The sequence below is a fragment of the Pongo pygmaeus genome, chromosome 12, assembly GCF_028885625.2.
Source record: "Pongo pygmaeus isolate AG05252 chromosome 12, NHGRI_mPonPyg2-v2.0_pri, whole genome shotgun sequence".
Taxonomy (NCBI): Eukaryota; Metazoa; Chordata; class Mammalia; order Primates; family Hominidae; genus Pongo; species Pongo pygmaeus.
In genome coordinates, this window is record NC_072385.2 from 17496424 (window position 1) to 17568512 (window position 72089).

Sequence of the window (72089 nt, forward strand, 5' to 3'; positions counted from 1 at the left end):
TTCCTTTCCAATTTCTATTTCAATCGAATCCATTGCATTCCACATTCCGTTCCATTCCGTTCTATATTCCATTCCATTACATTCCACATTCCATTCCATTCCATTCCACATTCCATCCCACTTTCCATTCCATTACATTCCACATTCAATTCCACGTTCCATTCCATTGCATTCCATTCTATTCCACATTCCATTACATTCCATTTTCCCTTCCATTCCATTCCATTACATTTCACATTCCTTTCCATTCCATTCCACTTTCCATTCCATTCCATTCCGCATTCCCTTCCATTCCATTTCACATTCCTTTATATTCCATTCTGCGTTCCCTTACACTTCAGTCCATCCCATGCCATTTCATTCCACATTGCATTCCACTCCATTCCATTCCACATTCCATTCCATTCCACTCCTATCCCTTCCATTCCATTCCATTCCATTGCACATTCCATTCCAGGTTCCATTGCACTTTCCATTCCACGTTCCATTCCACGTTCCATTTGACGTTCCATTCCAGTCCTTTCCACTTTCCACTCCATTCCATTCCACGTTCCATTTCATTCCATTACACATTCCATTTCCCATTCCATTTCACATTCCATTCCACATTCCATTTCGCATTGCATTCCATTCCATTCCTTTCCTTTCCACATTATATTCCATTCCAAACCATATTCCATTCCATTCCATTCCACGTTTCATTCCATTCCACATTCCATTCCATTCCACTTCCCATTGCATTCCATTCCACATTCCATTACATTGGATTCCACTTTCCATTCCACATTCCATTCCATTCCATTCCACATTCTATTCCACATTGCATTCCACATTCCATTCCATTCCATTCCAATTTCCATTACATTCCATTTCACATTCCTTTACAAGTTCCATTCCATTCCATTCCACATTCCATTCCACATTCCTTTCCATTCCATTCCACATTCCTTTTGCACGTTGAATTCTATTCCAATCCACTTTCAATTCCATTCCGTTCCATTCCACATTCCATTCCACATCCCATTCCATTCCATTCCACATTCCATTCCATTCCATTCCATTCCATATTCCATTCAATTCCATTCCACATTCCATTGCACATTACATTACATTCCATTGTACATTCAATTCAATTCCATTTTACATTCCATTCCACTCCATTTCACATTGCATTCCACTCCACTCCACATTGCATTCCATTGCATTCCATTCCATTCAGTTCCACATTCCTTTCCATTCCATTCCAGATTCAATTCCATTCCATTCCACATTCCATTCCATTCCATTCCATTCCATATTCCGTTCAATTCCATTCCACATTCCATTCCATTCCATACCATTCCATTACGCATTCCATTCAAAATTTCATTCCATTCCATTCCATGAAACATTCCATTATATTCCATTCCGCAGTAAATTCCATTCCATTCCCCATTGCATTCCATTCCATTACATTTCACATTCCATTCCATTCCATTCCACATTCAATTCAATTCCATTCCACATTCCATTCCATTCCATTCCACATTCCATTTATTCTATTCCAGATTCAATTCCATTCCATTCCACATTCCATTCCATTCCATTCCATTTTCCTTTCAATTCCATTCCATTCCATACCAGTCCATTACACATGCCATTCAGCATTCAAATTCCATTTCATGCCATATTCCATTATATTACATTCCGCAGTAACTTCCATTCCATTCCACTTTGCATTTCATTCCATTCCATTTCACATTCCATTCCATTCCATTCCACATTCAATTCATTTCCATTCCACATTCCATTACATTCAATTCCACATTACATTACATTCCATTTCACATTCCATTCCACACCACTTTCCATTCAGTTCCACATTCTTGTCCTTTCCTTTCCGTTCAAATCCAAATTCCATTCCACATTTCATTATTCTCCATTCCACTTTCTATTTCATTCCATTCCACATTCAATTCCATTCCATTCCTTTCCATATTCCATTCCATTCCATTCCATTTTCCATTCCGTTCCATTCCACATTCCATTCCATTCCATTCCACATTGCATTCCATTCCTTTCCGCATTAAATGACATTCCACTTTCCTTTCCATTCCATTCCATTCCACTTTCCATTCCATTCCACATTTCATTTCATTCCATTCCACTTTCTATTTCAATTTCCGTTCCATTCCATTCCACATTCCATTCCAAGCCATTCCCCCTTTCATTGCATTCCATTCCTCTTTCCATTCCATTTCATTCCATTCCATTCCACATTCCATTCCACATTCCATTCCACATTCCATTCCATTCCATTCCACATTCCATTTCACATTATATTCCACAATCCCTTCCACTTTCCATTGAATTCTATTCCACATTCCATTCCACATCCCATTCCATTCCATTCCACTTTCCATTCCACATTCCATTCTACCTTCCATTCCACTCCATTCTATTCCATATTCCATTCCATTACATTCAACATTCCATTCCATTATGTTCCACATTCCATTCCATTGCGTTCCAGTTTAGAATCCACGTTCAATTCCACTTTCCATTCCATTCAAATCCACCTTCCTTTCCACAATCCATTGCATTCCATTCCACTTTCGTTTTCACATTCCATTCCATATTACATTCCTTTCCATTCCGAATCCCATTTCACATTCCATTCCATTGCATTCCACATCCCATTTCATTTCCTTCCACACTCCATTCCACATTCCATTCCGTTCCGTTCCACATTCCATTTCAGATTCCTTTCCACGTTCCATTTGACATTCCATTCCATTCCATTTCACATTGCATTCCACATTCCTTCCATTCCTTTCCACATTCCATTCCACATTGCCTGCCACATTCCATTCCATTGCATTCTACATTCCATTCCAGAATCCATTCCACAGTCCATTCCATTCCATCCCACAGTCCATTCCATTTTCCATTCCATTCTATTCCGAGTTGCATTCCACATTCCTTTCCACGTTCCATACCATATTCCATTCCACATTCCATTCCATTCCATTCCATATTACATACCATTCCTTACCATTGCATTCCACAATCCATTCAGTTCCTTTCCACTTTTGATTCCACATTCCATTGCACATTCCATTCTGTTCCATTGCACAATCCATTCTGCACTCCATTCCACATTCCATTCCAAATAGCATTCCGTTCCATTCCAGATTCCATTCCACACTCCATTCCAAATTCCATTCCATTCTATTCCACATTCCATTGCATTCCATTCCAGATTCCTTTCCACATTCCATTTCATTCCATTTCACATTCCATTCCATTCAATTCCACATTCTATTCCACATTCCATTCCACATTCCATTGCATTCCTTTCCACATTCCATTCCTTTCCATTCCACTTTCCATTCCATTCCATTCCGTGTTCCATTGCACGTTCCATTCCATTACATTCCAGGTTCCATTCCGCATTTCATTCCAATTCCAATTCCACATTCCATTCCGTTCCATTGCATATTCAATTCCACATTCCATTACACATTCCATTGCTTTCCATTCCACATTCCATTTCACATTCCAATACACATTCCATTCCACATTCCATTCCACATTCCATTCCACGTTCCATTCCACATTCCATTCCATTCCATTCCACATTGCATTCCACATTGCATTCCATTCCAGTCTATATCCCATTCCACATTCCATTCCATTCCTATCAACACTCCATTCCATTTTATTACACCTTCCATTCCACATTTCATTCCACATCCATTTCCATTCCATTCCACATTCCATTCTACATTCCATTCCATTCCACATTCCATTCCACATTCCATTCCGCAGTCCGTTACACATCCCATTCCACATTCCATTCCACGTTCCATTCTCATTCCATTGCGTTTCGTTGCACATTCTATTCCACAATCCGATGCATTCCAATTCACATGCCATTCCACATTCCTTTCCATTCCATTCCATTCCATTCCACATTCCGTTCCAAATTCCATTCAACGTTCCAATCCAATGTCCGTTAAATTCCATTCCACATTCCATTCCATTCCATTCCACGTTCCCTTCCATTCCATTCCATTCCAAATTCCATTCCATTCCATTCAAATCCACATTGCATTCCATTCCATTCCACTTTCAATTTCATTCCATTCCAATTCATTCAACATTCCATTCCACATTGCAAACCATTCCATTCCATTTCATTGATTCCAAATTCCGTTCTATTTCATTCCACATTCCAATCCATATTCCACTCCTTTCCATTCCTTTGCACATTCCATTCCACATTCCATTCCATTCAATTTCACATTCAATTCCATTCGATTCCATTCCACATTCCATTCCACATTGCATTTCTTTCCATTTCACATTCGTTTCCATTCCATTCCACATTCCATTCCACCTTCAATTCCATTCCATTCCACATTCCATTGGACATTCCTTTCTATTCCATTCCACATTACTTTCCATTGCATTTCTCGTTCCATTATAAACCATTCCACATCCCTCTCCACTTTCCATTCCACGTTCTATTCCACTTTCCATTTCACATGCCTTTTCACATGCCATTCCATTCCATTCCAATTTCCATTCCACATTCCATTCAGTTCCATTCCACATTCCATTGCATTCCTTAACACATTGCAGTCCACACTCCATTCCACATTCCAGTCCAGATTAGTTTCCATTCCATTCCACTTTCCATTCCATTCCATCCCATTCCGTTCCACATTCCATTCCAGATTCCATTCCTTTCCACTTCATTCCATATTCCATTTCATTCAATTCCACATTCCATTCCATTCCATTCCACATTCCATTCCATTCCATTTCTTTCCATTCACCATTCTATTCCATTCCACTTTCCACTCCATTCCATTCCAAATTCCGTTCAGTTCCATTCCATTCCATTACGCATTCCATTCCATTCCATTCCGTTAAACATTCCATTCCACTTCATTCCATTCAGAATTCTTTTCCATTCCGCAATCCTTTCCATTTCATTCCATTCCACATTCTATTCCATTCCACATTTCACTGCATTCCATTCCACATTCCATTCAATTCCATGCCATTCCATTCCGCATTCCATTCCACAGTCTATTCCATTCCACATTCTATTCCTTTCTACATTCCTTTCAATTCCATTCCATACCATTCTCAATTACATTCCATTCCTTTCCATTCCACATTCAATTCCGTTCCACATTCCATTCCACTCCATTTCAAATTCCATTCCATTCCATTCTGTTGCATTCCATTCCATTCCATTCCACTGCATTCCATTCCATTCCATTCCACATTCCATTCCATTTCTTTCCATTCCATTTCCCTCCTTTCCACATTCTATTCCTTTCCACATTCCATTCCATTCGTTTTCACATTCCATTCCACTGCATTGTATTCCATTACAATCCACATCCCATTCCATTTCATTCCATTGCACATTCTACTCCTTTCCATTCCACATTCCATTCCATTCATTTATTGCATTCTATTCCATTCAATTCCCCATACCATTCCATTCCACATTCCTTTCCACATTCAATTCCACGTTCCATTTCACCTTCCATTCCATTCCATTCCACATACCATTCCAATCCATTCCACATTCCATTCCCCTTTCCATTACATTCCATTCCACATTCCATTCCCTTCTATTCCCCCTTCCATTCCATTCTATTCCTTATTCCATTCCACAGTTGATTCCATTCCATTCACCATTCGTTTCCACATTCCATCCCATTCCATTACATTCCACAATCCATTCCACATTCCTTTGCACATTCTATTCCACATTCTGTTCCCTTAAATTCCACATTCCATTCCACATTGCATTCCATTCAATTTCACATTCCATTCCTTCAATTCCACATTCCATTCCACATTCCGTTCCATTCCATTCCATTCCACGTTCCATTCCACATTCCATTCCACATTCCATTCCACATTCCATTAAATTCCATTCCACATTCCAATCCGTTCCATTCCACCTTCCATTCCATTCCTTTCCACGTTCCATTCAATATTCCGTTACACATTCCCTTCCACGTACCATTCAACATTTCATTCCTCATTGCATTTCACATTCCCTTCCATGTTCTATTCCACATTCCATTCCACGTTCCTTTCCACATTCCATTCCACGTTCCATTGCATGTTCTATTCTATACCATTACAAGTTCCATTCCACATTCCATTCCATTGCTTTCCACGTTCCATTCCACATTTCATTCCACATTACATTCCACATTCCATTCCGTTCCATTATATTTTTCATTCCACATTCCATTCCACAATAAATTCCATTCCATTACATTCTATTCCACATTCCATTGAACATTCCATTCCACATTCCATTCCACAATTCAATAGATTCCATTCCACCGTCCATTCCACATTCCTTTCCAGTCCACTCCACATTCCACTGCACATTCCATTCCATTCCATTCCACTTTCCATTCCACTTTGTATTCCCCGTTCCATTCCACTTTCCTTTCCACTTACCATTCTTTTCCATTCCACGTTGTATTCTACATTACATTCCATTCCATTCCTGTTTCCTTTCGACATTCCATTCCACATTCCATTAAGCATTACTTCCGTTGCATTCCACATTCCATTGCAGATTCGATTCCACTTTCCATTCCGCATTCCTTTCCATTCCATTCCACATTCCATTAATGATTCCATTCAACATTCCATTCCACATTCGTTTCCACATTCCATTCCATTCCATTTCACATTCCGTTCCACTTTTGACTCCATTATATCCTGCATTCCATTCCACATTCCAGTCCACATTCCATTTCATTCCATTTTACATTCCATTACATGTTCCATTCCATTCCATTTGATGTTCATTTCCACGTGCCATTCCTGATTATGTTCCACATTCCAATGCACATTCCATTTCACATTCCATTCCTTTCCATACCACATTGCATTCCAATCCATTCCACTTTCCATTCCACATTCAATTCTACATTCCATTCCACTTTGCACTCCAATCCATCCCACATTCCATTCCACGTTCAGTTCCATTCCATTCCACATTCCATTCCACCTTCCATTACCTTACATTCCACGTTCCATTCCACGTTCCATTCCACATTTCTTTCCACGTTCCATTCCACATTCAATTCCATTCCATTCCATATTCCATTCCATTCTATTAAATTCCACATTCCATTCATCATTCCATTCCATATTCCATTTCACATTCCATTCCACATTCCATTCCATTCCATTCCATTCCATGTTTTATTACATTACACGTTCTCTTACACCATGCATTCCACGTTGCAGTACACGATCCATTCCATTTCATTCCATTCCACTTTCCATTCCACATTCCATTCCACATTCCATTTCACATTCCATTCTATTTCCATTTCACTTTCCATTCCATTCCATTGTATTCCATTCCACATTCCATTCCATTCCAATCCACATTTCATTGTATTCCATTCTACGTTCAGTTCGGTTCCACATTCCTTTCCATTCCGTTCCACGTTCCATTGCATTCCATCCAATTTTCCATTCCATTCCATTCCACATTCCATTACACATTCCACTGCATTCCATTCTATTCCACATTCCATTCCTTTCCAAACCACATTCAATTCCATTCCATTCCACATTCCATTCCTTTCCATTCCACATTCCATTCCAAATTCCCTTCCACATTCCATTCCACGTTCCATTCTATTCCATTCCACATTCCATTCCACGTTCCTTTCTATTCCATTCCACATTCCATTCCATTCCATTCCACATTCCATTGCATTTCATTCCACATTCCATTTAATTCATTTTCACATTCCATTCCATTACATGGCATTCCTCTTTCCATTCAATTCCACTCCGCATTCCCTTCGAATCCATTGCATTGTATTCCACATTCCATTCCATTTCATTCTGTTCCACATTCCATTCCATTCCATTCCGCATACCATTGGATTTCATTCCACATTCCATTTCATTCTATTTCACATTCCATTCCATTATATTGCATTCCACATTCCATTCAATTCCACTCCGCATTCCATTCGAATCCATTCCATTCTATTCCACATTCCATTCCATTTGTTTCTATTCCACATTCCATTACATTCCATTCCACATTCCATTCAATTACATTTCACATTCCTTTCCACGTTGCATTCCACATTCTATTCCATGTTCCCTTCCACATTCCATTGAACATTCCATTCCATTCCATCCCACATTCCATTACACTTTCCATTCCATTCCTTCCATCTTCCATTACTTTCCATTCCAATCAATTCCACCTTTCATTCCAGTTCCCATTCGACGTTCCATTCCACGTTCCTCTCTACGTTTCATTCCACATTCCATTCCTTTCCATTCCACAATCCTTACCATTCCATTCCATTCCATTCCACAATCTATTCCATTCCATTCCACATTTCTTTCCACATTCCATTCCACATTCCATTACTTTCCATTCCACTTTTCGTTCCACACTCCTTTCCACTTTCCATTCCACATTCCATTCTGTCCCATTCCACTTTCCATTCCACAGTGCATTCCACATTCCATTCCAGTTCCTTTTCCATTCCACTCCACATTCCATTCCACTCTACATTCCACCCTCCATTTCCCATGCCATTCAGTTACATTCACATTCCATTGCACACTCCATTCCGTTCCATCGCACTTTCCATTTCAAACTCCATTCCGCATTCCATTCCATACTTCATTCCACATTGCATTCCACATTCCATTCCACATTCCATTCCACCTTCCATTCCTCATTCCATTCCAATCCATTCCACATTCCATTCCACATTCCATTCCTTTCCATTCCACATTCCATTTAACACTCCATTCCACATTTCCTTTCCATTCCACATTCCATTTAACACTCCATTCCACATTCCATTCCAGATTCCATTCTGATACATTCTACATTCCATTCCATTCCCTTCCAAATTCCCTTCCACATTCAATTCCTCATACTTTTCCATTCCATTCCACATTTCACTCCACATTCCAAAACACGTTACATTCCACATTCAATTCCACATTCCATTCCGTTCCATTCCACATTCCATTCGACACTCCATTACACATTCCATTGCACATTCCAAACCGTTCCATTTGACATTACTTTCCACCTTCCATTCCACAATGCATTTCACATAACATTCCGTTTCATTCCACATTCCATTGCATTCCACTCCACATTCCATTCCACTTTCCATTTCACATTCCGTTCCTTTCCATTCAACATTCCTTTCCACGTTCCATTTCATGTTCCATTCCATTCCATTCCTCGTTCCGTTTCAAGTTCTATTCCACATTCCATTCCACATTACATTTCACATTCTATTCCACATTCCATTCCACATTCCATTCCATTCCACTCCAGATTGCATTCCACATTTCATTCCATTGCATTCCACATTCCATTCCATTCCATTCCACATTCCATCCCTTTCCATTACACGTTCATTTCCATTCCATTCCATGTCCCATTCCACATTCCATTCCACATTCCATTCCACGTGGCATTCTATTCCATTCCAGGTTCCATTCCACGTTCCATTCCATTCCATGCCACATTCCATTACACATTCCATTGCACATTCCTTTCCAACTTGCACTCCACTCTACAATCCCCGTTCCATTGCACGTTCCATTCCATATTCTGCTGCGCTCTTCTGTTCCATTCCATTCCAAGATCCATTTCACATTCCATTCTAGTCCATTCCAAGTCCCATTGCTCATTCCAGTCCACATTCCATTCCATTCCATTCCATTCCACATTCCATTCCAAAGTCCTTTCCATTCCATTCCACATTCCTTTCCACTTTCCATTTCACATTCCATTCCACTTTCCATTCCACACTGTATTTCACATTCCATTCCACATTCCATTGCATTCCATCACATATTCCATTCCACTTTCCATTTCACATTCTGTTCCATTCCATTCTGCATTCCATTCCACGTTCCATTACAAGTTCCATTCCGTTCCGTTCAACATTCCGTTTCTCGTTCTATTCCACACTCCATTCCACATTCCATTTCACATTCCATTCCACATTCCATGCAACATTCCATTCCATTCCACTCAACACTGCTTTCCACATTTTATTCCATTACATTCCACATTCCATTCCATTCCATTCCACATTCCATCCCTTTCCGTTTCACGTTCCATTACATTCCATTCCATGTTCCATTCCACATTCAATTCCACATTCCATTCCACGTGGCATTCCATTCCTTTCCAGGTTCCATTCCTCTTTCCATTCCACATTGCATTGCAGATTCCTTTCCAACTTCCATTCCACTCTACATTAAACTTTCCATTCCACGTTCCAGTTCATATTCCATTGCGGGTTCTGTTCCACACCATTCCAAGATCCATTTCACATTCCATTCCACGTCTCATTGCACATTCCATTCCACATTCCCTTCAATTACATTTCACATTCCATTCCAAAGTCCATTCCATTCCATTCCACCTTGCTTTCCACATTCCATTTCACATTCCATTCCACATTCCATTCCACATTGCATTTCACATTCCATTCCACATTCCATTGCATTCCATTCCAAATTCCATTCCATTCCATTCGACTTTCCATTCCACATTACATTCTCCATTTCATTTCACATTGCATTCCACATTCCATTTCTCTCCATTCCACAATCCATTCCACTACATTCGACGTTCTATTCCACCTTCGTTTCCACGTTCCATTCCACTTTCCATTCTACTTTCCATTCCACTTTCCATTCCACATTTCATTCCTCATTCCACTGCAAATTCCATTCGACATTCCATTCCACATTCCATTGCACATTCCATTCCACTCCATTCCACATTCCAATTCACATTCCATTACACTTTCCATTCCATTCCATTCCACGTTCCATTAAGCATTCCATTGCACATTCCATTCCACGTTCCATTCCACATTCCATTCCACTTCCCATTCCTTTCCATTCCATGTTCCCTTTCATTCCATTCCATGATCCATTTCATTCCGTTAAACATTCCATTATACATTCAATTTCACATTTCATTCCACATTCCATTCCATTCCAATCCACATTGCATTCCTTTCCATTCGACGTTCCTTTCTGTTCCACTTTCCATTACATTCCATTCCACGTTCCAGTTCATTACATTCCACATTCCATTCCACATTGCATTACAGTCCGTTCCATTCCACTTTCCATTCCACATTCCATTCCACATTCCATTCCCCGTTCCATTCCATTCCATTCCACATTCCATATTATTCCCTGCCATTCCACATTGCATTCCATTTCATTCCACATTCCATTCCATTCCATTCCACATTGCATTCGTTATTGCATTCCACATTCCATTACATTCCATTCTACTTTCCATTCCATTCCATTCCACATTCAGCTCCATTCCATTCCACATTCCATTCAACATTCCATTTCACATTCCATTCCACATTCCATTCCATTCTTTTCCACATTCCATTCCACATTCCATTTAAAGTTCTGTTCGTTTCCATTCCACATTCCATTCCACGTCCCATTCCATTTCACTCCACTTTCAATTCCACAGTCAATTCAATTCCATTTCACGTTCCATGGTACCATCCATTCCACATTCCAATCCACGTTCCATTCCGTCCATTTCACATTCCATTCCACATTACATTCCACATTCCATTCCGTTCCATTTCACATTCCAGTCCACACTCCATTCCACATTCCATTGCACATTCCATTCCGTTCCATTCCACATTCCTTTCCACATCCCATTCCTCATTCCATTCCACATTCCTTTAAATTCCTTTCCACATTGCATTCCACAACCCACTACATTGCATTCCACATTCCATTCCATTCTATTCCACATTCCTTCCCACATTCCATTCCACATTCCATTCCATTCAATTTGAGATTACATTCCACATTCCATTCCACATTGCATTCCACATTCCATTCCACATTCTATTGCACATTACCTTCCATTCGATTCCACTTTCCTTCCCACATTCCATTCCACATTCCATTCCATTCCATTTCCCATTCCATTCCACATTCCATTCCACATTCCACTCCACGTTCCATCCTACATTCCATTCCACGTTTCATTCCATTCCATTCCATGTTCCATTCGACGTTCCATTCCATTCAATTCCACGTTCCACTGCACATTCCATTCCATTCAATTCCACATTGCATTTCACATTCCATTCCACATTCCTTTCCATTCCAGTCAGCATTCGATTCCACGTTCCATTCCACGTTCCATTAAATGTCCCATTATACATTCCGTTCCAATTTCCATTCCATTCCATTCAATTCCACATTCCATTCCACATTCCATTCCACATTCCTTTCCATTCCTGTCAGCATTCGATTCCACGTTCCATTCCACGTTCCATTAAATGTTCCATTATACATTCCGTTCCAATTTCCGTTCCACTCCATTCCATTCCATTCCATTCCACATTCCATTTCACATTCCATTCCGTTCCATTCCACATTCATTCCACATTCCATTCCTTTCCATTCCACATTCCATTTCACATTCCATTCCACATTCCATTCCATTCCTTTGCACATTCCTTTACACATTCCATTTAACGTTCCATTCCTCTCCATTCCACGTTCCACTCCACGTTCCATTCCACGTCCCATTTCTTTTCATTCCACGTTCAATTCCACAGTCAATTCCATTCCATTTCACGTTCCTTGCTACATTCCATTCCACATTCTATTCCACGTTCCATTTCGTCAATTCCACATTCCATTCCACACTCCGTTCCACATTCGATTCCACATTCTATTCCATTCCATTCCACATTCCATTCCACACTCCATTCCACATTCCATTGCACATCCCATTCCTTTCCATTCCACATTCTTTTCCAGATTACATTCCACATTCCTTTCCACATTGCATTCCATTCCATTCCTCATTCCATTCCGTTCCATTCCAGATTCCATTTCACATTCCATTCCACAATCCATTCCATATTCAATTGCTCACTCCATTCCAAATTCCATTCCCCATTCCATTTCATTCCATTCCATTCCACATGCCTTTCCAGATTCCATTCCCCATTCCATTCCACATTCCGTTTCATTCCATTTCACATTACATTCCATTCCATTCCACTTTCATTTCCACATTCCACTCCATTCCATTCCGCATTCCATTCCATTCAATTCCACGCTACATTCCATGTTCTAGTCCATGTTTCGTTCCACGTTCCGTACCACGTACCATTCCATTCCATTCCACATTCCATTCCATTCCATTCCACTTTCCATTCCATTCCATTTCACATTCAATTCCACATTCCTTTCCTTTCCATTCCACATTCCATTCCACATAACATTCCACACTCCTTTCCACATTCAATTCCACATTCCATTCCTTTCACTTCCACATTCATTTCCACATTTCATTCCACATTCCATTCCGTTTCATTGCACATCAGATTCCACTTTCCATTCCATTCCATTTCACATTCCTTTCCGTTCAATTCCACATTCCATTCCACATTACATTCCACATTCCATTCGACATTCTGCCCAACATTCAGTTCTAAATTTCATTCCATTCCATTCCACACTCCATTCCAATTCATTCCACATTCTATTTCACATACCATTCCATTCGGTTCCACATTCCAATCCATTCCATTTCACATTCTATGCCGTACCATTCCACACTCGTTTCCACATTCCATTCCACCGACCATTACACATTCCAATCCACTTTCCATTCCACATTCCAATCCATTCCATTTCACATTCCATTCTGCTCCATTCCACATTCCTTTCCACATTCCATTCCACATTGCATTCCACATTCCATTCCGCATTCCATTCCACATTCCATTCCACATTCCATTCCATTTCATTTCATTCCACATTCCATTCCTTTCAATTCCACGTTACATTCCACGTTCCTTTCCAAGTTCCATTCCACGTTGCATTCCATTCCATTCCACGTTGCATTCCATGTTCCATTCCACATTCCAACTCACATTCCATTAGACGTTCCACTCCATTCCATTCCACGATCCATTCCACATTACATTCCTTTCCATTCCACGTTCCATTTCATTCAATTCCATGATCAATTTCATTCCATTCCACATTCCATTGTACATTCCATTTCACATTCCATTCCACATTCCATTCCATTCCAATTCACATTGCATTCCTTTCCATTCCACGTTCCATTCCGTTCCACACTCCATTACATTACATTCCACTTTCCATTTCATTGCATTCCACATTCCATTCCACAAAGCTTTACAATCCATTCCATTCAACTTTCCATTCCACATTCCATTCCCCTTTCCATTCCATTCCATTCCACATTCCATACTATTCTCTGCCATTCCACATTGCATTCCACTCCATTTCAAATTCCATTGCATTCCATTCCACATTGCATTCGACATTGCATTCCACATCCCATTCCATTCCTTTCCACATTCCATTCCATTCCATTCCATATTCAGCTCCATTCCATTCCACATTCCATTCAACATTCCATTTCATTCCATTCCACATTCCATTCCATTCCATTACACATTCCATTCCATTCCATTCCAAATCCCATAACTTTCCATTCCACTTTCCTTTCAGCATTCAATTCTACGTCCCATTCTACATTCAATTTCACTTTCCATTGCATGTTTCATTCCATTCTATTCCACATTCCATTCCATTCCATTCCACGTTCCATTGCATTGTATGTTCCATTCCATACCATTCAATTCCATTCCACATTTCATAATATTCCATTACATTCCATAATCCATTCCTTTCCTATACATATTCCTTTGAATTCCATTCCACATTCCATTCCATTTCATTCCATTCCATTCCACAATCCATTGCACATTACATTCCCTTCCATTCCATATTCCATTCCATTACATTCCACATTTCATTCCACACTCCATTCCACGTTCCATTCCGTGTTACATTCCTCGTTCAATTCCACGTTCCATTCCGTGTTCCGTTCCATTCAATTCCAGATTCCACTGCACATTACACTCCATTCCATTCCACATTCCATTCCATTAACTTCCATTCCTTTCCACATTCCATTCCATTCCACATTCCATTCCACCTTCCATTCCATTCCATTCCACATTCCATTCTGCATTCCATTAAATTCCATTCCACATTCCATTCCATTCCATTCCATATTCCATAACTTTCCATTCCATTTTCCATTCTTCTTTCAATTCCACGTTGCAGTCCACATTTCATTCCACATTCCATTCCACGTTCCTTTCCATTCCATTCCACGTTCTATGCCATTCCATGTTACATTCGAAATTCAATTCCGCGTACCATTCCATTTCATTCCACGTTCCATTCCACGTTCCATTCAATTCTATTCCACGTTCCACTTCACATTACATTATGTTCCATTCCACATTCCATTCCACATGACATTCCACATTCCATTCCACATTCCATTGCATTCCAGTCCACTTTCAATTCCACATTCCACTCCATTCCATTCCAAATTCCACTCCATTTCAATCCACTTCCCATTCCACATTCCTTTCCATTCTATTCCATATTCTATTCCACATTCCGTTCCACATTCCATTCCATTCCATTGCACATTCCATTCTACAATCCATTCCATTACATTCCTTGTTCTATTCCACGTTCCATTGCACATTCTTTTCCACATTCCATTCCATTCCATTCTGGTTTCCATTGCAGGTTCCATTCCACATTCCATTCCACGTTCCATTCCATTCCACATTCCATTGCATTCCATTCCATTCCACATTCCATTCCACATTGCATTCCATTTCATTAAATTACATTGCATTCCATTCCACATTCCAATCCATTCCAATCCTCTCCACATTCCATTCCATTCCATTCCACATTCTATTCTATTCCATTCCACATTCCAATCCATTCCATTGCACATTCCATTCCATTCCATTCCATTCTATTCCACATTCCGTACCATTCCATTGCATTCCACGTTACATTCCTTTCCATTACACATTCCATTCCTTTCCATTCCACGTTCCATTCCATTCCATTCCACATTCCATTCCAATGCATTCTACATTTCATTCCACGGTCCATTCCACATTACCTTACATTTCATTCTATTCTATTGCACTCCGTTTCACATTCCGTTCCACATTCCATTGCTTTCCTCTACACATTCAGATCCACATTCCATTCCACTTTCCATTCTACTCCATTCCACATTCCATTACACATTCCATTCCACGTTCCATTCCTTATTCCCCTCCCTTCCATTCCTTTCCACAATCCGTTCCACATTCCAATGCATTCCAGTCCACATTCCATTCCACATTCCATTCAACTGCATTCCTCTTTCCATTCAATTCCAATCCACATCCCATTCCACATTTCATTCCATTCCATTCCACATTCCGTTCCATATTCCACTGAATTCCATTCCACCTTCCATTCCACATTCCATTCCACATTACATTCCACGTTCCATTCCACGTTCCATTCAACGTTCCATTCCACGATCCATTCCATACCACTCCATGTTCTATTCCACATTCCATTCCTTTCCATTCCACGGTCCATTCCACATTTCATTCTCCATTCCATTCCACATTCCTTTCCATTCCATTCCACATTCCATTCCATTACATTCCACATTGCATTTCAAATTCCATTTCACGTTCCATTCCTCAATCCATTCCATTCCATTCGACAATCAATTCCATTTCATTCCACATTCCTCTCCACATTCCATTCCATTCAATTCCATATTCCATTCCACACCATTCCATCACATTCCATTCCATTCAATTCCATATTCCATTCCACACCATTCCATATTCCATTCCACATTCCATTCAACATTCAATTTCATATTCCATTCCACATTCCATTCCATTCCATTCCATTCCACATTCTATTTTACATTTCATTCCATTCCATTCCACATTCCTTTGTACATTCCATTTCACATTCCATTCCTCTTTCCATTGCATTCCATTCTACATTCTATTTTACATTTCATTCCATTCCATTCCACATTCCTTTGCACATTCCATTTCACATTCCATTCCACATTCCATTCCATTCCATTCCACATTCCATTCCATTGCATTCTACATTGCATTCCATTCCATCTCACATTCCATTCCATGTCCCATTCCATTCCATTCCACATTTCATTCCATTCTGTTCCACATTCCATTCCACATTCCATTTCATTCCATTCCACATTCCATACCATTCCACTCCACGTTCCATTCCACATTCCATTCCATTCCATTCCACATTCTATTCCATGTTGCATTCCATTCAAATCCATGTTCAATTTTACGTTCCATTCCACATTGCATTCCACATTCAATTCCACATTCCATTCCGTTCTATTCCAAATTCCATTCCACATTCCATTCCACATTACATTGCACTTTGCATTCCACATTCTGTTCCATTCCATTCCACTTTCCATTCCACATTCCATTCCACATTCCATTCCATTCCATTCCACATCCCATTCAACATTCCATTCCATTTGATGCCGCATTGCATTCCATTCCATTTCACATTTCATTCCCCATTCCATTCCATTCCATTGCACATTCCATTCCACATTCCATTCCACGTTGCTTTCCATTCCTTTCCACGTTTCATTCCATGATCAAATGCATTCCATTACACATTCCATTCCCCTTTCAATTCCGCATTCCATTCAATTGCATTCCACTTTTCATTCCACATTCCATTCCATTCTATTGCACTTTCCTTTTCACATTGCATTCCACTTTTCATTCCACGTTTCATTCCATTCCATTCCGCATTGTATTCCATTCCACCTTCCTTTCCACGTTCCACTCCACTCCTTTCCACATTCCTTTCCACATTCCATTCCATTCCATCCCATCTTCAATTCCACATTCCTTTCCATTCCATTCCACATTGCAATCCCTTCCACATACCATTCCATTCCACTCCACATTCCATTCCTCGTTCCATTGCATTCCATGCCACCTTCCATTCCATGTTGCATTCCACGTTCCTTTCCACGGTCCATTCCACATTCCATTCCACTCTATTCCATATTCCATACTATTCCATTGCTTTCCATTCCACAATACATTCCATTCCATTGCTCGTTCCATTCCACATTCCATTCCACATTCAATTCCTTTACATTCCACATTGAATTCCTTTCCATTCCGCATTCCATTGCACACTCCAATCCACATTGTAATCCACATTCCATTCCGTTTCAATGCACATTACATTCCAGGTTGCATTCCACATTCCACTCTGTTCCATACCACATTACATTGCATTCCATTCAGCATTCCTTTCCACATTCCAATCTATTCCATTCCACATTCCATTCCACTGCAGATTCCATTTCACATTCCATTCCACATTCCATTACACATTCCATTGCAATCCATTCCACATTCCATTCCTAATTCTATTCCACATTCCATTCCACATTCTATTGCATTGCATTCCATGTTCCCTTCCACATTCCATTCCACTTTCTATTCCACATTCCTTTCCATTCAATTCACCCTTCAATTCCACGTTCCATTTCACATTCCATTCCACATTCCGTTACGTCAATTTCACATTTCATTCCATTCCACTTTCCATTCCATGATGCATTCCAACTTCCATTCCATTCCACACCACGCTCCATTCCACATTGCACTCTATTCCATTCCATTTTCCATTCCACAATTCATTCCACATTACATTTCACATTAAATTACTTTCCATTCCACATTCCATTCCACATTCCATTCCACATTCCATTCCACATTCCATTTCTTTCCATTCCACATTACATTCCACATTCCGCTGAACATTCCACTCCACAGTGTATTCCACGTTCCATTCCACGTTACACTCCGCGTTCCATTCCACGTTCCATTCCATGTTCCTTTCCATTCCACTCCACTTTCCTGTCCTCGTTCCATTTCACTTTCGATTCCTCGTTCCAAGGCTTTCAATTACACATTCCATTCCACATTCCATTTCATTCCGTTACACATTCCATTACACATTCCATTTCATTCCGTTCCACGTTCCATTCCCTTCCATTCCACTTTGCATTCCACTTTCCGTTCCACGATCCATTCCACATTCCACTCCATGTTCCATTCCACGTTCCATTCCACGTTCCATTCCAGGTTCCATTCCATTACATTCCATGTTCTTTTCCGAATTTCGCTCCACTCCATTCCACGTTCCATTCCACATTCCATTCCAGTTCTTTCTACTTTCCATTCCATTCAATTCCACATTCCACTCCACATTCCATTCCATTCCACTCCATTCCATATTCCATTCGATTCCATTCCATTCTACATTCCAATCCACTTTCCTTTCCAGTACATTCCACATACCATTCCATTCCATTCCAGTTTGCATTCCACTCCATTCCACATTCGATTCCATTCCATTCAACTTTCCATTACATCCCATTCCAACTTCCATTCCATTCCATTCCACAATACATTCTATTTCATTCCACATTTCATTCCCTTCCTTTCCATATTACATTTCATTCCATTCCAGATTACATTGCATTCCATTCCATTCCAAATTCCATTCCATTCTACATTCCATTACATTCCATTCCATTCCACATTCCTTTCCATTCCATTCTGCATTCCATTCCATACCATTCCATTCCACATTCCATTCCACATTGCATTCCACATTCAATTCCATTCCATTCCACCTTCCATTAAATTCCATTCCACATTCCATTCAATTCCATTTCACATTCCATTCCATTCCACATTGCATTCCATTATATTCCACATTCCATTCAATTCCATTCCATTTCAATCCACATTCCATTCCACATGCCATTCCATTCCATTCAACATTCCATTCCACATTCCATTCCATTGCATTCCACATCCCCTTCCATTCCATTCCATGTTCCTTTCCATTTCATTCTATTCCACATTTGATTGCATTACATTTAAGTTTCCATTCCACCCTCCATTCCATTCCATTCCACATTCCATTCGATTCCATTAAACATTCCATTCCACATTCCATTCCACATCCTGTTCCGTTCCATTCGAAATTCCATTCCATTCCATTCCACATTGCAGTCCTTTCCATTCCATTCCATTCCACATTGCAGTCCTTTCCATTCCACATTCCATTCCATTCCATTCCACATTCCGTTACTTTCCACATTTTATTTCATTCCATTCCACAGTCTATTCCATTCTATTCCAATTCCGTTCCATTCTACATTCCATTCCATTCAATTCCATTCCACATTCCGTTCCATTCCACAATCCAATCGATTGCATACAATTCCATTCCAGTTTCCACTCTATTCCATGCCACATTCCATTCCTTTCCATTCCACATTCCTTTCCACTTTCCATTCCATTCCATTCCATTCCATTCCACATTCCATTCCATTTCTTTCCACATACCATTCCATTCCATTGCGTTAAACATTCCATTCCATTCCATTCCATTAAGCTTCCATTCCATTCCATTACACATTCCATTCCATATTCCATGCCATTCCATTACATTCCATGTTCAATTCCACACTCGATTACACATTCCTTTCCACCTTCCATTCCATTCCATTCCGCATTTCATTCCATTCCTCTCCTCATTCCATTCCACGTTCCACTCCACATTGTATTCCTCATTCCTTTCTATTCCATTCCACATTCCATTGCATTCCATTCCACAATCCTTTTCACGCTGCTTTCCACTCCATTGCAAGTTCCATTAAATTCCACGTTGTATTCAAATCCATTCCACGTTCTATTCCACATTCCATTCCACTTTCCATTTCACTTTCCATTCCATTCCATTCCACGTTAAATTCCTCATTGAACTCCACATTCCATTCCATTCCATTAAACATTCCATTCCACATTCCATTCCATTCCATTGAATACGATTCCAAATTCCATTCCTTTCAATTCCACATTCCATTCAATTCCAATTCTTTGCCTTCCACATTCCATTCCACATTCTATTCCATTCCATTCCACATCCCATTCCACATTCCATTCCATTCCATTCCACTTTCCATTCCATTCCATTCCACATTCCCTTCCATTCCATTCCAGATTACATTCCATTCCATCCAAATTCCATTCCATTCCATTCCACTTTCCATTACAAATTCCATTCCACATTCCATTCCATTCCATTCCTCATTCCATTCTATTCCATTCCACATTCCATTCCATTCCATTCCTCATTCCATTCTATTCCATTCCACATTCCATTCCATTCCATACCATTCCACGTTCCATTCCACATCACATTCACATTCCATTTCATTCAATGTCTCATTCCATTCCATTCCAATTTCCAACCTATTCCATTCCACATTCCATTCCATTCCATTCTACATTCCATTCTTTCCATTCCACATTCCAATCCACATCCCATTCCATTCCATTCCACATTCCGTTCCACATTAGATTCCGTTTTATTCCACTTTCCATTCCATTCCATTCCATATTCCATTCCTTTCCATTCCACATTCCATTCCCTTCCATTCCACATTAGATTTTATTCGATTCCATTCGATTCCTTTCCATATTCCATTCCATTCCATTCCATTCCACATTCCGTTCCATTCCATTCCAAATTTCATTCCACATTCCATTCCTTTCCATTCTGTTCCATATTCAATTACTTTCCATTCTATTCCTCATTCCATTCCATTCCATTCCAATCCATTCCAAATTCCATTCCATTCCATTTCATTCCATTCCACGATCCTTTCCACAATCCATTCCACATTCCATTACGTTCCATTCCACGTTCCGTTCCATTACATTCAACATTCCATTCCATTCCATTACACATTCCATTCCATTCTATTCCTTTTTCCACTCCATTCCATTCTATTCCTCTTTCCATTCCATTCAATTCCATTGCATTCCACATTCAATTCCGTTCCATTAAATTCCATTGCAGATTCCATTACATTCCATTCCGCTTTCCATTCCATTCCATTCCACATTCCATTCCATTCCATTCCACATTCTATTTCACATTTCATTCCATTACTTTCCACATTCCATTCCATTCCATTAAACATTCCATTCTATTTCCATTTCACATTCCATTCCATTCCATTCAATTCCACATTTTGTTCTATTCCAATCCATTCCATTCCACATTCCGTTCCATTCCACATTCCATTCCATTCCATTCCTTTGCTTTCCACATTCCATTCCATTCCATTCCATTCCATTCCATCCACCTTCCGTTCTATTCCATTCCACATTCCATTTCATTCCATTCCAAATGCCATTCCACGTTCCATTACATTCCATTCCACATTCCATTCAAATAAGTTCCACATTCCATTCCATTCTATTTAAGATTCGATTCTATTTCCATTTCACATTCCTTTGCATTCCATTCAATTCCACATTAAACTCCATTCCGTTATATTCCATTTCAGATTCCATCCCACTTTCTATTCCATTCCATTTGACATTCCATTCCATTCCATTCACATTCCATTCCACTTTCCATTTCATTTCATTCCACATTCCATGCCATTCCATTAAACATTACATTCTATTTCCAATTCACGTTCCATTCCATGCCTTTCCATTACACATTCCATTCCATTCCATTCCATTCCATTCCAGATTGCATTACATTCCACATTCCGTTCCACATTCCATTCCATTCCATTCCACATTGCATTCCACATTCTAATCCATTTCTTTCCACATTCCATTCCATTCCATTCCACATTCCATTCCATTCCATTCCATTCCACATTTCGTTCCTTTCCATTCCATTCCATTCCACATTCCCTTCCATTGCATTGCATTTCTGATTCCATTCAATTCCCTTCCACATTCCACTCCCCATTCCTTTCCATTCCACATTGCATTGCACATACCATTCCATTCCATTCCACATTCCATTCCATACTATTCCACATTGCATTCTACATTCCTTTCCCTTCCATTACACATTCCATTTCATTCCATTACACATTCCATTCCATTCCATTACAAATTCCATTCCATTCCATTCCATTCCACATTCTTTCCCATTCCATCTCACATTCCTTTCAATTCCATTGTATTCCAAATTCCATTCCATTCCATTTCACAATCCTCTCTGTTCGATTGCATTCCATTCCACATTCCATTCCATATTGCTTTCCACATTCAATTACACATTCCATTCCTTTATTTTCCCTTTCCATTCCAATCCATTCCATTCCATTCCACATTCCATTCCATAGCATTCCACAGTCCATTCCATTCCTTTCCACATTCCATTCCACATTCCATTCCATTCCATTGCACATTTAATTCCTTTCCTTTTTACTTTCCATTCCATTCCATTTCACATGCCATTCAATTCCACATTCCATTCCATTCCATTTGAGAGTGCATTTCATTCCACATTCCATTCCATTCCATTTGAGAGTGCATTTCATTCCACATTCCATTCCACATTCGATTCCATTCCACATTCCATTCCATTCCAATCCACATACCATTCCATTCCATTCCAATCCACATTCCATTCCTTTCCATTCCACATTCCATTACTTTCCATTGCATTCCAGGTTCCATTTCTTTCCCTTCCACATTCCACTCCACATTCTTTTCAATTCCCCATTGCATTGCACATTCCATTCCATTCCATTCCACATTCCTTTCCATACCATTCAGCATTGCATTCCTTTCCTTTCCATTATACATTCCATTCCATTCCATTACACATTCCATTGCATCCCATTCCTCATTCCTTCCCATTCCATCTGACATTCCATTCAATTCCATTGCATTCAAAATTCCATTCCATTTCATTCCACAATCCTTTCAGTTCGATTGCATTCCATTCCACATTCCATTCCATATTCCTTTCCACAATCCATTCCACATTCCATTCCTTTATATTCCCATTCCATTCCATTCCATTCATTTCCACATTCCATTCAATTCCAATCCACATTCCATTCCATTCCATTCCATTCCAAGTTCCATTCAATTCTATTCCATTGCACTTTCCTTTCTTTTCCATTCCCCGTATCATTCCATATTGCATTTCACTCCATTCTGTTCCTTTGCACATTCCATTGCGCATTCCATTCCACGTTCCATTAGACATTCCATTCCACGTTCCTTTTGACTTTGCATTGCACGTAACATTCCAAGTTCCATTCCAGGTTCCAATCCACTTTCCATTCCGCATTCGATTCCATTCCACTCCATTCCATTCCACAATTCATTCCACATTCAATTCCACGTTCCATTCCACGTTCCATTCCACGTTCCATTACAATTTCCATTCCACTTTCCGTTCCATTCCATTCCACATTGCATTGCATTGCATTCCACATTCCATTCCACAATCCTTTCCGTTCCATTCCACGTTCGATTCCACTTTCCCTTCCATTACATTCCACTTTCCATTCCATTCCATTCCAAGTTACATTCTATGTTCCATGCCACGTTCCATTCCTCCTTCCTTTCGATGTTTCGTTTCTTTCCATTCCACATTCAATTCCATTATACATGCCATTCCATTTCATTCTATTCCATTCCACATTCCACTCCAATCCACTTTCCTTTCCATGTTCCATTGCATTCATTTCCACATTCCATTCTATTCCATTCCATTCCACATTCCATTCTATTCCATTCCACTTTCCATTCCACTCCATTCCACATTCCATTCCACATTCCATTCCATTACATTCCACTTTGCTTTCAACATTCCATTCCATTCTACTCCACATTCCATTCCATTCCACATTCCATTCCAGTCCATTCCATTTCATTCCATTTTGCTTACCATTCCACATTTCATTCCACACCACATTTCGTTCCATTCCTTTCCACATTCCATTCCATTCCATTCCATTCCGCATTGAATTCCATTCCATTCAATTCCATTCCACATTTCATTCCCTTCCATTCCACATTCCATTCCATTCCATTCCATTTTATTCCAGTACACATTCCATTCCATATTCCATTCCATACCACTCCACATTCCTTTCCATTCCACTCCATATTCCATTCCTCTCCACTCCACATTGCATTCCCATTCAACTTTCCATTCCATATTCCATTCCATTGTTTTCCACATTAAATTCAATTCCATTCCACATTCGATTCCATTCCATTTCTCTTTCCATTCCATTCCATTCAATTCCATTCCATTTCATATTCCATTCCATTACACTCCACATTCCATTCCATTGCATTCCACATTCCATTTCATTCCATTCCACTCCATTTGACATCCCATTCCATTCCATTCCATTTCATTCAACATTCCATTCCATTTCACTTTCCTCTCCATTCCATTCCAGTCCATTTCTTATTCCATTCCACATTTCGTTACATTCCATTCCATTCCAGTCCACATTCCATTGCAATCCACTTTCCATTCTATTCAATTCCATTCCACATTACATTTCATCCCATTCCACATTCCATTCCTTTCCACATTCCATTCCACATTCCATTCCATTTCATTCCACATTCCATTCCATATTCCATTCCATTCCACCTTCCATTTAACATTCCATTCCATTCCATTGCAGTTCGCATTCCATTCCATTCCATTCCATTCCATTCCATTCAACACCCCATTCCAATCCATTCCAGTCCATATTCCGTTCCTTTCCATTCCATTCCACATTACATTTAATTCCATTCCACATTCTGTTCCATTCCATTCCACATTGCAGTGCATTCCATTCCACATTCCATTCCATTCCATTCCATTCCACGTAATATTCCATTCCACATTCCATTCCACATTCCATTCCATTCCACATTCCATTTAATTCCACTCCATTGCACATGTCATTCCATTCCATTCCACATTCCATTCCATTCCATTCCATTCCTTTCCATTCCTTTCCATTCCGTTCCATTCAATTCCACATTCCATTCCATTCCTTTCCATTCCACATAGCTTCCCATTCCATTCGTTTCCATTCCACATTCCATTCCACTTTCCATTCCACATTCCATTCCATTCCATTCCATTCCACATCCCATTACATTCCACTCCACATTCCATTCCGTTCCATTCCACATTCCATTCTGCATTCCATTCCACTTTCCATTCGTCGTTCCATCACTTGTTCCATTCGATATTCCATTCCACATTCCATTCTGCATTCCATTCCACGTTCCATTCGTCGTTCCATCTCACGTTCCATTCGATGTTCCATTCAACGTTACATTCCATGTTCCATTCCACTTTCCAGTCCATTTTCCATTCCGCATTCCATTCTATTCCATTCCACATTCCATTCCAGATTCCATTCCACATTCCATTCCATTTCATTCCACATTCCATTCAACATTCCATCCATAGTGCATTCCACATTGTATTCCATTCCACTCCACATTCCATACCACATTCCATTCCATTACACATTCCATTCCATGCCATTCTACATTCCATCCCATTCCATTCCACATTCTATTCCATTCCACATTCCATTTCCTTCCATTCCATTCTACATTACATTCCAATCCATTCCAAATTTCATTCCATTCGATTCCTCGTTACGATCCATTCCATTCCACGTACCATTCCATTCCATTCCGATTTCCATTCCCTTCCATCCACTTCAAATCCACATTCCATTCCATTCCACATTCCACTCCATTCCAAGTTCCATTCCATTCCATTCCATTCCACATTCCATTCCATTCCACTTTCGATTCCATTCCATTACAATCCACCTTCCGTTCCATTCCCTACCACATTCCATTCCATTCCTTTCCACGTTCATTACATTCCAATCCACGATTGTTTGAATTCAATTCCAAGGTCCATTATATTCAATTCAATTCCACATTCCACTACATTCCATTTCACATTCCATTCCATTCCATTCCACGTTCCAATGCAGTCAATTCCACTCCACATTCCATTCCACTCCATTGCACATTCCATTCCATTCCATTCCAAATCCATTCCATTCCTTTCCACATTCCATTCCATTCCATTCCATGTTGCATTCGATTCCACTCCACATTCCATTCTGCTCCATTACACATTCATTTCCACATCCAGTTTCATTCCATTCTGCTTGCCATTCCATTGCGTTCCACATTCCATTCCATACTATTCCAAATTCCTTTCAATTCCATTTGAAATTCCATTCCACTTTCCATTCCATTCCTGTCCACATTCCATTGAATTCCATTCCATGCCACCTTCTATACCATTCTATTCCACATTCCCTTCCATTCCATTCCACATTTCGATACATGCCATTCCAGGTTCCATTCAATTCCATTCCACGTTCCATTCCACGTTCCATGCCACGTTCCATTCCACGTTCCATTCCATGTTATATTCCATTCCCTTCTACGTAACATTCCACATTCCATGCCACCTTACATTCCACCTTCCATTCCAGTTTTCTTTCCATTGTATTCCAAATGCCGTTCTATATTCCATTCCATTCCATTCCACATTTCATTCCATTCCATTCCGTACCATTCCACATTCCATTCTACATTCCATTCCCTTCCATTCCACATTCCATTCCATGCCATTCCACTTTGCATTCCATTCCATTCCACATTCCATCCCATTCCATTTAACATTCCAATCCATTCCAGTCCATATTCCATTCTATTTCATTCCAATCCCTATTCCATTTCATTTCATTCCATTCCTCTTTCCATTGCATTCTACATTGCATTCCATTCCGTTGCACATTACATTCCATACCTTCCCACATTCCATTCCATTGCATTCTACATTCCATTCCATGACATTCCACATTCCTTTCCATTCCACTGCACATTTCGTTCCACAATGCATTCCATTCCATTCCACATTCCATTCCATGCCATTACGCATGCCATTACACATTGTTTTCCATGGCAATCCAGTTTCAATTCCACATTTCTTTCTATTCCAATCCACATTCCATTCCATTCCATTCCATTCCGGTCCAAATACTATTCCATTCAATTCCATTCCACATTCCATTCCATTCCAAATTCCATTCCATTCTACATTCCAATCCACTCCTTTCCACATAGCATTCCACATAGCATTCCACATTTCACTCTACAATCTATTGCACATTCCATTCCATTCCAAGTTCCGCTCCACATTCCATTCCACATTCCATTCCATTCCACATTCCATTCCACATTCCATTCCATCCTATTCCACGTTGCATTCCACTTTCCATTGCATTCCATTCCAAATTCCATTCCATTTCATTCCACATTCCATTCAAGATTCCATTCCATTCCATTCCATATTCAATTCCACATTCCATTCCACTTTCCATTGCAATCCATTCCATTCCACATTCCATTCCCGTCCATTACACTTTACATTCCATTCCATTACACATTACATTCCACCTTCCATTCCGTTCCATTTCACATTGCATTCCACTTTCCATTCCAAGTTCCATTCCACGTTGCATTCCACGATCCATTCCAATTTCCATTTCACGTTCCATTCCAATCCATTGCATATTCCAATTCATTCCATTCCACATTCCATTCCATTGCATTCCACATTCCATTCCACATTCCTTTCCGTTCCATTCCACATTTTCACTGCACTTTCCTTTCCATTCCATTCCACATTCCATACTATATTCGATTCCACAATCCATTCCATATTCCATTCCACATTCCATTCCATTCCATTCCACATTCTATTCCATTCCACTGCACATTCCATTCCATTCCATTCCACAATCCATTCAACATTCCATTCCATTCCACGTTCGATTCAACATTCCATTCCACATTCCATTCGATTCCACATTCCATTCGATTCCACATTCCATTCCACATAGCATTCCATTCCAATCCACAGTAAATTGTACATTACATTCAATTCCCTTCCACATTTCATTTCTTTCCATTCCACGTATCATTCCATTCCACATTCCATTCCACATTGCATTCCATTCCATTCCAAATTCCATTCCACATTCCGTTCCATTCCAGTCCGCATCCCTTTCTCTTCCATTCCACCTTCCATTCCATTTCACTCGGCATTCCATTCCGTTCCTGCATTCCATTCAAAGTTCCATTCCACATTACGTTCCAGGTTCCATTCCACATGCCATTCCATTCCATTCCACGTTATTTTCCACATTCCATTCCATTCTATTCCACATTCCGTTCCACATTATATTCCACAATCCATTCCACATTTCATTCCACATTCCCTTCCATTCCACATTCCGTTGCACATCCCATTCAACATTCCATTCCACGTTCCATTCCACATTACATTCCAATTTCCATTCCACACTCAATTCCATTCCATTCCACATTCCATTCCATTCCGTTCCACATTCCTTTCCATTGCAGTCTACATTCCATTCCACATTCCTTTCCGTTCCATTCCACATTCTATTACCAGTCCACAATCCATTACATATTCCATTCCCTTCCATTCCACATTCCTATCCACATTCCATTCCATTGCATTTCATATTCCATTCCACATTCCATTCCATTCCACATTCCATTCCACATTCCTTTCATTTCTTTTCCACATTACATTCCATTCCACATTCCATTCTACATTCCATTGCATTGCATTCCACATTCCATTCCATTTCATTCGACATTCCATTCCTCTCCTTTCCACATTCCATTCCATTCCATTCCACATTGCATTCCATTCCATTCCACATTCTATTCCACTACATTCCATTCCACATTCGATACCTATCCATTCCACATTCTATTCCATTCCATTCCATTCCACAATCCATTCCATATTCGATTTCATTCGACTTTTCATTCCACATTCCATTCCACACTCCATTCCATTTCACGTTCCAGTACTCTTTCCATTCCACGTTTCTTTCCACCTTCCATTCCATTCCACTCCACGTTCCACTGCATATTCCATGCCATTCCATTGAATGTTGCATTACACATTCCATTCCATTCCATTCCGCGTTGAACTCCACATTCCATTCCACAATCCATTCCACATTCCATTGCATTCCACGTTCCATTTCACATTCCATCTCCCATTCCATTCCATTCCACGTTCCATTACACATTCCATTCCACGTTCTATTCCACTTTCCATTTTGTTCCATTCCACGTTCCATTCCACATTCCATTGCATTCCATTCCACATTCCATTGCATTCTATTCCACTTTCCTTTCCACATTGCATTCCATTTCATTCCACGTTTCATTCCACATTTCATTTCATTGCATTCCACATTCCATTCCATTCCATTCCACATTCTTTCCACATTGCATGCCATTCTAGTATACATTTCATTCCACATTCAACTCCATTACATTTCACATTCATTCCATTCCAATCCATTCCAGTCCATTTCATTGCATTCCATTCCACATTCCATTCCACATTCCGTTCCATTCCATTCCACATTCCATTCCACATTCCATTCCACTCCATTTCTCATTCCCTGAAATTCCACTCCATTCCATTCCACATTCCTTTCCAATTGCATTTCACGTTCCATTCCAGTTTCCATTCCACGTTCCATTCCACGTTCCATTCCGCATTTCATTCCATTCCACACACCATTCCATTGAATTCCACATTCCGTTCCACTCCGTTCCATTCCACATTGAAATCCATTCCATTCAATATTCCATTCCATTCCATATTCCTTTCCATTCCACATTCCATTCTTTTCCATTCCACATTACAATCCTTTCCATTCCAAATTCCATTCCATTCCAAATTCCATTGCACATTGCATTTCATTCAATTCCACATTCCACTTCATTGAATTCCACATTCCATTCCACATTCCATTCCATATTGCATTCCATTCTATTCCACATTCCATTCCACATTCCATTTCATTGCATTCCACATTCCATTTCATTCCATTCCACATTGCATTCCACATTCCATTACATTCCATTCCGCATTCCATTTCATTCTATTCCATTCCACATTCCATTCCATTTCATTCCACCTTTCCTCCCATTGCATTCCACGTTGCATTCCATTACATTCCACGTTCCATTCCACTTTGCATTCCACATTCCATTCCACGTTCCATTCCACTTTCCACTACACGTTACAGTCCATTCCATTCCACGTTCCATTCCACGTTTCATTCCACGTTCCATTCCACTTTCCATTCAACTTTACTTTCCTCATTCTATTCCATTCCTTTCCACATTCCAATCCTTTCCATTCCACACTCCTTTCCATTCCATTTCACATTCCATTCCATTCCTTTTCACATTCCTTTCCATTCCATTCCACATTCCATTCCATTCCATTTTGCAATCCAATCCATTCCATTCCACATTCCATTCCAGATTCCATTCCACGTTCCATTGCATTCCATTCCACTCTCCGTTCCACATTCCATTCCCTTCCTTTACACTTTTGATTCCACATTCCATTCCATTCCTTTCCATTTCACTGTCCACTCCATTCCACTCAGCATTCCATTCCACATTCCAATCCATTTTCCATTCCACATTCGATTCCAATCCATTCGACCCTCCAATTCATTATATCCCAGACCACCTTCCATTCTATTCCATTCCATATTCCATTCCACATTCCATTCTATATACCATTCCACTTCCCTTCCATGTTCTATTATAGTTTCCATTCCAGTTTCGATTTCATTGCACTCCACATTGCATTCCTCATTCCGTTTCTTTCCATTCCACATTCCATTCCACATTCCATTCCATTCCATTCCATTCCAAATTCCCTTTAATTCCATTCCTTCCCATTGCATATTGCATTTCTTTCCATTGCACATTACATTCCACATTCCATTCCATGGTCCATTCCAGGATCCATTCCACGTTAATTTCCATTACATTCCACATTCCTTTCCACTTTGCATTCCATTGCGTTCCACGTCGCTTTTCGCATTCAATTCCATTCCATTCCACGTTCCATTACGTTCCATTCCACATTCCAATCCATTCAATTCCACTCTATATTGCATTCCATTCCATTCCACTCCACATTCCATTCCACTCCTTTCCATTGCACATTCCATTCCATTCCATTCCACAATCCATTCCATTCCATTTTACGTTGCATTCCATTCCATGCCACTTTCCATTCAATTCCAATACGCATTCCAATCCATTCCATTCCACATTCCATTCCAGAAACCATTCCACTTTCCATTCCATTCCATTCCACATTGCATTCCACATTCCATTCCATTCGATTCGATTCCATTCCAGTCCATTCCACATTCCATTCCATTCCGTTCCACATTCCATTCCATTTCACATTCCATTCCATTCCATTCCTTTCCATTCCAAATTCCATTCAATTCCGCATTCTATTCAACATTGCATTCCATTCCATTCCACATTCGATTCCACATTATGTTTCATTTCTTTCCACATCCCATTGCATTCCTTTCCACATTGCATTCCATTCCATTCCATGTTGCTTTCCTTACCATTTCACATTCCATTCCAAATTCAATTCCATTCCATTCCACATTCCTTTCCATTCTATGCCGCATTCCATTCCATTCCATTCCACATTCCATTCCACTTTCCATTGCACATTCCATTCCAAGTTCCATTCCACGTTCCTTTCCACTTTCTATTTCACATTCCATTCCACCATCCATTCCATTCCATTCAACATTGCATTCCACATTCAATTCCACATTCCATTCCATTGCATTCCACATTCCATTCCACTTGGCATTCCATTGTGTTCCACATTCCCTTCCACATTCCACTCCACGTTCCATTCCAAATTCCATTCCATTCCATTCCACATTCCATTCCACATTCCATTCCATTCCATTCCACATTCCATTTCATTCCATTCCATTCCACATTCCATTCCACATTCCATTCCATTCCATTCCTCGTTTCAGTTCGCCTTCCATTCCAATACATTCCTCTTTCCTTTCCACATTCCATTACACAGTCCATTTCACATTCCATTCCACATTCCATTCCAGATTCCATTCCATTCCATTCCACATTCCATTCCACTTTCCATTACACGTTCCATTCTACGTTCCATTCCGCGTTCCATTCAACCTTCCATTCTATTCCGCTTCTGGTTTCAGTCCACATTCCATTGCGTTACGTTCCACTTTCCTTTCCACATTACACTCCACATTCCATTCCACAGTACATTCCGTTCCATTGCACATTCCATTCCATTTTCCATTCCATTCCAATCCATATTCGGTTGTACATTCCATTCCACGTTCCATTTCACATTCCATTCCATTTCTTTCCACTTTCCTTTCCAGATTCCATTCCACGTTCCATTCCATTATATTCCACATTCCATTCTACATTCCATTCCATTCCATTCCACGTTGCATTCAACATTCCTTTCCATTCAATTTCTCATTCTATTTCATATTCCATTCCACATTCCATTCCACATTCAATTTCACGTTCCATTCCAAGTTCCATTCCACATTCAATTCCACCATACATTGCACGTTCAATTCCACTTTCCATTCCATTCCATTCCATTCCACTCCACATTCCGTTCCACATTCCATTCCACGTTCCATTCCACATTCCTTTCCACGTTCCAATCTACATTCCATTCCACATTAAATTACATTCCTTTGCACGTTCAATTCCACATTCCATTCCATTCCATTCAACTTTCCATTCCATATTCCATTGAACATCCCATTCCACGTTCCTTTCCATGTTTCATTCCATGTTCCATTCCACACTCCACTCAACATTACATTACACATTCAATTCCACATTTCATTCGGCATCCCATTCCATTACATTCCACAGTCCATTCCTCATTCAATTCCACATTAAATTCCAGATTACATTCCATTCCATTAAACATTCCATTCCACATTTCATTACACGTTTCATTCCACATTCCATTCCATGTTCAATTACACCTTCCATTCCATTCCATTCCCCGTTTCAGTCCACATTCCATTCCATTGCATTCCACTCTCCTTTCCACATTCCATTCCACATTCCATAGGAGATTCCATTCCATTCCATTCCACATACCATTCCACATTCCATTATTTGTTCCATTCCACATTCCATTCCAAGTTCCGTTCCACCTTCCATTCCATTCCATTTCTCGTTTTACTCCACATTCCATTCCATTACATTCCACATTACATTCCACATTACATTCTGTTCCATTCCGCATTGCATTCCATATTACATTCCATTCCATTTCTCGTTTTGGTCCACATTCCATTCCATTACATTCCACATTACATTCCACATTATATTCTGTTCCATTCCGCATTGCATTCCATATTACATTCCATTCCATTCCACATTCCGTTGCACATTCCATTCCACGTTCCATTCCACATTCCATTCCATTCCATTCCACTTTCCATTCCAGATTCCATTTCACTTTCCATTCCATTCCATTCAACATTCCATTCCACATTCCATTCCTCTACATTCTATGTTCCATTCAACATTCTCTTCCAGTCAATTTCACATTCCATTCCATATTCCATTCCACATTCCTTTACACATTCCATTTCACATTCCATTCCACGATCCATTCCACATTCAATTCCACAATACATTGCAGGTTTCATTCCACATTCCATTCCATTCCATTCCAATCCACATTCCCTTTCACATTCCATTCCACATTCAATTTCATGTTACATTCCACATTCCTTTCCACGTTCCATTCTACCTTACATTCCACATTCCATTCCATTCCTTTCGACGTTCTATTCCACGTTCCATTACATTCCATTCAACTTTCAATTCCATATTCCATTGAACATCACATTCCACTTTCCATTCCACATTCCATTCCATTACATTCCACTTTCCCTTCCACATTCCATTCCACATTACATTCCACATTACATTCCACATTACATACCACATTCCACTCCATTCTTTTCCACTTTCCATTAAACATTCCGTTCCACATTCCATTCCACATTGCATTACATTCCATTCCACAATCCATTCCAAAGTCCATTCCATTCCATTCCACATTCCTTTCCACATTCCATTCAACATTCCATTCCACAGTCCATTCCAAATTGCATTACACATTCAATACCACATTCCATTGTCATTCCATTGCATTTCTTTCCACTTTCCATTCCACATTCCATTGCATTCCAATTCACATGTCATTCCACATTCCATTCCATTCCTTTCCATTCCACATTCCATTCCACATTCCATTCCGCAGTCCATTCCATTCCATTCTAAATTCCATTCCATTCCAATCAACATTCCATTCCCCATTTCGTTGTATTCCATTCCACATTCCATTCCGCATTCCATTCCATTCCATTCCACATTCCTTTCCATTCCATTCCATTCCATTCCATTCCACATTCCTTTCCATTCCCTTCCATTCCATTCCACGTTCCATTCCACTTTCCATTAAATTCTATCCCACATTCCATTCCACATTCCAGTCCATTCCATTCCACGTTCCATTCCATTCCAAAACACATTTCATTCCACAATTCATTCCATTCCATTCCATAATCCATTCCACATTCCGTTTCATTCCATTCCCATTCCATTCCATTCCATTCAATTCCATATTCCATTCCACTTTCCTTTCCATTTCATTCCACGTTCCATTGCACGTTGCATTCCACATTCCTTTCCATTCCATTCCACGTTCCATTCCACACTCAATTCCACACTCCATTCTACTTTACATTCCTTTCCATTGCACATTCCATTCCACATTCCATACCATGTTGAATTCCACATTTTTTCCATATTCCATTCCAGGTTCAATTCTACGTTACATTCCATTCCATTTCACTTTCCATTCCACATTCTATTCCACGATCCATTCCATTCCATTCCATTCCACTTTCCATTCCACTTTCCATTCAAAATTCCATTGCATTCAATTCCAACTTCAATTCCACAGTACATTCCACATTCCATTCAGCCTTCCATTCCGTTCCATTCCACATTCCATTACACAATCCATTCCACATTCCATTCCACTTTCCATTACACATTCCATTAAAGTCCATTCCACATTCCATTCCACATTCCAATCCATTCCATTCCACATTTCATTCCACCTTCCTTTCCCTTCCATTCTACATTTCATTCCACATTCCATTCCACATTCCATTCCACCTTCCAATCCGCATTCCATTCCATACCATTCCATTCTATTCCACATTCCAATTCATTCCATTCCACGTTTCATTCCACATTCCATTCCATTCCACGTTTCATTCCACATTCCATTCCATTCCATTCCACATTTCATTCCACTTTACATTCCACATTCCCTTCCATTCCATTCCTGTCCATTCCACATTAAATTCCACATTAAATTCCGCATTCCACATTCCCTTTCACGTTCCATTCCATGTTCCATTCCATTCCATTCCATATTGCATTAAATTCCATTCCACTTTCCATAGCATTCCGTTCCATTCCATTCCGCATTCTATTCCATTACATTCCACATTCTATTCCAGATTCCATTGCATTCCTCTCCAGATTCAATTCCATATTCCATTCCATTCCATTCCACATTTCATTCCATTCCATTCCACGTTCCATTCCACGATGCATTCCACATTCCATTCCACGTTCCATTCCACATTCCATACCATTCCATTCTACATTGCATTCCATTTTCCTTTCCATTGCATGCCATATTCCTTACCATTGCATTCATTCCATTCCGCTTTCCATTCTATTACATTCCACACTCTACTTCACATTCCATTCCGTTCCATTCCACATTCCATGCCACATTCCATTCCATTCCATTCAAAATTCCATTTCACATTCCATACCTCATTCCATTCCGTTCTATTCCACATTCCATAACACATTCCTTTCCACATTCCATTCCACATTCCATTCCATTCCATTCCACTTCCATTCCACATTCCAGTCCATTCCATTCCACGTTCCAGTCCACATTCCATTCCAGAATCCATTCCATTTTCCTTTCCATTGCATTCCACGATCCATTTCAAATTCCATTCCACAATACTTTACACATTCATTTACGTTCCCTTCCACTTTCCATTCCACATTCCATTGCATATTCCATTCCACTTTCTATTCCACATTGCATTGCCCGTTCCATTGTACGTTACATTCCTCGTTTCATTCCATTCCATTCCACGTTTCATTGCACATTCCATTCCATTCCATTCCACGACCCATTCCACATTCCATTCCAAATTTCTTTCCACATTCCATTCTGTTCCATTGCACCCTCCATTCCACATTCTATTCCACATAACAGTCCACATTCCATTCCATTCCATATTGCATTCCACTTTAAATTCCACTCCATACCACATTCAGTTCCACGACACATTCCACTCCACATTAAATTCCATTCCATACCACATTCTGTTCCACTTTACATTCCACATTCCATTCCTTTCCATTCCACACTCAATTCAAAATTCCATTCCATTCAATTTCACATTCCATTCTATTCCATTCCACATTCCATTCCACAATCCATTCCAATGCTTTCCACATTACTTTCTGCATTCCACTCCATATTCCTTTCCACATTCCATTCCATTCCATTCCACATTCCATTCCACGTAACATTCCACATTCCCTTCCACATTCCAATCCATTCTATTACACATTCCATTCCACATTCCATTCCATTCCATTCCACATTACATTCTACATTCTTTTTCACATTCCCTTCCACATTCCATTCCATTCCTTTCCAAATTCCATTCCACATTCCAATCCATTCCCTTCCGCATTCCATTCCACATTCGATTACATTCCTTTCCACATTCCTCTCCATTGCATTCCACATTCCATATCATTGCTTTCCAAATTCCATTCCACATTCCAATCCATTCCCTTACGCATTCCATTCCATATTTGATTACATTTCTTTCCACATTCCACTCCATTCCATTCCACATTCCATTCCACCTTCTATTACATTCCTTTCCACGTTTCATTCCACCTTTCTTCCCACGTTCCATTCGACTTTCCTTTCCACTCCATTCCACGTTCCATTCCAACATCCATTCCACTTTCCATTCCATTGCATAACATTCCAGTCCACATTCCATTCCATTCCATTCCCCATTCCATTCCATTACTTTCCACTTTCCATTCTTTTCCATTCAACATTCCATTTCACATTCCATTCTACTTTCTATTCCACATTCCGTTCACCATTCAAAACCACATTCCATTCAGTTACATTCTACTTTCCATTCCACTTTCCATTCCACATTACATTCCACGCTCCATTCCACTATATTCCATGTTCCATTCCCTGTTCCATTGCATTCCATTCGACATTGCATTCCACAATCCATTGCACTCCATTTCACATTCCATACCACTTTCCATCCCACGTTCCATTCAATTACTTTCCATGTTTCATTCCACATTCCATTCCATTCCATTCCACTTTTCCTTCCACATTCCATTCCACATTCCATTCTTCATTACTTTCCGTTCCATTCCACATCCCATTCCACATTCCATTCCATTCTGTTCCACATTCCGTTCCATTACACTCTACATTTCATTCCATATTCCCTTCCATTACATTCCACATTCTATACCAAGTACAATTCCAATCAATTCCACGTTCCATTCCACGTTTCATTCCACATTCTGTTCCACAATCCATTTCGCAATCCAATCCATTCCATTCCACATTCCCTTCCATATTCCATTCCATTCCATTCCACATTCCATTCTCATTCCAATGCATTTCATTCCACATTCCATTCCACATTCCATTCCATTCCACATTTCATACCACATTCCATTCCATTCCATTCCACATTCCATTCCGCATTCCATTCCTCTTTCCATTCCATGATCCATTCCACGTTCCATTCCACTTTCCATTCAATTCCATTCCACGTTACATTCCATTCCATTCCACGTTCCATTTCATTCCGTTCCACATTCCATTCCACTTTCCATTTCACATTCCTTTCCACATTCTATTTCATTTTCCTTTCCTTTTCCTTCCTTTCCATTGCACTTTCCTTTCCATTCCGTTTCTCATTCCATTCCATTCCATTCCACGATCCATTCAACATTCCATTCCACATTTCATTCCATTCCATTCTATTCCACATTCCATTCCGTTCCATTAAACAATCCATTCCACATACCATTTCACATTCCATTCCACGTTCCATTCCATTCCATTCCACTTTCCAATTCATTCCATTTCACATTAGAATCCATTCCATTCCACATTCTACCACATTCCATTCCAAGTTGCATTCCATTCCGTTCCACGTCACATTCCGCATTCCATTCCATATTACATTCCACGTCCCATTCCAATCTATTCGACGTTCCTTTCCATTCCATTCCACCTTCCATTCCACTTTCCAATCCACATTCCATTCCACATTCCATTTCACGTTGCATTCCATTCCATTCCACATTGCATTCCACGTTCCATTCCATTCCATTCCATATTCCTTTGCATTCCATTCCATATTCGATTCCATTCCACATTCCATTCCATTGCATTCTATTCCATATTCCATTCCATTACAGTCAACATTAAATTCCTGTACATTCCACATTCCATTCCACATGCCATACCACATTCCATTGCACATTCCATTGCACGTTCCATTCCATTCCATTCCACATTCCATTGTATTCCATTCCACTTTCCATTCCATTCAATTCCACATTTCACTCTATTCCATTGCATTCCACATTCTATTCCATTCCATTCCGCATTTCATTCCATCACATTCCACTGTATTCCACATTCCATTCCATTCCAATCCACTTTCCATTACAGATTCAATTCCACATTCTTTTCCACGTTCCATTCCATTTCATTGCACATTACATTGAATTCCATTCCACGTTCCATTCCACGTCCTGTTCCATTCCATTGCACATTCCATTCCATTCTATTCCACATTCCATTCCTTTCAATTCCTCATTTCATTCCATCGCTTTGCATTCCATATTCCGTTCCATTCCATTCCTCATTTCATTACATTCCATAGCATTCCACATTCCATTCTGTTCCGTTCACATTCCATTCCATTCCATTTCATTATGTTCCACATTCCATTCCATTCCATTCCACTTTCCATTCCATTCCATTCCACATTCTATTCCACTTTCCATTCCATTCCATTCCACATTCCATTCCATTCCAATCCACATACCATTCCATTACATTACTATCCACATTCCGTTCCATTGCAATCCAAGTTCAATTCCATTTCACGTTCCATTCCATTCCATTCCACATTCCATTCCACATTCCATTCCACATTCCATTGCAGTTTCACTTCCATTCTATTCTGTTCCAAATTCCATTCCATTCCATTCCACATTCCATTCCATTCCATTCCATATTCCATTACACATTCCATTCCCCGTTCAATTCCATTCAATTCCACTTTCCATTGCATTCCATTCCATTCAGTTCCACGTTCCATTCAAATCCATTCCACTTTCCATTCCATTCCATTCCACCTTCCATTCCATTCCATTCCACATTGTTTTCCACTCTATTCTCATTCCATTATACATTCCAATCCATTCCATTCCATTTTCCATTCCATTCCACTCCACTCCTTTACACATTCCATTCCACATTGTAACCCATTCCATTCCACATTCCACTCCATTCCATTCCACAATCCATTTCATTCCATTCCACATTCCTATCCACATTCCACTACATTCCCTTCCTTTGCACATTCCATTCCATTCCATTTCACATTCAATTCCATTCCATTTCATTCCACTTTCCATTCCACATTCCATTTCTTTCCATTTCACATTCCTTTCCATTCCATTCCACATTCCATTCCGCATTCAATTTCATTCCTTTCCACATTCCATTGGGCATTCCATTCCTTTCCATTCCGCGTTCCATACTACATTTCATTCCATATTCCATTCCACATTCCATTTCACATTCCATTCCATATTCCATTACACATTCCTTTCCACATTCCATTCCATGTTCCATTACATTCCACTTTCCATTCCACATTCCATTCTATTCCATTCCACATTCCATTTCAAACCATTTCACATTCCATAGCAAATTCCATTTCACTTTCAATTCCATTCCATTCCCTTCCACATACCATTCTATTCCAATCCACTGTGCATTTCATTCCACTCCACATTCCATTCCAAATTCCATTTCACTTTCCATTCCATTCCATTCCATTCCAAATTCCATTCCATTCCATTCCAATCCACATTCTATTCCATTCCATTCCAATTTCAATTCCATTCCTCATTCCATTCCATTGCATTCCACATTCCATTCCACATTCCATTGTACATTCACTTCTATTCTATTCTATTCCATATTCCATTCCACATTCCATTGTATATTCACTTCTATTCTATTCTATTCTACATTCCATTCCATTCAATTCCACATTGTATTCCGTTCCATTCCACGTTCCACTCCATTACCCTCCACATACCATTCCACTTTACATTCCACATTCCGTTCCACATTCCATACATTCCATTCCTCATTCTATTCCGTTGCGTTCCACATTGCATTCCACATTCCATTCCAAATTCCATTCAACATTTCATTCCACATTCCATTCCATTCCATTTTACATTCCGTTCTCATTCCATTGCATTCATTTCCACATTCCATTCCACATTCCATTCCATTCCATTCCACTTTTCATACCACATTCCATTTTACGTTCCTTTCCATGATCCATTCCATGTTCCCTTCCATGTTCCATTCCATTCCGTTTCATTCCTCGTTCCATTCCATTCCATTCCACGTTCCAATTCATTCCGTTCCACATTACTTTCCACATTTCATTTCACTTTCCGTCCCACATTACCTTTCACTTTCCAATCCATTCCATTCCACATTCCATTCCAGTACTTTCCATTCCATTCCACTTATCATTCCATTGCATTCCGCATTCCACTCCATTCTATTCCATTCCGTTCCACCTTCCATTCCACTTTCCTTTCCACGTCGCATTCAGTGTTCCATTCCACTTCCCATTCCAGGTCGCATTCCTTTCCATTCCACATCACATTCCATGTTCCATTCCATGTCCCATTCCAGGTTGCATTCCTTTCCACTCCACATTCCATTCCATTCCATTCCACATTCCCTTCCATTCCATTCCACGTTCCATTCCACAATCCATTCCACTTTCCTTTCCATATTGCATTCTAAGTTCCATTCCATTCCATTCCACATTCCGTTCCACGTTCCATTCCATTAAATTCCACATTCCATTCCATTAAATTCCACATCCTATTCCACATTCCATTCCACATTCCAGTCCATGTTCCATTCCATTTTATTCCACTTTCCATTCCACGTTCCATTCCTTTCCATTCCACATTCCTTTCCATTCCATTTCACATTCTATTCCATTCGTTTAGACATTCCATTCCACTCTCCATTCCACATTGAATTCCATGTTCCATTCGACGTCCCGTTCCTAGTTCCATTCCCTTCCATTCCACATTCCATTCCATTCCATTCCATATTCCATTCCATTCCATTCCACATTCCATTCCACGTTCCATTCCATTCCATTCCACTTTCCATTCAACTTTCCAATCCATTCAATTTCACGTTCCATTCATTATTCCATTCCACATTCCACATTCCCTTCCAGGACCATTCCACGATCCATTCCACGTCAATTACACGATCCATTGCACTTTCCATTCCACATTCCATTCCATTCCTTTCCATTCCATACCACATTCCCTTCCACATTACATTCCACATTCTATTCCACGTTCCATTCCACATTCCTTTCCATGTTCTCTTCCACGTTCCATGCCACTTTCCATTCCATTACATTCAACGTTCCATTCCACGTTACATTTCTTTCCATTCCACTTTCCATTCCACTTTCCATTCCATTTTATTCCACTTTCCATTCCACGTTCCATTCCTTTCCATTCCACATTCCTTTCCATTCCATTTCACATTCCATTCCATTAGTTTCGACATTCCATTCCACTCTCCATTCCACATTGAATTCCATGTTCCATTCCACGTCCCATTCCAAGTTCCATTCCTTTCCATTCCACATTCCATTCCATTCCATTCCATATTCCATTCCATTCCATTCCACATTCCATTCCACATTCCATTCCATTCCATTCCACGTTCCATTCAACTTTCCAATCCATTCAATTTCACGTTCCATTCCATATTCCATTCCACATTCCACTTTCCCTTCCAGTTCCATTCCACGATCCATTCCACATTCAATTACACGATCCATTGCACTTTCCATTCTACATTCCATTCCATTCCTTTCCATTCCATACCACATTCCCTTCCACATTTCATTCCACATTCTATTCCACGTTCCATTCCACATTCCTTTAAATGTTCTCTTCCACGTTCCATTCCACTTTCCATTCCATTTCATTCAACGTTCCATTCCACGTTACATTTCTTTCCATTCCACATTCCATTCCACTTTCCATTGCACATCCCGTTCCAATTTCTATTCCATATTCCATTCCATATTCCATTCCACGTTCCAATACACATTCCATTCCATTCCTTTCCACATTCCTTCCACATTACATTCTACATTCCCTTCCGTGTTCCATTCCACGTTCCATTCCACGTTCCATTCCACATTCTATTCCATTACAATCCACTTTCCATTCCACCTTCCATTCCACATTCCATTCCACATTCCATTCCACATTCCGTTGCACATTGCTTTCCACATTCCATTCCACATTCCATTTCTTTCCATTTCACTTTGCTTTCCATTCCATTCCACATTCCGTTCCACATTCAATTCCATTCCATTACACATTCCATTGGACATTCCATTCCATTCCATTCCGCGTTCCTTTCCTTTGCATTCCAATTTCCATTCTAAAACATTCCATGTTCCATTCCTTAATATTCCCCATTCCATTTCACTCCATTCCACATTCTATCGCATTCCACATTCCATTCTATTCCATTTCACATTCCACTTCATTCCATTCCATTCCTTTCCACATTCCATTCCATTCCATTCCACATTCCATTCCATTTCATTGCATTCCATTTCATTCCATTCTACATTCCATTCCATTCCACATTCCATTCCACTGTATTGTATTCCATTCCATTCCATGCCATTCCATTCCAAGTTCTTTCTATTACACATTCCATTCCATTCTATTCCGCATTCCATTCCATTCACTTATTGCATTCCATTCCATTCCATTCCACATACGATTATATTCAACATTCCATTCCACATTCCATTCAACGTTCCATTCCACATTCCATTCCATTCCATTAATCTCCATATTCCATTCCTCATTTCTTTCTATTCCATTACACATTCCATTCCATTAATATCCATATTCCATTCCTCATTTCATTCCATTCCATTTCACATTCCATTCCACATTCCATTACACAATCCATTGCACTCCATTCCATTCCACATTCCATTCCACATTCCATTCCATTCCATTCCACGTTCCTTTCCACGTTCCATTCCACTTTCCATTCTACTTTCCATTCCACATTCCATTCCATTCCACTCCGCAATCCATTTCATATTCCAATCCATTCCATTCCAAATTCCTTTGTATATTCCATTTCACATTCCATTCCATTCAATTGAATTCCATTCCACATTCCATTCCATTCCATTCCATTCCACATTCCTTTCCATTCCACTTTCAATTCCATTCCATGTTCCATTCCATTGCACCCTCATTCCGTTCCATTCCATTACACATTCCATTCCATTCCATTACACATTCCATTCCACATTCCATTTCATTCCATTCTATTCCGCATTCCATTCCATTCCATTCCGCATTCCATTCCATTCCATTCCACATTCCATTGCATTCAATTCCACATGCCATTCCATTCCATTCTTTCCTCATTCCTTTCCATCCCATTCGGCATTCCATTCCAATGCATTCCATTCCATTACTAATTCCATTCCATTCCATTCCAGATTCTATTCCACATTCCATTCCGCGTTGTAATCCACTTTCCTTTCCATGCTCCATTCCTCGTTCCATTCCACGTTCCATTCTGCATTGCATTCCATTCCATTTCACATTCCATAGATTTCTATTCAATTTTATTCCAAATTCGTTTCGATTCCGTTCCGCATTCCACACCAATCCATTCCATTTCATTCCACATTCCATTCCATTCCATTCCATTCCACATTCCATTTCATTTCATTCCACATTCCATTCCGCATTCCATTCCATTCCATTCCACTACACATTCCATTCCTTTCCATTCCACTTTCCCTTGCACATTCCATTCCACGTTGCATTCCACATTCCATTCCACATTCCATTCCACGTTCCGTTCCACGTTCCATTCCTACCATTCCGCGTTCCATTCCCCAATCCTCTCCACATTCCACTACATTCCATTCCGTCTTCAATATCACATTCCATTCCATGACTTTCCATTCCACATTCTATTCCATTTCTTTCCATTCCACATTCCTTTCCATTCCTTTCCATTCAACATTCCATTCCACATTCTATTCTATTCAATTCCATATTCCATTGTATTCCTTTCCACATTCCTTTCTATTCCATTCCACTTTCCATTCCACGTTCCATTCTACGTTATATACTGCTTTCCTTTCCTCTTTCCATTCCACATTCCATTCCAGATTGCATGCCACATTCCATTCTTCATTCCATTCCATTCCGCATTCCATTTCATTCCATTCCACATTCCCTTCCTTTCCATTCCACATTCCTTTGCATTCCATTAAACATTGCATTCCACATTGCATTCCACGTTACTTTCAACATTCCATTCCATTCCTCGTTCCTTTCCATGTTCCTTTCAATTCCTTTCCACTTTTCTTTCCACATTCCAACACGTAGCTTTCCCCATTACTTCAGTTCCATTCCACGTTCCATTCCACTATCCATTCCACATTCCATTCCATTCCATTCCACATTCCATTCCACCTTCCAGTAAAAATTCCTTTCCACAATCCATTCCACATTCCATTGCATTTCATTCCACATTCCATTCCATTCCATTCGACATTCCATTCCACATTTCATTCCACGTTCCATTTCATTCCATTCCACATTCCATTATATGTTCCATTCCATTACATTCAACGATCCATTCCACGTTCCATTCCATTTTACATTCCATTCCATTCCCCATTCCATTTCATTCCATTCCACATTCCATTCCACTTTCCATTCCACATTCCTTTCCCCGTTCAATTGCATTCAATTCCACGTTACATTCCATTCCATTGCATTCAATGTTCCATTACATTCCATTGAATTCCATGTACCATTCCATTCCATTGCATTCCACATTCCATTGCATTCCATTCTACATTTCATTCTATTCCATTCCACATTCCATTCCGTTCCACATTCCATTCATTTCCAAATTCCTTTGCGTTCCATTCCTCATCCCTTTCCATTCCATTCCACATTCCTTTCCATTCCATTCCACATTCCATTCCACATTCCATTGCATTTCATTCCACATTCCATTCCACATTCCATTCCATTCCATTCCACTTTCCATTCCACATTCCATTCAATATTCCATTCCATTCCATTCCACTTTGGATTCCATTCCATTCCACATTCCATTCCTTTCCACTCCACATTCCATTCTATTCCATTCCACATTCCTTTCCATGCCATTCCACATTCCATACCACTTTCCATTCCATTCCATGCCACTTTCCTTTCCATGCCATTCCACATTGTTTTCCACTTTCCATTTCTATACATTCCACATTCCATTCCATTCCATTCCATTCATTTCCAGGCTATATTCCATTCCATTGCTTTGCATTCCACATTACATTCCATTTCATTCCACATTCCTTTCCATTCCATTCCATTCCACCTTCCATTAAATTCCATCACACATTACATTCCACGGTCCATTCCTCTTTCAAATGCAAGTTCCATTTCGCTTTCCATTCCACATTCCATTCCATAGAATTCCAAATTCCTTTCCATTCTATTCCACATTCTATTCCATTCCTTTCCAAATTTCATTCCATTCCATTCCATTCCCTTCCAAGTTACATTCCACATTTCACTCCATTAAATTCCACTTTCCATTCCATTCCACATTCCATTCAACATTCCATTCCAATCCTGTCCACATTACACATTACATTTCAAGTTCCATTCCACTTTCCATTCCACGGTCCATTCCACGTCCCATTCCATGTTCCGTTCCATTCCATCCCACGTTCCATTCCACTCTCCTTTGCATTCCATTCCAAATTCCATTCCATTCCATTACACTTTCCATTCCACCTTCCAATCTATTCCATTCCACATTCCATTCCATTACATCCCACGTTCCATTCCACATTCCATTCATTTCCATTCTACATTCCATTCCATTCCATTACACATTCCTATCCACATTCCATTACATTCCATTCCATATTCCCTTACATCACATTCCACAATCCATTCCATCACACTCCATTACATTCCACATTGCATTTCACATTCAATTCTACTCCATTCCATTCCACATTACATTCCGTTCCAATCCATATTCCATGCCATTCTATTGCACATTCCATTCCTTTCCATTAAACATTCCATTACATTCCATTCAATTCCACATGTCATTCCACATTCAAATGCATTCCATTTCAAATTCCATTCCATTGCATTCCATTCCTTTGCAAATTCCATTCCACATTCCTTTTCATTCCATTCCACATTCCATTCCATTCCACATTCCATTCCATTCCACTTTCCATTCCATACGATTCCATTTCATTCCATTCCAATCAAATTTCCGCTCCATTCCATTCCACGTTCCATTCCTATCCATTCCACATTCCATTCCATTCCATTCCACATTCTATTCCTCATTCTACTTCATTCCGTTCTACATTTCATTCCAAATTCTATTGCATTCCATTCCACATTCCATTCCATTCCATTCCACATTCCGTTCCACATTCCATTTCATTCCATTCCAGTCCACATTCCATTCAATTCCATTCTGCTTTCAATTCCATTCCATTCCACATTCCATTCCACATTCCATTCCATTCCTCATTCCATTCCATTCCATTGCACATTCCATTCTGCATTCCATTACATTCCATTCCACTGTTCATTTCATTCCACTCCACATTCCGTTCCAAATTCCATTTCACTTTCCATTCCATTCCATTCCATTCCAATCCACATTCCATTCCATTCCATTCCATGTTCAATTCCATTCCACATTCCATTCCACATTCCATGGCATATTCCATTCCATTCCATTCTATTCCACATTCCATTCCATTTCAGTCCATATTTTATTTCATTCCATTCCACATTCCATTCCTCTTTCGATTCCACATTCCTTTCCCCATTCAATTGCATTCAATTCTACGTTACATTCCATTCCATTGCATTCAACGTTCCATTCCATTTCATTCAATTCCACGTACCATTCCATTACATTGCATTCCACATTCCATTCCATTCCATTCCATATTTCATTCTATTCCATTCCACATTCCAATCCATTCCACATTCCATTCCATTCCATTCCAATCCACATTCCATTCCGTTCCATTCTAAATTCAATTTCATTCCACATTCCATTCCAATGCATTCCACATTCCATTCCACATTCCATTCCACATTCCATTCTATTCCATTCCACATTCCATTCCACGTTCCATTCCATTCCATTCCACTTTCCATTCCACTTTCCATTCCATTCCATTCCACGTTACATTCCACATTCCATTGTATATTACATTCCAACTTCCATTCCACATTCCATTTCATGTTACATTCCACCATACATTCCACATTCCCTTCCAATCAAGTTCCATTCCACACTGCATGCCATTCCATTCCACATTCAATTCCACATTGCGTTCCATTCTCAATGCATTCCATTCAATTCCACAGTCCATTCCACATTCCATTACATTTCATTCTATTCCATTGCAACGCATACCATATTCCATTCAATTGCATTCCATTCCATATTCCATTCCATTCCACTCCACATTCCATTCTACTCCATTCCACATTCCATCCTACTCCATTCCACATTCCATTCCATTCCATTGCATTTTCCATTCCATTCCATTCTATTCCATTGAAAATTACATAACTTTCCGTGGCATTCCACATTCCCTTCCTTTCCATTACACTTTCCATTCCTTTCCATTCCAAGTTCCATTCCATTCCCTTCCACATTGCATTCCATTGCATTCTACATTCCATTGCATTCCATTCCACATTCCATTCCACATCCCATTCCACGTTCCATTCCAGGATCCATTTCACATTCCATTGCATTCCATTTCACATTCCATTCCACATTCCATTCCCTTCCAATCCACATTCCATTCCACTTTGCATTGCATTCCATTCCACATTCAATTACACTACATTCCATTCCACATCCCACTCCATTCCATTCCACTTCCAATTCCATTCCATTCCATATTCCATAGCATTGAATTCCACAATGCATTCGATTCCATTCCACCTCTCATTCCACGTTCCATTCCAAATTCCATTTCACGTTCCATTAAATTCCATTCCATCTTCCATTCCACTTTCTAGTCCACTCCTTTTCACCTTCCTTACCACATTCCATTCCATTCCATTCCAACTTCGATTCCACATTCCATTCCTTTCCATTCCACATTCCATTCCATTGCTTTCCGCATTCCATTCCATTCCTTTCCACATTCTTTTCAATTACTTTCCATTCCATTCCACATTCCATTCGATTGCATTCGACATTCCATTCCATACAATTCCACATTGCATTCCATTCCATTCCACATTCCATTCCACATTCCATTCCACATTGCTTTCCATTCCATTCCACATTCCATTCCACATTCAATTCCACATTCCATTCCATGCCATTCCAGATTCCTTTCCATATTCCATTAAACATTCGATTCTTCAATCCGTTCCATTCCATTAGACATTCAATTCCATCCCATTCCACTTTCCATTCCACATTGCATTCCATTGAATTCCATATTCCATTTCACACCATTCTATATTGCATTCCACATTCCATTCCACATTCTGTTTCACATTCCATTCCACATTCCTTTCCTTCCCATTCCACATTCCAATCCACATTCCATTCCATTCCATTCCACATTCCTTTCCACATTCCAAACCACATTCCATTTCACCTTCCCTTCCCTTCCATTTCCCTTTACATTCCATTCCTTTGCACATTCCGTTCCTTTCCACATTCAATTCCAAATTAAATTCCACGTGCCATTACATTGCATTCCACGTTCCATTCCACGTTCCATTTCATGTTCCATTCCATTCCATTCCACATTCAATTCCACATTCCATTCCATTTCTTTTAGCATTCCATTCGAATCCATTCCGCTTTCCATTCCACATTCCATTCCACATTCCATTCTGTTCCATGCCTCATTCCACTCCACACTCCTTTCCACGTTCCATTGGACATTTCATTCCATTCCATTCCCCATTCCATTCCACACTCCATTTCACATTCAATTCCGTATTCTGTTCCATTCCTTTTCAAATTCCATTCCACATACTATTCCAGATTCCATTGCGTTACATTCCACATTGCATTGCATTCCCTTCCACATTCCTTTCCGCATTAAAATCCATTCCATTGCACATTCAATTCTATTCCATTCCACTTTCCATTCCACTTTGCATTCCACATTCCATTCCGCAATCCATTCCTTTCCATTCAAAATTCCATTCCACTTTCCATTACACATTCCAATCCACTCCATTCCACATTCAATGCCATTTCATTCCACATTCCATTCCACATTCCATTCACTTTCCTTTAAACCTTCCATTCCACTTTCCTTTCCATTCATTTCTACATTCGTTTCCACATTCCAATCCATTGCATTCAACTTTTCATGCCACACTGCATTCCACAATCCATTCCTTTACACTCCACATTTCATTCTACATTCCATTCCCCATTCCTCTGCATTCCATTCCACATTCCATTCCATTCTATTCCACAATCCATTCCACATTCCATTCCACATTCTATTCCACATTCCATTCCATTCCAAATTCCATTCCATTCCATCCGACTTTCAATTCCATGTTCCATTCCACTTTTCATTCCACGATCCATTCCATTCCATTCCATGTTCCTTTCTGTTCTATTCCACATTTCATTCCACTTTACAGTTCGCATTCCATTCGACATTCCGTTACAGATTCCTTTGCATTCCATTCCCCATTCCATTCCATTCCATTCCACCTTCCATTCCATTCGCTTCCATATTCCAATGCTTTCCAAATTCCATTCCACATTCCTTTCCAAGTTCCATTCCATTCCCTTCCTTGTGGCATTCCACGATCCATTCTGTGTTCCATTACATTAAAACCCACTTTCTTCTCCACATTCCATTCCATTCCATTTCACGTTCCATTCCAGTATTCCATTACAAATTCCAATCCTCTTTCCATTCCGTTCCATTCCACATTTGTTTCCACTCTCCACTCCACATTACATTCCACATTCCAATCCGTTCCATTCCACATTCCATTCCGCATTCCATTCCACATTTCATTCCACAATGCATTCCATTCCATTTCATATTCCATTCCATTCCACTCCACATTCCATTCCACTTTGTATTACACGTTCCATTCCATTTTCCCTTTCACGTTCCATTCCATTCCGTTCCAGTTTCCTTTCCACATTCCATTCCACATTCCATTACACATTACTTCAATTCCATTCCGCATTCCATTCCACATTCCATTCCATTCCATTCCACATTCCATTAATCATTCCATTCAACATTGCATTCCACATTCCATTCGACATTCTATTCCATTCCATTCCACATTCCATTCCATCACATTGCATTCCACATTGTGTTCCATTCCATTCCGCATTCCATTCTACATTCCATTCCACATTCTTTTCCACATTCTTTTCCATTGCATTCTATTCCACTTTCCATTCCATTCCATTCCACATTGCATTCAGTTACATTCCACATTCCATTCTACATTGCATTCCACATTCTGTTCCACGTTGCATTCCACATTCAATTCCACATTCCCTTCCAATCCATCCCTCATTCCATTACAATTTACATTCCATTTAATTCCACCTTCCATTTCACGTTCCATTCCACGTTACATTCCACGTTCCTTTCCACCTTCCATTCCACATTCCATTCCATTCCATTCCTTATTCCATACCATTCCATTCCATTGAATTCCACAATCCATTCCATTCCTTTGCAGTTTCTTGTCCACATTCCATTCCACATTCCATTCCTTTCCATTCCACATTGCATTCCACACTCCATTCCACGTTCCATTCCACGTTCCATTCAGTTTCATTCCACATTCCATTCCACACTCCATTCCACATTCCATTCCGTTCCATTCCACATTCCATTGCTTTCCATTCCACATTCCTTTCTGCATTCCAATCCATTCCATTCCACATTCTATTCCTTTTGATTTCACATTGCATTCCACATTCTATTCCACAGTCCATTAAACATTCCATTCCATTTCATGTCGTGTTCTCTTCCACATTCCATTCCACATTCCATTCCACCTTCCATTCCACATACCTTTCCATTCCATTTTAAATTTCATTCCACATTCCATTCCACATTCCGTTCCACTTTTCATTCCCTTCCAGTCTACATTCCATTCCATACTTCACTCTAAGTTCCATTCCACATTCCATTACATTCCATTCCACATTCAATTCCATTCTATTCCAAATTACATTCCATGTTACATGCCACGTTCCATTCCAAGTTCCATTTTATTCCATTCCACATTCCATTCCACATTACATTACATGCCATTCCACATTCTTTTTCACATTCCATTCCACATTGCATTCCGTTCCATTCCACATTCCATCCCACATTATGTTCCAAATTCCATTCCATTCCACTCCACAATCCATTCCATTACATTCCACATTCCATTCCTCTTTCCATTCCATTCCATTCCACATTCCATTACACGTTACATTCCATTCCATTGCACTTTCCATTCCACTTTCCATTCCACATTCCATTCCACATTCCAATCCACATTAAATTTAACATTCCATTACATTCCATTTCAGAGTCCATTCCACATTTCACTCCATTCCATTCCACTTTCCCTTCCACAATCCATTCCATTCCATTCCATTGCAGATTCTATTTCACGTTCCATGCCATTCCATTCCACGTTGAATTCCACTTTCCATTCCATTACATTTGACATTCCATTCTAATTTCCATTCCACTCTACTCAACATTCTATTGCTTTCCATTCCACATCCCATTAAAGTTTCCATTCCACATTCCATTCCGTTCCATTCCACATTCCATTCCCCATTCCATTGCATTCCATTCCACATTCCATTCCATTCCAGCCCACATTCCATTACACATACCAGTCCATTAATCTCCATATTCAATTCCTCATTTCATTCCATTCCATTACACATTCCATTCCACATTCCATTACACAATCCATTGCACTCCATTCCATTCCACATTCCATTCCACGTTCCATTCCATTCCACGTTCCCTTCCACTCTCCATTCCACATTCCATACCACATTCCATTCCATTCCACTCCACATTCCATTCCACATTCCTTTGTATATTCCATTTCACATTCCATTCCATTCCATTAAATTCCGTTCCACATTCCATTCCATTCCAATCCACATTCCATTCCATTCCATTCCACATTTCTTTCCATTCCACGTTCAATTCCATTCCAGCTTCCATTCCATTTCACCACACATTCCGTTCCATTCCATTACACATTCCATTCCATTCCATTCCACATTCCATTCCACATTCCATTCCATTCCATTCTATTCCACATTCCATTCCATTCCATTCCACATTCCATTCCATTCCATTCCACATTCCATTCCATTCCATTCCACATTCCATTCCATTCCATTCCACATTCCATTCCATTCCACATTCCATTCCATTCCATTCCTTTCCATATTCCTTTCTGTCCCATTCCGCATTCCATTCCGTTGCATTCCATTCCATTACTAAATCCATTCCATTCCATTCCAGATTCTATTCCACATTCCCTTCCACGTTATATTCCACATTCCATTCCAGGTTCCATTCCTCGTTCCATTCCACGTTCCATTCCACGTTCCATTCCACATTGCATTCCATTCCATTTCACATTCCATAGCTTTCCATTCTATTTCATTCCAAATTCGATTTGTTTCCATTCGGCATTCCATACCATTCCATTCCATTTCATTCCACATTCCATTCCATTCCATTCCACATTCCATTCCGCATTCCATTCCATTCCATTCCACTCCACATTCCATTCCTTTCCATTCCACTTTCCCTTCCACACTCCATTCCACCTTGCATTCCTCATTCCATTCCACGTTCCGTTCCAAGTTCCATTCCTACCATTCCACGTTCCATTCCCCATTCCTCTCCACATTCCATTACATTCCATACCATCTTCAATTCCACTTTCCATTCCGTGACTTTCCATTTCACATTCTATTCCACTACTTTCCATTCCACATTCCTTTCCATTCCATTCCATTCGACATTCCATTCCACATTCTATTATATTCCATTCCATATTCCATTCCATACCTTTCCACATTCCTTTCTCTTCCTTTCCACTTTCCAATCCACGTTCCATTCTACATTATATTCCGCTTTCCATTCCAATTTCCATTCCTCATTCCATAACATATTGCATTCCACATTCCATTCTACATTCCATCCCATTCCACATTCCATTTCATTCCATTCCACATTCCATTCCATTTCATGCCACATTCCATTGCATTCCATTAAACATTGCATTCCACATTGCATTCCACGTTACTTTCAATGTTCCATTCCTTTCCATTCCACGTTCCTTTCCATGTTCCATTAAATTCCGTTGCACTTTCCTTTCCACATTCCATTACACATACTTTTCCCCATTATTTCCTTTTCATTCCTCATTTCATTCCACCTTCCATTCCACATTTTATTCCATTCCATTATACATTCCATTCCACCTTTCATTAAAGATTCCATTCCACATTCCATTCCACATTCTATTCCATTCCATTCCACATTCCATTCCATTCCATTCCACATTCCATTCCATTCCATTCCACATTCCATTCCACATTCCATTCCACGCTCCATTTCATTCCATTCCACATTCCATTATATGTTCCATTCCATTACATTCGACGATCCATTGCACGTTCCATTCCAAATTCCATTCCATTCCTTTCCCCATTACATTCCATTCCATTCCACATTTCATTCCACATTGCATTCCATTCCTTTCCACATTGCATTTCACATTCCATTCCATTCCATTCCACGTTCCATTTCAATTCCCATTCCATTCCATTCCACGTTGAATTCTACATTCAATTCCATTCCATTTCACGTTGCATTCCACATTCCATTCAATTCCATTCCATTCCATTATTTTCCACATTCCTTTCCACATTGCAGTCCATATTCCATTCAATTCCATTCCACATTCCGTTCGATTCCATTCCACATTCCTTTCCATTTCATCGTGCATTCCATTCCACATTCCATTCCTTTCCAATCCACATTCAGTTCCATTCCATTCCAATCTATTCAACATTCTTTTCCATTCCATTCCATTCAGCAGTCCATTCCAATTTATTACACATTCCGTTCCGTTGCATTGAACATAAATTTCCACATTCTATTCCGTATTCCATTCCAAGTTCCATTACGTTCTATTCCACCAACCATGCCATTCCTTTCCACTTTCCATTCCATTCCATTCCATTCCACATTTCTTTCCATTCCTTTCCATTACAGTCCACATTCTATTCAATTCCACTGTATTCCATTCCATATTCAATTCCATTCCATTGCATGTTAAATTCCATTCGTTTCCTAATTCCATTCCATTCCATTCCATATTCCATTCCATTCTATCCAACATTCCATTCAATTCAATTCTACATTCCATTCCATTCCTTTGCACATTCCATTCATTTCCTTTCCATTCCTCGTTCCATTCCATTCTATTCCACTTTCCAGTCCATTCCATTCCACATTCCATTAAATTCCTTTCCATTCCACATTCGATTCCATTGTATTAGTCATTCCATTCCATGTTCCATTCCACTTTCCATTGCACGTTCTTTACACGTTCCATTCCACGTTCCTTTCCACGTTCCATTCCATTCCATTCCACATCCCATTCCACACGCCATTTCATTCCATTCCACATTACAAACGATAACATTCCATTCCATTCCACATTCCATTCCATTCCATTCCACAATCCATTCCACATTCCATTCCATTCCATTTTCCCTATCATTCCATTCCATTTCTTTCCACATTCAATTCTGTTCCATTCCACATTCCATTCCACATTCCATTGCATTCCATTAAACATTCCATTCCACATTCCATTCTATTCAATTTCACTCTCCATTCCTTTCCATTCCAGATTCCTATCCACATTCCATTCCACATTCCATTCCACATTCCGTTCCACATTCCATCCTACATTTCACTCCCTTCCATTCCACATTGCATTCCATTCCATTCCACATTCCATTTCTCATTCCATTCCATTCCATTCCACTTTCCATTCCACATTCCATTCCATTCCATTCCACATTCCATTCCATTCCATTCCACATTACATTCCATTCCATTCCACATTCCATTCAGGGTTCCATTCTACGTTCCATTCAATTAAATTCCACGTTCCATTCCCCATTCCATTCCGTTCCATTCCACTTTCCTTTACACATTCTATTCCACATTCCATTCCATTGCATTCCACATTCCATTCCATTCTGTTCCACATTCCATTTTACGCTCCATTCCATTCTATTCCATGTCCAATGCCACATTGCAATCCATACTTCATTTCACATTCCATTACTCTCTGTTTCACATTGCATTCCACATTCCACTACATTACATTCCACAATCCATTCCACAGTCCATTAGATTCCATCCCACATTCCATTCCACGTTCCATTCCATTGCATGCCACGTTCAATTAAACATTTCATTCCGTTGCGTTTGACTTTCTATTCCACTTTCCATTCCACATTCCTTTTCACATTCCATTCCGTTCCATTACACATTCCATTCCACACTCCATTGCACATGGCATTCCACATTCCATTCTGTTCCATTCCAAATTTCCTTCCACATTTCATTCCGCATTCCATTCCACATTCCATTCCACATTCCATTAAATTCCATTCCACATTCCATTCCACAGTCCATTCCATTCCATTCCACTTTCCGTTCAACTTTCCATTCCCCATTCCATTCCACATTCCATTCCATTCCATTCCACATTCTATTCCACATGCCGTTCCACATTCCATTCCATTCCACATTCCATTCTGTTCCATTGCACATTCCATTCCGCATTCCATTCCTTTCCTTTCCACATTTCATTCCACATTCCATTCCACATTTTATTCCACATTCCATTCTATTCCACATTCCATTTTACGTTCAATTCCATTACATTCCACGTTCCATTCCACGTTACACTCCACTTTCCGTTACACATTCCAATCCACATTCCATTACACATTCTGCTCCAATTTCCATTCCACAATACATTCCACATTACATTCCACAATCCATTCCACATTCCACTCCATTCCATGCCACATTCCATTCCACGTTCCATTCCTTTCCATACCACCTTCAATTCCACATTCCATTCCCCTATATTTTACATTCCATTCCACATTAATTTCCAAAATCCATTTCACATTCCATTACGTTTTATTACACATTCCAACCCTCACTCCATTCCACTTTCCATTCCACATTCCATTCCACGTTCCATTCAGTTCCATTCCACTTTAAGTTTCACACTCCATTCCACATTCCATTCCACACTCCTTTACACATTCCATTCCACATTCTCTTCCGTTCCATTCCACATTCCTTTATGCTTTCCATTCCGCATTCCATTCCACATTCTATTCCACATTCCATTCCACATCCCCTTCCACATCCCATTCCATTCCATTCCACATTCCTTTCCTCCTTCCAATCCACATTCCATTCCATTTAATTCCACATTCAATTAAACATTCCATTCCATTCCATTTCACATTCCATTCCGTTAAATTCCAGATTCCTTTACACATTCAATTATACATTCCGTTCCACATTCCATTCCACATTCCATTCCCTTCCATTCAACATTCCATTCCATTCCATTCCACATTGCATTTCACATTCCCTTCCGTTCCATTCCATATTCCTTTCCACATTCCATTGCACATTCTATTCCACTCCATTTCACATTCCATTCCACTTTCCACTCCATTCCGTTCCACATTCCTTTCTACATTCCATTCCACAATCCATTCCACATTCCATCCCACATTCCATTCCATGTTCCATTCCATTCCATTCAACGTTCAATTCCACATTCCATGGCATTACATTTTACATTCCATTACACATTCAATTCCACATTCCATTTCACATTCCATTCTGTTCCATTCCCCATTCCTTTCCACATTCCATTGCACTTTCAATTCCACATTCCGTTCAACATTCCATTCCACTCCATTCCACATTACATTACACATTCCGTTCCACATTCAATTTCACATTCCATTCCATTCCATTCCCCATTCTATTCCATTCCATTCCACATTCCATTCCTCCTTCCCTTCGATTCCATTCCACATTTAACTCCATTCCTCATTCCATTCCATTCCATTCCACTTTCCATTGTACGTTACATTCCAAGGTCGATTCTATTCCATTCCACCTTCCATTACACATTCCATTCCATTCCATTCCACATTCCATTGCTTTCCATTTCACATTCCATTACACGTTCCATTTCATTCCATTCCACATTCCATTCTACATTGCATTCCACTTTCCATTCCAAATTCCAATCCGCATTCCATTTCACATTCTATTCCACTCCATTACACATTCCATTCCACATTCTTCTCCATTCCGTTCCACATTCCTTTTGACATTCCATACCACAATCCATTCCATATTCCATCCCACATTCCATTCCACTTTCCATTCCATTCCATTCCACGTTCAATTCCACATTCCATTGCATTACATTTTACATTCCGTTACACATGCAATTCCATATTACTTTTCACATTGCATTCAGTTCCACTACACATTCTATTCCACACTCCATTCCACATTCCATTCTACATTCCATTCCATATTCCATTCCGTTCCATTCCACATTCCATTCCATATTCAATTCCTTTCCCTTCCACATTATTTTACACATTCCTTTCCGCATTCCATTTCACATTTCATTTCACATTCAATTACACAATCCATTCCACAGTCCATTCCACGTTCCTTTCCACATTCCATTCCACATTCCATTTCATTCCACATTCCATTCCACATTCCATTCCTTTACATTTCACATTGCCTTCCATTCCATTCCACATTCGTTTCCACATTCCATTCCACATTATGTTCCACATTCCCTTCCACATTCCAATGCACATTCCATTCCATTCCATTCCACATTCCATTCCATTCTATTCCACATTCCATTTCAAATTCCATTCCACATTCCATTCCATTACTTTTCGCATTTCATTTCACATTCCATTTAACGTTCCATTCTTTTCCATTCCACGTTCCATTGCACGTCCCATTCCCTTTCATTCCACCTTCAATTACACAGTCAATTCCTTTCCATTTCACGTTCCATGCTACATTCCTTTCCACATTCCAATCCAAGTCCCATTCCGACCATTAAACATTCCATTCGACATTACATTCCACATTCCATTCCGTTCCATTTCACATTCCAATCCACACTTCATTCCACATTCCATTGCACATTCCATTCCATACCATTCCACATTCCTTTCCACATTCCATTCCTCATTCTATTCCACATTCCATTAAATTCCATTCCACATTGCATTACACAACCCACTACATTCCATTCCACATTCCATTCCATTCTGTTCCACATTCCTTTCCTCATTCCATTCCACAATCCATTCCATTGCATTTCAGATTCCATTCCACATTCCACTCCACATTGCATTCCACATTCCATTCCATGATCCACTACAGAATCCTTTGCATTCTACTCCACATTCCTTTCCACATTCCCTTCCACATTCCATTCCATTCCATTTCCCATTGCATTCCACATATCATTCATCTTTCCATTCCACGTTCCATACCATGTTCCTTTCCACGTTTCATTCCATTCTGTTCCACGTTCAATTCCGTGTTCCATTCCATTCAATTCCACGTTCCATTCCACATTCCATTCCATTCAACTCCACATTGCATTTCACATTCCATTCCACATTCCCTTTCACATTCCTTTCCATTCCATTCCTCATTCCATTCCACCTTCCATTCCACGTACCATTCCAAGTTCCATTCCACGTTCCATTCCATTCCATTCCATGTTCCATTAAACGTTCCATTCCACATTCCGTTCCACATTCCATTCCATTCCATTCCATTACACATTCCATTCAACATTCCTTTCCACATTTCATTCCATTCCATTCCAATTTCCTTTCCACGTTCCATTCCACGTTCCATTCCATTCCATTCGACATTTCTTTCCATATTCCATTTCACATTCCATTCCACATTCCATTTGACATACCATTGCATTCCCTTACACATTCAATTCTGCATTCCTTTGCAAATTCCTTTCCATTTCATTGCACGTTTCATTCCACATTTCATTCCATTTCATTCCACATTCTATTCTACATTCCATTCCATTCGATTCCACATTCCATTCCACGTTCCATTCCAAGTTCCATTTCATTCCACTCCACATTCCACTCCACGTTCCATTTCACATTCCATTCCACATTCCTTTTCCCATTCCATTCCATTCCATTGCATTCCCTTTTGCATTCTACATTCCATTCCACATTCCTTTCCATTCCAATCCACATTATATTCCACTTTCCATTCCACGTTCAATTCCACGTTCCATTCCGCTTTCCATTCCATTCCATTCTTCTTTTCAATCCACCTTCCATTGCACGGTGCATTCCACATTCCAATCCACATTCCAGTGCGTTCCATTCAACATTGCATTCCACATTCCATTCCATGTTCCTTGTCGCATTCCTTTCAATTCCTTTCCACATTCCATTGCACTTTCCATTCCATTCCTTTCCACATTCCATTCCACCTTCCATTCCATGCTCTATTCCACTTTCCTTTCTGCGTTCCTTTCCATTCCATTCCACATTCCATTCCATTCAGTTCCACCTTCCATTTCATGCCGTTCCACGTTCCCTTCCACATTCTATTCCACAATCCATTGCTTTCCTTTCCACATTCCATTCCTCATTACATTCCATACTCCTTTGCACACTCCCATTCCATTCCACATTTCATTCCACATTCCATCCCACATTCCATTCCACGTTCCATTCCATTCCATTCCACGTTAAATTCCACATTCCTTTGCATTATATTTGACTTTCCTTTACACATTCCATTCCACATTCCATTTGACATTGCATTCGCTTCCATTACCCATTCCATTCCACATTCCATTCCGTTCCATTCCACATTCCTTTGCACATTCCTTTCCTCATTGCATTCCACATTCCATTCCACATTCCAATCCACACTCCATTCCACATTCCATTCCACATTCCATTCCGTACCATTACACATTCCTTTCCACATTCAATTCCACAGTCCATTCCATTACATTCCACATTGCATTCCACTTTCCATTCCATTGCATTTCACATTCCATTCCGTTCCATTCCACATTCCTTTCCACATTGCTTTCCACATTCCTTTCTACATTGCGTTCCACGTCCCATTCCACATTCCATTGCATTCCATTCCACATTCCATTTCACATTCCATACCTTTCCATTCCACATTCATTCCACATTCCATTCCATTCCATTCCACATTCCATTTTACATTCCATTCCGTTCCATTCTACATTAATTCCACATTCCATTCCACATTCCATTCCACATTCCGTTCCATTCCATTCCACATTCCATTCTATTCTATTCCACATTCCAATTCACATTCCATTCCACATTGCATTCCATTCCTTTCCACATTCCATTCCACGTTCCATTTAACGTTCCATTCCTCTCCTTTCCACGTTCCATTCCACTTTCCATTCCACGTCCCATTTCATTTCATTCCACGTTCAATTCCACAGTCAATTCCATTCCGTTTCACGTTCCTTGCTACATTCCATTCCACATTCTATTCCACGTTCCATTCGGTCCATTCCACTTCCCATTACAAACTCCATTCCACATTCCATTCCACATTCTGTTCCGTTCCATTCCACATTCCATTCCACACTCCATTCCACGTTCCATTACACATTCCATTCCGTTCCATTACACATTCCTTTCCAGATTACATTCTACATACCATTCCACTTTCCATTCCATTCAATTTCACATTCCATTCCATTCCATTCCATATTCCATTTCACATTCCTTTCCACAATCCATTCAACATTCAATTGCTCACTCCTATCCACAGTCCATTATACATTCCTTTCCATTCCATTCCACATACCTTTCCAGATTCCATTCCCCATTCCATTCCACATTCCATTTCATTTCATTCCGCATTCCATTCCATTCTATTTCACTTTCCTTTCCACATTCCATTCCATTCCATTCCATTCCACATTCCATTCCATTCCATTCCACGCTACATTCAATGTTCTTGTCACGTTTGTTTCCACATTCCATACCACGTTCCATTCCATTCCAATCCACGTTCCATTCCATTCCATTCCACTTTCCATTCCAATCCATTCCATATTGCATTCGACATTGCATTCCACATTCCATTCCATTCCTTTCCACATTCCATTCCATTGCATTCCACATTCAGTTCCATTCCATTCCACATTCCATTCAACATTCCTTTTCATTCCATTACACATTCCATTCCATTCCATTACACATTCCATTCCATTCCGCATCCCATAACTTTCCATTACCCATTCCATTCAGCATTCCATTCCACGTCCCATTCTACATTCCATTTCACTTTCCATTGCACGTTTCATTCCATTCTATTCCACATTACCTTCCTTGCATTCCACGTTCTATTCCATACCTTTCAATTCCATTCCACATATCATAACATTCCATTTCATAAGAAATTCCATTCCTTTCCGTTACACATTCCATTGAATTCAATTCCACATTCCATTCCATTCCATTCCACATTCCATTGCACGTTACATTCCCTTCCATTCCACATTCCATTACATTCCTTTCCACATTTCATTCCACGTTCCATTCCACGTTCCATTCCGTGTTCCATTCCTCGTTCAATTCCACTTTCCATTCCACATTCCATTCCATTCCATTCCATTCCTGATTCCACTGCACATTACATTCTATTCCATTCCAAATTCCATACCATTAACTTCCATTCCATTCGACATTCCATTCCATTCCACCTTCCATTCCATTCCATTAGACATTCCATTTTGCTTTCCATTAAATTCCATTCCACATTCCTTTCCATTCCATTCTACATTCCATAACTTTCCATTCCACATTCCATTCCTCATTCCATTCCACGTTGCATTCCACATTTCATTCCACATTGCATTCCACGTTCCATTCCACATTCAATCCCGCATACCATTCCACTGCATTCCACGCTCCATTCCACGTTCCATTCCATTCTATTCCACGTTCCATTTCACATTACATTATGTTCCATTCCACTTTCCATTCCACATACCATTCCACATTCCATTCCTCATTCCGTTCCACATACCGTTGCATTCCAGTCCTCTTTCGACTCGACATTCGACTGCATTACATTCCACATTGCGTTCCATTCCAATCCACTTCGCATTCCACATTCCATTCCATTCTATTCCATATTCTATTCCACATTCCGTTTCACATTCCATTCCACTCCATTTCACATTCCATTCCACAATCTATTCCATTCCATTCCTCGTCCTATTCCATGTTCCATTCCACATTCCATTCCACACTCCACTCCATTCCATTCTGGTTTAAATTGCACGTTCCATTCCACATTCCATTCCACATTCCGTTCCATATTCCATTCCATTCCACATTCGATGGCATTCCATTCCATTCCACATTCCATTCCACATTGCAATCCGTTTCATTCTATTACATTGCATTCCATTCCATATTACAATGCATTCGAATCCTCTCCACATTCCATTCCATTCAATTCCACATTCTATTGTATTCCATTCCACATTCCAATCCATTCCATTACACATTCCATTCCATTCCATTCCATTCTATTCCACATTCCATACCATTCCATTGCATTCCACATTACATTCCTTTCCATTACACATTCCATTCCTTTCTGTTCCACGTTCCATTCCATTCCATTCCATTCCATTCCACCTTCCATTACACGGTCCCTTTCACATTACCTTAGATTTCATACTATTCCATTGCACTCCATTCCACATTCCATTCCATTCTGTTCCATTACACTTTCCATTCCACATTCCATTGCATGCCATTCACATTCCATTCCACAATCCATTGCTTTCCTGTCCACATTCCGATACACATTCCATTCCACATTCCATTCTGCTCCATTCCACATTCCATTCCACATTCCATTGCATTCCTCTCGACATTCCATTCCACATTCCGTTCCACATTCTTTTCCACATTCCATTCCATATTGCATTCCATTCCGTTTATTTCCACAATCCATTCCACATTCCAATGCATTCCAGTCAAAATTCCATTTCACATTCCATTCCATTCCATTCCTCATTCCATTCAATTCCAATTCGCATTCCATTCCACATTTCATTCCATTCCATTCCACATTCCATTCCACATTCCATTCCATATTCCATTCAATTCCATTCCCCATTCCATTCCATTCCATTCCACATTCCATTCCACGTTCCATTCCGCATTCCATTCCACATTCCATTCCAGATTGCATTTAATTCCGTTCCATGTTGCATTCCAGGTTCCATTTCTTTAAATTCCTCGTTCCATTAAACTTTCCGTTGCACATTCCATTGTACCTTCCATTCCACATTACATAACATATTCCATTCCACGTTCCATTCCACATTCCATTCCATACCATTCCACGTTCTATTCCACGTTCCATACCCTTCCGTTACACTGTCCATTCCACATTACATTCCCCATTCTATTCCACATTCCTTTCCATTCCATTCCACATTCCATTCCATTACATTCCACAATCCATTCCACATTCCATTCCATTGCATTCAACATTGCATTCCATTCCGTCTCACATTCCATTCCATATTCCATTCCATTTCATTCCACGTTCCATTCCATTCTGTTCCACATTCCATTCCACATTCCATTTCGTTCCATTCCACATTCCATTCCATTCCATTCCACCTTCCATTACACATTCTATTCCATTCCATTCCACATTCTATTTCACGTTCCATTCCATTCCAATCCACTTTCAATTCCACGTTCCATTCCACATTGCATTCCACATTCAATTCCACATTCCATTCTGTTCTATTCCACATTCCATTCCACATTCCCTTAAACATTCTATTGCACTTTCCATTCCGCATTCTGTTCCATTCCATTCCACTTTCCATTCCACAAACCATTCCACATTCCATTCCATTCCATTCAACATCTCTTTCAACATTCCCTTCCATTCGATGCCGCATTCCATTCCATTCCATTTCACATTTCATTCCCCATTCCATTCCATTCCATTCCACATTCCATTCCATTCCACGTACCATTCCACGTTCCCTTCCACATTCCATTCCACATTCCGTTCCACGTTCCTTTCCATTCCTTTCCACGTTCCATTCTATGATCAAATACATTCCATTACACATTCCATTCCACTTTCAATTCCGCGTTCCATTCCATTGCATTCCACATTACATTCCACATTCCATTCCATTCTATTCCACATTCCATTCCATATTGCATTCCACGTTCCATTCCACGTTTCATTCCATTCCATTCCACATTCTATTCCATTGCACCTTCCTTTCCACATACCACTCCACTCCTTTAAACATTCCTTTCCACATTCGATTCCATTCAATTCCAACTTCAACTCCACATTCCATTCAAATCCATTCCATTCCACATTCCAATCCATTCCACGTAGCTTTCCATTCCATTCCACATTGCATTCCTCCTTCCATTGCATTCCATTCCGCCTTCCATTACATGTTCCATTCCATGTTGCATTCCACGGTCCATTCCACATTCAATTCCTCTGAATTCCATATTCCATACTATTCCGTTCTTTTCCATTCCACAATTCTTTCCATTCCATTGCTCATTCCAATCCACATTCCATACAACCTTCAATTCCTTTGCATTCCACATTCAACTCCTTTCCATTCCACATTCCTTTCCACACTCCAGTCCACATTGCAATCCACATTCCATTCTGTTTCATTCCACATTACATTCCACATTTCATTCCAGATTCCATTCCATTCCATGCCACATTCAATTGCATTCCATTCAGCATTCCTTTCCACATTCCCATCTATTCCATTCCACTGCTCATTCCATTTCACATTCTATTCCACATTCCAGTACACATTCCATTGCAGTCCATTCCACATTCCATTACTCATACTATTCCACTTTCCATTCCACATTACATTGTATTTCATTCCATGTTCCCTTCCACATTTTTTCCACTTTCCTTTCCATTCCATTCAACCTTCAATTCCACGTTCCATTTCTCTGTCCATTCCACATTCCTTTATGTCCATTCCGTATTTCATTCCATTCCACTTTCCGTGCCATGATGCATTCCACGTTGCACTCCACGTTCCATTCCATTCTATACCATGTTCCATTCCACATTGCATTCTATTCCATTCCATTTTCCATTCCACATTCCATTCCACTTTACATTTCACGTTACATTCCTTTCCATTCCACATTCCATTCCACATTCCATTCCACATTCCATTTCATTCCATTACACATTCCATTCCACATTCCGCTCAACATTCCATTCCACATTCCATTCCACTTTCCATTCCATTCCACTCCACATTCCATTGCACGTTCCATTGCATGATCCATTCCACTTTCCATTCCCTTTCATTGTACGATCCATTATATTCCATTACACATTCCATTTCTTTCCATTCCACTTTCCATTCCACATTCCATTCCACATTCCATTTCACAGTCCATTCCACTTTCCATTTCAATTTCCATTTCGTTCCATTCCGTTCAATTACACATTCCATTCCATTCCAATCCACATTCCAAACCATTCCTTTCCGTGTTCCAATCCCTTTCACATTCCAATCCATTCCATTCCACATTCGATTCCATTCCAATCCACATTCCATTCCCTTACATTCCACATTCAATTCCACTTTCCTTTCCACATTCCATTCCCTTCCATTCTATTCCACATTCCATTCAATTCCATTCCACATTCCATTCAACTACATTCTACATTCCATCCCATATTTCAATCTGAATTTTATTCCACGTTCCATTCCACATTCCATTCCACATTCCATTTTATTGCATCCCACAATCCATTACACGATCCATTCCATTCCATTCCACTTTCCATTCCATTCCATTCCACCTTCGTTTCCATGTTGCATTCCACGTTCCATTCCACATTCCTTTCCACGTTCCATTCCACTTTCCATTGCATTCCATTCCATATTCCACACCATTCCATTCAATTCCATTCCACAATCCACCCCATTCCATTGCACATTCCATTCCACATTCCATCCCACATTCCTTTCCATTCCATTCCCCATTCCATTTCACACTCCATTCCACATTCCTTTCAACATTTTATTACTTTGCATTCCACATTCCGTTCCACACTCTATTTCACATGCCATTCCACATTCTATTCCGTTCCATTCCACATTCCATTCCACATTCCTTTCCTTTCCATTCCATATTCTTCTTAATTCCATTGCACATCCCTTTCCATGTTCCAATCCACTCCATTCCTCATTCCATTCCATTCCACATTACTTTCCAAATTCTATTCCACATTCTATTCCACATTCCATTCCACATTCCACTCCATTCCAATTCATGTTCACTTCGACATTCCATTCCACATTAAATTCCATATTCCATTCCACATTCCATTCCTCTTTCCTTTCCATTCCATTCTACAATCTATTCAACTAACCTTTCCACATTCCATTCCACATACCATTCCACATTCCATTCTATTCCATTCCACGTTCCCTTCCACGTTTCATTCCACATTCCACTCGATGTTCCATTTCATTCTATTCCATGTTCCAGTCCACTTTCCATTCCATTCCATTCCACTTTTCATTCCACATTCCATTCCACATTGCATTCCACATTACATTCCTTTCCATTCTACATTTCATTCCACATTCAATTCCACATTCCAATCAAGATTCCATTCTACATACTATTCCATTATATTCGACATTCCAATCCATTGCATTCCATTCTATTCCACATTCCATTACATTACATTCCACATCCCATTCCATTATATTCCACATTCCATTCAATTACATCCCACATTCCATTCCACATGACATTCCATGTTCTAATCCACGTTCCATTCCATTCCATTGCACATTCTATTCCATTCCATTCCATATTCCATTCCATTTAATTCCATATTTCATTCAATTCACTTGCATTCCACATTCCATTGCCTTCCATTCTATTCCACGTTTCATTCCATTCCATTCTGTTCCACATTCCACTCTATTATATTCCACATTCCATTCAATTACTTTCCACATTCCATTCCACATTCCATTCCACGTTCTATTCCATGTCGCATTCCATACTATTCCACATTATATTCCATTACTTTCTTCATTCCATTCCATTCAATTCTACATTCCATTCCATTCCATTGCATTCCACATTCCTTTCCATTCAATTCCACATTGCATTCCATTCCATTCCATTCTATTCCACATTCCATTCCATTCCATTCCAAACCACATTCCTTTCCATTGGACTCCACATTCCATTCCCTTCCATTCCACATTCCCTTCAACATTCCATTCCACATTCTTTTCCACGTTCCACACCATTCCATTCAACATTCTCTTCCATTGCATTCCACATTTCATTCCTCATTTCATTGCTTTCATTTCAACATTCCATTCGACATTCCATTCCATTGAATTCCACATTTCATTCAACGTTCTATTCCACGTTCCATTCCACGTTCCATTCCACAGTCCATTCCACGTTCCATTGTATTAAATCCCACATTCCACTGCACATTCCATTCCACATTCCAATCCATTCCATTCCACATTCTTTACCAGTTTCCATTCCACTTTCCATTCCACGTTCCATTCCATTTCTTTCCATGATCCATTTCATTCCATTCCACTTTCCATTCCACATTCCGTTCCGCATTCCATTTCACATTGCATTCCGCATTCCATTTCTCTTTCCATTCCATTCCTCTCCATTCCCTTGCACATTCCATTCCATTCAAATCCACATTCCATTCCACGTTCCATTCCTTTCCACATACCATTCCGTTCCGTTCCACTTTCAATTCCATTCCATTCCACATTCCATTCCACATTTCATTCCATTCCATTCCACTTTCCATTCAAGTCCATTCCACATTCCATTCCACATTTCATTCCATTCCATTCCACTTTCCATTACATTCCACATTTTATTCCATTCCATTCTGCATTATTTCAATTCCATGCCACATTCCATTCCATTCCCCTCCATATTCCATTCCATTCCATTCCAATCCACTTTCTTTTGCACATTCCAATCCATTCCATTCCATTTTCCATTCGAAATTTCATTCCTTTCCATTGCACATTGTATTCCAATCCATTCCACATTCCTTTCCATTGCATTCCACTTTGCATTCCAAATTCCATTCCATTCCACTCCACATTCCATTACATTCCAGTCCACATTCCATTCCACAGTCCTTTCAATTCGATTCCACATTCCATTTCATTCCATTCCACATTTAATTCCATTCAACATTCTATTCTACATTCCATTCCTTTCCATTCCACATGCTCTTAAAATACATTCCTCACTCCATTCCATTCCATTCCACATTACATTCCACATTCCATTCCATTCCATTCCACATTCCATTTCACATTCTATTACATTCCATTGCACATTCGATTCCATATTCCATTCCATATTCTATGTTAAATGGAATGGAATGGAAAGTGGAATGGAACGTGGAATGGAATGGAATGGAATGTGGTTAAGAATGGAATGCAATATGGAATGGAAAGGAATGGAATGGAATGTGGAATTGATTGGAATTCATTGTGTAAAGGAATGCAATGGAATGTGGAATGGAATGGAATTGGACGTGGTATGGAATGTGGAATGGAATGGAATCAAAATTCGATTGTAATGGAGTGTGGAATGGAATGAGGAACGGAATGTGGAATGTAATATGGAATGGAATGGAACATGGAGTGGAAAATGGAAAGGAATCGAATGGAAAGGGAAATACAATGGATTTTGCAATAGAATGGAATGTGTAATGGAACGTGAAATGGAATGGATTGGAATGCAGAATGGGATGAAATAGAAAGTGGAATGGAAATTAATGGAATGTGGAATGGAATGGAATGGAATGCCATGTGGAATGGAATGGAATGGAATGTGGAATGGAAAGTGGATTGGAATAGAATGGAATATGGAATGAAATAGATTGGAATGCGGAATGGAATGGAATGCGGAAAGGAAAGTGGAATGGAATGGAAAGGAACATGGAAAGGAATGGCATGGAATGTGGAATTGAATGGAATGGATGTTGGAATGCAATGGAATGAAACGTGGAATTGAAAGAAATTGAATGTGGAAAGGCATGTGGAATGGAATGCAAGGGAAAGGGGAATAGAACATGTAAAAGAATGTGGAATCGAATGTGGAATGGAAAGTGAAATGGAATTGGAGGGAAAGTGGAATGGAATGGAATGGAAAGGAAAATGGAATGGAATAGAATGGAATGGAATGGAGTGTGGAATGTAATGGAATTGAATGTGGAATGGAATGTCAAATGGAGTGGAATGGAATGGAGTGGAATTGAATGTGGAAATGAATGCAATGGAATGTGGAATCTAATGTGGAATGGAATTTGGAATGGAGTGGAATGGACTGTGGAATTGAGTGTGGAATGGAATGGAATGGAATGTGCAATGGAATGTGAAGTGGAATGGAATGGAATGCAGAATTGAATGTGGAATATTATGCAATGGAATTTGCAAAGGAAAGGAATGGAATATGGAATGGAATGTGGAATGGAATGGAATGGAATGGAATGGAATGGAATGTGCAATGGAATTTAATGTCATATGGAATGGAATGCGGAAGGGAATGGAAGGGTATGGAATGGAATGTGGAATGGAATGAAATGGAATGTGGAATGGAATGGAATGTGGAATGGAATGGAATGGAATGTGGAATGGAATGGAATGGAATGTGGAATGGAATGTGGAAAGGAATGGAATGGCATGGAATGGAATGTGGCATGGAGTGTGGAATGGAATGGAATGGAATTGTATGGCATGGAAAGGGGAATGGAATAGAAAGTGGAATGGAATGCTTTGGATTGTGTAAGGGAATGTGGAATGCAATGGAATGGCATGGAATGGGGTGTGGAACAGAATGGAATGTAATGTGGAATGAAATGGAAACTACTGTGGAATGAAACGGGGAATGGAATGTTGAAAGGAACCGAATGAAATTGATTGGAATGTCGAAAGGAATGATAAGGAATGTGTACTGGAATGTAAAGGATTGTGAAATGAAATGTGGAATGGAATATGCAATGGAATGTGGAATGGAATGGAATGGAATGCAGAATGAAATCGAATGGAATGGAAAGGAATTTGGAAAGGAATGGTTTTGAAGGTGGAATGTAATGTAATGGAATGTGGTCTTGAATTGAATGCATTGTGCAATGGAATGCGGAATGGAATGGAACAGAATGTGGAATTGAATGGCATGCATTTTTGAATAGAATGCAATGGAACTATATGTAGAATTGAATCGTATGGAATGGAATG